The sequence below is a fragment of the Lycium ferocissimum genome, chromosome 1 (genome assembly GCF_029784015.1).
Source record: "Lycium ferocissimum isolate CSIRO_LF1 chromosome 1, AGI_CSIRO_Lferr_CH_V1, whole genome shotgun sequence".
NCBI classification, from domain to species: domain Eukaryota; kingdom Viridiplantae; phylum Streptophyta; class Magnoliopsida; order Solanales; family Solanaceae; genus Lycium; species Lycium ferocissimum.
In genome coordinates, this window is record NC_081342.1 from 53315174 (window position 1) to 53381403 (window position 66230).

The 66230-nt window shown below is 36.6% G+C and overlaps 1 protein-coding gene across 1 annotated transcript; it reads right to left on the reverse strand.

The window, feature by feature from the left end:
- Positions 1 to 32213: 32213 nt before the first annotated feature.
- Positions 32214 to 43609, reverse strand: LOC132055460 (borneol dehydrogenase, mitochondrial-like). Its single transcript, XM_059447303.1, has 3 exons — positions 43455 to 43609; positions 33188 to 33528; positions 32214 to 32799 (listed from the first exon to the last, which is right to left on the reverse strand). Exons 1-3 carry the CDS (start codon positions 43475 to 43477, stop codon positions 32372 to 32374), a joined length of 792 nt encoding a protein of 263 aa, XP_059303286.1. The 5' UTR covers positions 43478 to 43609; the 3' UTR covers positions 32214 to 32371.
- Positions 43610 to 66230: the final 22621 nt, after the last annotated feature.

Consider the following 66230-nt stretch of genomic DNA (forward strand, 5'->3'; position numbering starts at 1 on the left):
GATGCACCCTCAAAAATTAAAATTTCAAAATCCCGAGAAAATTGTAAAAAATTGACATTTAATTATTATTCTGTAAAAATTGACAATTGCAAGAAAATTACTGTAACAACCCGTTTAGTCGTTATAGTGTTTTGACCTATTTAACCTTATTAACCCTTCCCCAAGTCCCGTTAGTATGATCTATGACTTAATGAAGTAATTGGGTTAGTTTCCGCAACGTTCAAGTGTAAATTGGGTCATTGATGGAGAAGCTAGTTAAGTTAGCAAGTTAAAGTTGACCACGGTCAATGTCAGGTTAGGATGACCCCGTGTCAATGTTTTGGAAGTTCCAACATGTTAATATGATGATTTTGAACTTGTGCACAAGTTTTGGTAAGGTTCCAAGGAGTTTCGGATGGGTTTGGATTTTGTCGCGCTCGTATTCGATGTTTTCGTCATAGATCTGTGGATAGAAACGGCTCCAGATTTGATCGACCTTTTTTTTAGTGAGGTTTGAACCATTAGATCCATATCAAATTTACGAAGCCGTAGCAAAGAGAAGCGTCGCATTTGGCCTCCATATGAGGGAGTTATGCCCGTTTTCGTGAGGGCTGCTTCAACTGGCCGCTATAGCGGTACCACTACGCGTTGACCAACTAGCCGCTAACAACCGACGGGGGGCAGAAAGCCCTATTTTAATGCCTCAACTCCTAACCATTATCCCCAAGACCCCAAAGTCAGTTTTCAAGAAAGAGAGAGGCAAAATTCATTCCATTCTTTGGTTAAAGCACCTTGGAGGGTAAGTCCCCATCTTTATTTGTTCCTTTTCCATTCTTCTTCAAGTTCCATGATTATTTTAAGGTCCATCAATGGTGGGTGAAAATCCTAGAATCCTAGAATTAGTAAACCCTTAAATAATTGGTGGGTTGTTGATTTTGTTGTTGATTAATCATCTAGGAATATAGATTATAACTTTCTACGAAGGGAATTTGATTTCTTATAGTTGAAATTGCATGTTGAGACTTAGGGTTCTAATAAAAATGGAAATTTTGTCCTAAAATCTATTTGAAAGGGTAAATTGATTAGAAACCCATGAATTGTAGGTTAATGATTGTAGAGATAGAAGTTATGATAAATTCACCATTAAAGGATGGTTTCATCCATTAAAAAGGGTAGAAGTAAGGGGTCTTCTTCCCCAAATTGTTGTTCTTGTTTAAATACATGTTTTGTTGCTTATTTAGCATCATATTGTTAGCCTTTGACCGTTATGAGGCGCTTCAAAAATAGAAGGCTTGTGTGGAGTAGTTCGTGGCTCCTGTTCTACATTCGAGGTAGGTTATGGCTTACTTTAGTTATACTTTGATTAGCGAAACATATGTATTGTGTAGAATTGATGGGAGAAAGCATGATTAGGTCTTCGGACATGGTGTTTTGGTTGGATATTAGCTAGATTGGTATGACTTCTGATTTTGTGGGCTCGTCGCCAATACTTTATGTACTGAAATATGAGGTGTAGTTGTATTCATACTGGGATGGATTTCTATTAGGCTGATTGTTCTTGATGGTGGCTCGTTGCCCTGTCATTATGATTAGACTTATTACCTAAATTGTCGTGTTTTACTCAATTCTCTCTTATTATAACACATATCATTGGAGAAAGGAAGGATACTGAGTTTAGACCTAAATTGTAATTTATATATTTATGATAGTACGTAGATGAACACTTGATGTATGATTTACTATTGATAATAATATATAGAAAAGTGGAGCTTCTCGGTGATACAAGACTTAGTTAGGAGGCGTACTTGCTATATAAGGAAGTAAAGAGGAACATGGACCCTTATGTTGGTTGAGACGGTTTGTATGATTCATTTCATGGCTGAGTTGATCAAAGTCTTGATATGACTGGTGGCTTTGTGACTTGTACCTTCACTGTTGCTTTATTGGTTTGTATCGATTTACCATGTTTACACTCATTTATGCATTCATACACTCATACATGATGGAAATGGTTTGGAAATGATTCATGAAGACTTGTGGCATGCCTTGTGTTTGACATTGATATTGCTAATTGTTCATGGTCCATACATACTTACATATGTGAACTAATCTTCGTCGGCCTATGATGCTTACCGGTACATAGTGTTTGTACTAATACTACCTTGCTACACCCTTTTTGAGTGCAGATTGTGTTCCAGAGATTTCATCCAGACTACATCTCTAGCTTGATGCTAGTTTGCTCGATCATATCTGAGGGTGAGCTTCTATCCATGCCATGCCACCGAAGATCTCTCTTCCGTATGTCTATTTTTATTACGTATATTCTTTGTTATTATATTTGAGATATACTTCATTCTTTAGACATTGTTAGTTAGAGTCCTTGTACGATGACTTTCAGATCTTGGGGGTGTAATAGTTAAGACTTCCATACTTATATTATCTATTAATTATGCATTGTTGTATTTATTTATTCATTCACATAATCATTGATTGTTTGAGTATAAATGATTAAAGAAGTTAAAATTGGCTAGTGATTAATGGGCTAAAGGGTAAGGGTTCGCCTACTAGCGACAATAAGGTAGGTGCCCGCACGATCAGTAATTAGGGTCATGACAATTACGAGTTATTTACTTTCATAAAAATAATTCAAAAAAGGAAATACATATCCCGCTCCGTTTAACTCAAAAAAATTGTTAATCAAGACGACGTATGAATTACGGCTCATTTTGACCGCATTTGTCACATTTTTCTCCGAAGCATATCAATATTGGGCTCGTTTTGAAACTCATATTTTAAAACGACGTATTATAATTTTTATTTCGTCAAAATATTATTTTACGGGGGCATTTTTAAGCTAATTAACTTAAACTGTATGTTATATGTGTTATATTTTATAAAGGGAGGGAGTAATAATATACTTATGTTACACCTTGAAAAAAAAATCGCGTCGTTTGCGTTGTGAGTAAACTAACATAAGCTTGGAGAGGTCATGGAACCCTTATAAGGATAATGAATACTCTTAACAAGTGTTAAGCAAGTGTCTAAAGGTTCCGGGATCAAGCAAATCGAAGAAAATAAGTATGTTGAAAATTTGCGAAAATTTGGCAAAATTTTGGATAGAAATTTTGGGTCAACTTCATAGAGCTATACTCCGGGTATATCAGGAGTTTTGAGGTGTTTCAAGAGCCTAAAATTAAGTTCTTCGAGTCTAGTTTCCAACGCAATAAACCGTTCGTCGATATGACATCAGAGTAGGGAGTTATGGGCATTTTAAAACAGACTGGTAGAAGCCCACGAACCTATGTGGGAATTCTAGAAACCTCTTAAAAGTCCACTAATTTCGGCCCACCAGCCCAACCCGAACTGGGCTACTATATATACCCCGTTAAGTCATCTAAATCACCTAATTTCTCCCCATTTCTCATCTCCAAAATTCTCTAGAGCCTTCCACACTTATCTCCCCATTATAAGAGAGTTATAGAGAATTCTTGAAGGTTCTACAACATTCCACAACCTTCCATACCATTGAAAGAGAAGATCAAACATCAAAACCTTAAGATAATATGTGGAAGATGATTATTCTTGCTTCTCTTCAATGTTGTGATGAACTTGAGCTTGGAAGAAGTTGAGTGAGGTGAAGTTCTTCCATTATAAGGTATGTTCCCCATCTTATCTATATGATTGAGTTGGTTTAAAGGTTTAATAACTCTTGAAAAGGAAAAGAATCAAAGTGGAGAAGTCACTAAGTATTGAATTGAAGATGATGACTATGGGATGAATTTGAAAGGAGATTTTGGGATTAATTTGAGATTAAATTGAATATAATTCTTTGATTATGGTATTGTGGATATTGTTATGGTTGGTTGAGAAATTGGGAAAAACATCGTGTGGGATGTTTTAGAAGTATATTAGTGTTGATGATGATGTTGTTGTTTTGTTGATATTGTGATTTCGGGCTAGGGATATAAATAGGGAAGGTGCTACCCAAATTTTGGCAGATTCTAAAGGGGTTTAATTTGAAGACTTAAGATAAGCATATGACGATAAGCCTAACAGTAGTATGAATACTCTTGAATGTAGATTTACGAGCTTGAAAGGATAAGATTAAGTAGTAGGAGACCAAAAAGGTATGTAAGGCTAAATCCTTTCTTTCTAAAAACATGACTCTTTTCTTATGAACCCATACATATTTTCCATAATATCCTTATTTCCAAAAAGCTAGAAGTTCATGATTCTCAAAGTTCCTATGATGCTAAAGATAGATGTCTTCTATGATGAAGACGATGATGATGATGATGATTCTATTTCTAGAGATTTCAAAGCTTATGGTCTTGATGCTATTATGAGATTATTAAGTTTATTTCAGGATTTTCTTAATTTCATTCATTATTGTTGATCTCACCTTATGATAATTTTTCCTTCAAGGTGAGATATAGGGATGATGGTTGTTCCATAATATAAATCGGAGGCTACTGACCTTACGTCACCCCGATAAAGTAGTAGTTTTTATTTGAGCTCTCATGTATACTATGAATATTATATATGTATATAGCTATTTTGTGGTATTACCGAGTCCTATTATTTCATTTTACTTATGCATTGCACTCATTCTCATTCTTCATATATATATATATATATATATATATATATATATATATATATATATATATATATACATATAAAAGGCACATTTGACAGGGGGTGACGATGTGGCCTATGTTGTGACATTCATATATATATATAAGGCCCATTTGACATGGGGTGATGATGTGGCCTATGTTGTGGCGTTCATGTATATATATAAGGCACATTTGACAGTGTGTGATTTACGTGGCTCGTATTGTGGCATTCATGTGTATATATAAGGAATATTTGACAGGGGGTGATGATGTGGCCTATGTTGTGGCGTTCATATATATATATATATATATATATATATATATATATAAAGGCACATTTGACCGGGGGTGACGATTTGGCCTATCTTGTTGCGTTCTTATAAATATATATATGTTTCCTGATATACAATCACACAGATTCATTCAGATTCAGAGACTCACTGGCATATCTCAGATGTTTTTCCATGATTCTTATATACATGTTGATCTTATACCTTACATACTGAGTACATTATTCGTACTGACGTCCTTTCTTGTGGACGCTGCGTTCATGCCTGCAGGCAGAAAGGTAGATGGACCAGACCCTTAGGAGCTTTATCAACGGAGTTTCAAAAGCTCTCCAGTTGCTTTGGAGCTGCAGATTATTAGTACTACTCTTGTGTATATATATATTTGGGCATGGCGGAGTCCTGCCCCATCTTCACAGATTCCTGTATTATACATAGAGGCTCGTAGACAGATATGTGTAGCTAGAAGTCTCGTATCGTCATCAGTTCATACTGTTGTATTATATTTGGGTAGCCTTGTTGGCCTATGTTTATGGACATAGTTGCTGATGGTTATATATCGATGTGTCTTTATATTGTGATACATGCCCTTACATATTATGATAACCAAGAGTTGTCTTTGTGGTCCACCTAAAAATGATTATGAGATGTATGTTCGGAGGTGCTCGGTGGGTTAGCTTTGGGTGCCCGTCATGGCCCTCTGGTTGGGTCGTGACAACTTATCCCCCCACCCTTTTATTCATTTTACCCGTATCATTTTCCTTAACCTAATTTGTTTCTCTCTTTTTAGAGAAAATGATGGCGGCCGCTAGGGCTCTTACGAGCGGCGCCACCATTGGCCATCGCCCTTCCACCATGTTTCTACCCTTTTTTTAGCCTAAATCTGGTATTTTTGCACCCCCTTTTGTGGTGTGGTATGCCATGGGCGAGCGATTAAGGCTTTAGCCATCTTGTGCTACCACACCACCCTAAAAGGGGGTGTGTGGTGAATTGCTCGAAGGCTGTGAACCCTCTCTTCATATTGTGTTGGCTACGTGTATGCCTTGGATGAGATTTTAACGGTCCCATTTGTTTTTTATTGCTATGATTTTGTTTTTTTTGTGTGTGTTGGCGTACGATTCGCCATCTGGTATGTACGATTTGATTTCATTTTTTTTAATTCCTTGTACAATTTGCGAAAAATTAGGGATTTTAGTATGATGTGTTGTTTTTATTTTGTCATTACTTGTTTGAATTTGATTTTTGTGATGAGATTGGGAATTTAGGGGGGAAATTCTGCTAGGGAAACCGAGAATCTTCCATTTGTTTCCCTAAATTGATTTTGCATGCTATAAATAGAAAGAGGTTGTGATATTTTAAGGGGGATGTTTTTTTTCGATTTAAATGATACCACTCAACTTCTAGGGTTTGGAGTTCGTCATTATAATCTACCTAAAACTCTACTACTTATATACCTACATTACCAAATTTATACATATACTACAATATACTACTATAATTTATAAGATATTACTCAAAAATACTATACGATATATTTTGAAAATCAAGAAGAAAAAGGCTTTGCAAAAGGTTTTTGAGTGATTGTTGTTGAAGAACATTCAATCTCTCCATTTGATCTTTGGGTTGCCTTTGCAAGAGGTAATTTCACTGTTCTTTTATTTTGTTCAGTTTCAGTACCTATATGATCTTGAATAATTGTCTTATTGCTTAGATATGTGCTTGGAGACTTTGGTTAGTTGATTTGAATACATTTTTGCCTTAGTCTAGTTGATAATATAGTTTTGATAATGTTTAAGTTGTTATAATGTGACTGAGTTGATTTGAACCATGTTTGAGGTTCTTTTTGTTTTTCTGGACTCCTGGAACTTAAAGGATAAGACTAGGTTGATTGTACTGTGAATTTAGTCTTATTATAGCACATTGTTTGATATTCTCACTTTGCTATGTTGATTTTTGTTAGAATTGGTACTGTTCTTTAGGAATTTAGGTATTTAGCTTTGTTCTTACTAATTTCTGCTCATTATGCTATGAAAATGATCTTCCCTTGTTAATTTTAGACTGAATCAGTTTTTAGCTACTTGTTTGACATTGTTCTTGATCTAAATGGTTTTCAAAAGTTCCAACTTGGTTTTCATTATAAAAAACTTGAATTTTCAAAAAATATTGCTAAGCTTAAGTTTATAGAAATAGAAACTGATCCTGTGTCTTTTATTGTTCATGAATCACCTTAAGCAGTCTAATTTTTTTTTCTTTCTGAAAAGTAGTTTGAGTTCTTCAGACTCTCTTGCTGATTAGAGTTTTGGAATCTTGAAGCTTATTCCTAAATCTATGTGTGTTGGTTAGCATTTATCTGAAAATTGCCTAAAAAAGGGAGAAAAGGAGGGTGTTTTACCTAAATAATTGTGTGTGGGTCTCATTCTTGTGATAACTAGTCTTCCTTCCTTTTACTAATCTCTCACCTAGATTGTTATGAAGACTGTTTATGTCTTGGTTTAGAATTTGAAGTATTAAATAGGCAGACTTTATGTATTCTTGTTGTTGAATATGTAGAAGTATAAAAAAGGGATTTAAACTGAACCTAGAAAGTAAAAAATGAAACTTAGTAGTAGCTCGCCTTTCTTGTTCTTTCCCTCTGTGTGCTTTGATTTTTGGAGACTGGATCTTTGATTAAGATTTCTTTTCTGAAACTGTGCTATGAGTTGATTAAGATTTAAACCTTGTTGAGCTTACTATCATGCTAAAACAGAGGATAAAATTTGCTTTTGAGAAAACAAATAGGGTACTTGCTTGCTTATACTTGCCTTGCTAGTTGTTTGTAATTTCAGACCTATATATGCACATGGTTTTTACTCTTTCTTGTGTTGTTTAGTCTAAGTGTGATGTTTTTGTGACCTAGGATAGAATCATTGTCACGACCCAACCCCGTGGGCCGCGACTGGTGTCCTAACTGGACACCCATACGTACCTACCTGACGGATCTGGCATACCAAATGGCTAAATTCCATTTAGACATACATAAATTCATACAGATATAAAATGCGTCGCACGAAAATATGTATATATACACTTAAACCTGTACATAAGCCGTTAGGGCTATCATAGTAAGCAGAATCACTCAAATCGTAGACTCATACTTACTTACCAGAACAGTGTCAACCCACAACCCACAAACATGTCTACAGGCCTCTAACATACAGAACAGAATCAGAAGACGGGACAGGGCCCCGCCGTACCCAAATGACCATATGTACAAAACCAAGAGCAACAAAAGATATATATACCAAAAATATCGCTCCGGATCAAAAGGAGCACTCTCCAACACAAAACCGTATCCTAAGCCGGTGGCGTATTCGAGGCGCGTCCGTACTGCGGCATGTAGCGCAGCCCTCCGAAGAACAAGGGGTCGCACGAAGGTGTACCGAGTATGTAAAGCGGAAATATAACATACATAATCATAATCGAGTCAAATATGTAAAATCATAATGTATCGATCCGTAATCATAATATGTCGTAATCATAATTTAGTGAGTGTAGCTATCGGAGTTTCAATACGGACCGCAGGTACAAAATGTGGTCGACGGAAGGACAATGCAAATCAGATGCACAGGCGTGATTATAAATCGTAAACAGAGTCCGAGATACGTAGGTGTAACGTACGTACTCTCAAACAGAACCGTAACTCGAAGTATGACAGATTAATCGTAGTCCGAATCGTACGTGCGTAAATGTGATGCACGTATCCTTATCCAAATCGAGTCTCGCATCATGCATGCGTAGTCATAAGCATATACGTACATACATATCATATATATATCGTATCCCGGCCCTTTAATAAGGGACGCGTAACGTAACCCGCCCTCTTAGTACGGGACGCGGTGGACGTATTGATCAAATCAAATGCCATCCCGGCCGCCATCCCCATAATATCACATAATCAAATCATAATCGTATGTAAACAGTATCCCGGCCCGCACATCCGAGGGACGCGGTGAACAATGCAAAGGAAGTGCACGAATCACGAACTCCGGCCCGGCGCAAGGAAGGAAGCATCGAGGCATCCACGAATCGTATCAATGAGAAACCATATACATACAGACCGACATACGTACTTAATGATACCGAAATAGTTCAAGACAAGTCAAATCGAATTATCGGATCATAGTCATAATAGATACGCATACGTGTCATTTGGGATGGCACGACGATTATTTCGTAACGTAATATCCAGAACCGTTCCAGATGTCGTACTATATTATGAAACTCATAAAAACAGTCATAACAGTTATCATATGATAGCAGAACGATAGCCAAGAGCTCACTATAAAAATTGGACAAAAAGGAGTCAATTTATGCCTTACGAGAAACAACGGGGTTTCCGTGGCCCACCTCGGACCCAACCACGGTGGAGTACGTAAATTATGGATAATAAACCTTAGGGAGTCGTCCATAATCATCTTAGGGTGTTCCGACTCCATTTATGGAAGTTGCGTACATATAGTTGATTTTGCCGACAAAAGGTAAAGGAAACAATTCAATCTTACTGAATGATTTTGAACTATTTTCAATCTCGGATTGTGAGAAGCAGAGTTGTGTTCGAGGCTCGTATTCAAGCCTGTTATACTTAGAACATGCCAAAGAAGGAAAGGCAAGACTTTACATACCTTGGTTATGCTTTACGCTCGTCCAATTTCGATTCCCGTTTCGTCAAAAATCTACAAATGGTCATTGTTACTAATTAGCAATTTCAAGCCTTTAGAACTTGAATCTTAACTTATACTTTTCTACAAAAATTTGGGCAGCATCTCCCCTATACATATAGCATCCCCGAGAATTTAACTCGGCCAGAACAATCAACAACAACCCAACAACAAAAACAATCACCACAAATCACAATATAACGCAATTAGTCTACTTTCCAACGTAATGCCATAATTCTCATTCCGACTTCACACTTTCAAATCAATACCAACATGCTCTCATTCATTACTAGTCAAGGTCATTACAATACATTCCGGAAACATTCCATATCATTTCACGAAATATTCACAAAATATACAAAATATACAAATTTCCCACCAAAACCATAATTCACTCAAACCTCCAAGTCTCAACATGAATATTCATAACACATTTTTCTCTTTCAATTTCACTTACAACAATCACCATTTGCACCTCACAACTTCAATTCTTATAATTACATAAACTATATAAAATCGCATACTTTCCGACAACAACTTAACAACAAATTCTTCATGTTAGCTTAAACCATTATTCTTCCATCTACTTCACAAGGCCTTAACGACCCAATTAACATCGCAAACAAAATTAATTCATTTTCATTTCAACTTCCATACCACACGGCCAACATCTAGTTTCCCAACTTCCATCACATTCATTCAACTTTCATTTCCAACATGAATTCCACCATAACCACAACTAGAACACAACACAAACTTCAACTCACCATAAACATGCAACATGCACACACACACGGCTACAACACAACCACACACCACACGGCTTGCACATGCATGCAACACTTCCATAATTCTCATGTACTCTACATATGCTACAACATATACATAATTCCTCCAACATAAAAGTAAGAATCTTACCTTTTCCAATTTCTTTCCACTTGCCAAAAGGAACACTTTCTTGCCTTGAAAATTATACCAACTTGGAGAGCACCTTGAGATTAGTAAGAATCCAAGAAGAACCAAGTTTTTGAATCAAAGACCAAGCTCCAAGAATTTTTTTTTTTTTCTCTTCTTTCTCTCTAGGGCCGACGGACTCTTCTTGTTTTTCTCCTTTGTTTTATTTTTTTCTTAAAACTTCTATGGATAAACACACATATATATTAAGCCCCCCTTAATAATTTGTCACATGGAATTAATTTTCCATGGACTTGGGCTAGCCTTGGCCGGTTGGGCTTCTTTTCTCCTTTTTTTTTTTTTTTAAATTCCAAGCCCAATTATTCCATGTCCATTTCTTGTAATTCATGCAACTATTTTTCAAAATTCCAATTTTGTCCTTAGCCTCGCTCGATATCTCCACATCCATACTTCCATAACCGGCATACACATATTAAGAAAAATCCAAACATGACCTTATTCCTTACAAGTCAAGGTTAATTCCAAGTTTTCCAAATACGCAAAATTGCCGGATATAACAATCATGATCCTTTATGAGTATAGTTTAGTTTTCTCTGAACTTGTAGGTGTTTCCATGTGAACCCCCTATTGTCTGTGACTTACTATGACCTTAACTGATCTATAGTTACACCTAAGATAGACTCATATCTTCCCTGATTATTTTGAACTTGTTTAATTTTGTCTTAAGTCACTTTTTGCATCCTAATAAGACCCTTGTGTAACTCCTACTCCTTGTTTGGATTTCAGTGTGCAAACTCTGAATGACTCTTGGCATAAATCTTCATTTAGGGATCCTGTTAATGCTTTATGAGACTAGATATGTAATAAATTATTTTAAATGACTATTTGTGACCTTGGCAACTTAAAATGGGCTAAAATCAGAAGTTTAGAGGCCTGGAAAATAGCAACAAACCTGTGATATGACCCTAAGCTTGCTTAAATTAAAATTGGTTTAGAAGACTCAACTTTAGACCTGCTACTTGATTCTGTGACACTTTGTTATGACACAAATGAAACTAAAAATCATTCATTGCCACTTAGTTAGTTTAAGAATGATCTAAAGATGAATTTTCTAAAAAATCATGTGACATTATTTGCTTTGATTGAGACTAGACTAGTCACTTGTTTGTTTGCCTATTTGTCTTGCCTTGTTATTTCTGAACTTTGTTGGGCATATGAAGATAAGAGTGATCTTTCCTAAACTTGTTTGATATATTTGAGACTGTTTGGATGGAGAGTTGGTAAAAATAGGCAAGTTGTAAGATTTGCAGTCAAATTTTGATCCTAGAAAAGTCTAAGTGTCCTGGATTTATTGTGTGTGTTTGTTGGCTTTATTCTTGAACTGTAAAAAAGAATAAGGGTAATAATTTTATAAGAAACTTGGCTTTTTGTGTAAAACTTGAAACAGAAAAACTAGAGATAGGTCTATAAGTGGTTTGCTTGGACTTTACCTCTGAATTTCTGAGATTCCCCTATGTCTCACTTGTTGTCCATGAAACTTGCTATCTGTAACTTATGCTTTTTATTCTAGTATAAGGCTATAGTGTGGCTGAAGTCCCCTGCTTCACATAGTTCATTAAAATCAGTAGAAAAGACTAAAGAATAAGGTCAAACTGTCCTTGGAAGAATTGATTGCGATCCTTATTCTGAGATCTGTCACTTCCTTTACTGTTTACTTGTTGATTGGAATATTATTTTATGTGTCATTTGTGCCTTGATACCTACCTTACTGTTAAAGACTCATTTGTGCACCTCACTCACTTGGACTAAGTAGGATACCAAAAAAAAGGGCTTAAGACTAACTTGAAAAGGCAAGTATGATGTCTACGTTCCTCCTTTTGATATCCATTTGTGAAATCTGAATATGGTTTTGTCATTTTCCCTCCCCCTCTTTATGTGCTTATTTGAATTGAAGCTATGCCTAACATGCTGAGTTGGACCTAGGACAGTGGCATGCCCCCTATCTATGCTGTTTGAAGCCCCCACTTGCTACCTGTGTATTTTTGTACAAATTCTGCAAAATGAGCTAAGTGTGAACTATTTTTGAGGCCCTGCTACTACTTCAATGAACCCGTATTGCCTATCTTGTTGTCTTTGGACTTGTTAGGATTAAAACTAAGCTAAAATGATCATAGACTGGCAAATACCTTTGATTGATAATAAACAGACTTGAAAATTGATCTTTGACATTTGAATTGGTTCATCACTGGATTGGTATGGGTTCTAAGTCATTGGACCCCTAATTCTACCCTTCTATGGATTACTGTGTCCTTAATAACTGGAAATAGAAATATGTTGGTGGGTTTGGTAGTTTGTTTGTGTATCCCTCCATCTTATGGAGTTTGATCACTTGTTCACTGCCCATTCTCCTTAGCTAATGCCTATCTTTTCCTTCTTCCCTGAAAATTAGAAACTAAGACTATGAGTGTGTTGATTGTGACCTTAGCCTTGTTTCTTCCCTTTTTCACTGTTTAGTTCTGTACCCTTTTGCTCCTTACCCTTCTATCATTGTTGTTACTTGCTTGGCTATCCTGAAGTTTACCATACTCTCTTGACTGTGATGTTGCTGTTTATGAATCATTTTGACACTTTTGTGCATGGCATTACCTATCCGTGCATTGTTTGGATCCATTTGGACCTTGATTGTTTTCTATGATTAGTAGTAAGGCTCTTAATTTGAGATTAGGTCGGCTGCATTAGTCCCTCTAATTGTTGTTGGATCATTGATTTGTTTTGTTGGTTCCTTGGGGAAAACCAATTAGAAATTTAAGAATGGCTGAAAATGAGATGTTGAGGGATTTATGTTACAGTATTGGTTCTTCTTGAAGTGAGTATTAATTGAGATTAAGTGTGTATATTGGGTATATTTGAGGGTATACAAAATGTTGACTTACCTTTCCATTAGGCGGATAAAGGGTATGCCCTTCATGAGGTTTTGCTCTTTGTCCTGGTAGTATACTAGCGATATATTATGTATACCACTCCTTGACACTTAGAAAATTTTCAAGAAAAGAAGGGTCTGGGCTTGTTATTTGGGCCTGTCACTTGTGTTACCATGCTTGATTTATTATTACTATTATTTTGGGCTTATTCCATATCTGGGCCATTTTGGTTATTTGTCGTCACGGATTGTTAAGTGGGCTAGGCCCAATAAATTGTAATTCATATTTGCTTTTTGTAATAATTATTGTAGCCTTAATTTTGTACTTAGTTTAATTCATGAATGTATACTAATATCATGTATACCCGTTTGTATCTTTGTCCATCCAAACCCGTTGGTGGGTCCCAACGAGGCCCACTAACGTACCTAGATCGAGTCAACCTTTATCTTGGAGCGAAATGGAGCATACGTTGGATTTAAGGCGAACCCCATTGCATAAATAACTTCCTTTTGCGCTTGGTTGGCCCAAACTCTCTATCTCTATTAATTATGTATTTAAAATAATTATTTGCGCAATTATTATGTAAATTGGAGCCCTTATAAGTTTATCACATATTTTAAAGTTGCCAAAAATGAATTTTGCTACAAAAATTAAGAATAGTTTTGAGATATTAACGCAAACTTGGGACTGATTTGGATAGAAGGACTAAAACTGCCGATTTTTGTGAAATTAAGGACCAAACTGAACATTTTTGAAACCTGCGAACTTGTGACGTAAGGACTGATTTGGACTAATGTTCAAAACTTGTAGGACTAACCATGATTATTTAAACTTAGACTAAAAAAATAAAACTTGACTAAAACTTGACAAATATAGAATAAAATGGACTATATATGTAGAATACGATTAATATACGGACTATAATAGTACGCCTAAAACTATTTTCCTAAAAAACTATTTTCTGTACTTAAAAAAATACTTTTTCAAAACTATTTTGGGTGGACTTACATAGGGCCCTACTTAGGTTAAGAGCCTTCGGGTATTAGCCTAAGTGTTCTTAGTTTGACACCCAAACGCCCCAATTTTGGGCAAAATTTTACCACTTTCGTTTCTTGAAACGTGATATATCTCACATGAATGACTAAATTCTTTGTTATGGAAATATAAGCCAAAATAATTTTTCACTATAAACAATTCATAACTACAAAGGCATACTATTAGAACTCGTAGGTCAACCGTATTTTACGGATCTTTAATACTAGGGTGCCTAACACCTTCCCCGGGGGATCACCAGAACCCTTACCCGAACTTTGGTTAGATTAGGATTCTTTTAAAATTTAACCGTTTTGAATGAACCCTTTTCGAACTGATTTTTCTAATTTCCTAAAAATTAGGTGGCGACTCTAAAATAAAGTCCATTTAGAGCATCATCTACGTAGAAGTATATTTTTTCTTTTTTCCGGTACGATGGACAACCGTACTTCCCCGGGACACTTTCCTTTTTAAATGAGGCAAGTGCAAATCTGAATCGGAAAAAATACGACCCGCTACACTTTCCACTAAATCTAATGCTTTAACCCTCATTAAATCTTTTATCCTCATGGTTCAGACCCAATTTCATGCCTCTATTCAAACAGTTAGATCAGATAATGCCTTTGAGTTGGGTTCAAGTTCTTTGGCAACATCTTTCTTCTCATCCTAAGGTATCATTCATCAAACATCTACTCCCCACACTCCACAACAGAACGGTGTTGTAGAAAGAAAACCCAAGCACCTATTGGAAACTGCAAGATCCTTGTTATTTCAATCCAAACTCCTTGTCAATTATTGGGGTGAGTTTGTTCTCACTGCTACTTATTTGATAAATAGGTTTCCTTCCACTTTATTAAACAACTCTAGTCCTTATTCCCTTCTCTACAAGACTGACCCCTCTTATTCTCACCTTAAGCCTTTTGGATGTCTTGCTTTTGCTGCAGTCCCAAAACCTTACAGAGATAATTTTAAATCTAGACCTATCACATGTGTTTTTCTTTGTTATAGCATGACTAAAAAGGCTTATAAACTACTTGATAGAAAAACATGTTGTTTTTTCTCTATGGGTGTTCAATTTTTAGGAAACAATCTTTCCTTAATCTTCTCCTTCTCACCCTGCTCTTTTTCCTCCTCCTGACTCCACAGTTGTTGATTCCTCTATTATTTCACATCTCTCTCCCTCCTCTTATCCTGGTTCTTCCTCCCCAATTCTCAACTTTGTTTCTCCTCTTGATCCACCTAGCCCTTCTCCTCCTTCCCCCTTATCTTCTTCTTCTTCTAATAATAATCTTTCTTTCTGTGCCTCTTTTCCTCCTATATCTTTGAGAAAGCCCTCTGGAATCACTGTTCCTCCCTCTTCTTTGTAGCAATACCAATGCTATAACACTTCTACTTCCAAGGATTCTTCTATTCCTACTGACTATGCTTTATTTGAGCCTCAATTCTATCATCAGGTTGTATCTAACTCTACTTGGCAAGAAGCTATGCTTAAGGAGTTTTAGGCTTTGGAGGCCAACAATACATGGGAAATTTTCCCTCTTCCTTCTAGTAAGAAGTCTATTTTCTCTAAATGGGTGTATATAATTAAGCAAAAAGCTGATAGTACAGTTGAAAGATACAAGGCTAGATTGGTTATTAGGGGAGACACTCAACAAGAGGGGGTTGACTTTATTGAAACATATTCCCCAGTTGTGAAACTTACTACCATCAAATTCTTTTTATCTGTTGCTGTCAAGAATGGGTGGGACATTCATCAATTAGATGTCAACAATGCATTTTTGCATGGTGACCTTGATGAAGAAGTTTTCATGAAAATTCCACTTGGTTTGCAAGTTCAGACACCTGATTCTTCTTGTCTCACTTGTGTGTAAGCTAAATAAGTCTTTTTTTTTTTTTTTTTGCCTTAGCCAAGCTTCAAGGCAATGGTTTGCTAAGCTTTCTTCTGCCTTGTTGTCCAAAGGTTATCATTATAACAAAAATGATTATTCCATATTTCTCAGGTCTGTGGGGGTCTTCCTTTACTGTCATAGCTGTCTATGTGGATGATATTTTATTGAGTGGAAATGACTTGTTGGAGATTTCTTCCCTTAGGTCCTTTTTGGATGACCAGTTTAAGATAAAAGACTTAGGTCAAGACCACTATTTTTTGGGTTTGCAACTTCTCAAGTTCCCACAGAGCATTCTTGTAACTGAGCAAAAGTTTCTCAAAAAATTGCTACATGAGTTTCACTGCACTGGTGTTTCATCAATGGCTTCTCTATTAGATTTTCACATCAAGCTTTCAGTTGACTCAGGGGATATTTTGCCTGATCCCTCTTTGTATGGGAAGCTAGTTGGGAAGTTGAATTTCCTTCAATACACAAGGCCTGGCATCTCATTTAGTGTTCATCACTTGAGCTAGTTTATGTCTCAATCAAGGGTTCCACATTATGAGGCAGCTTTGCATGTTCTTAGATATGTGTCTGGTACTTCAGATTTGTTTTTTTTTTTTCAACAACTTTCCTGATTTTTCACTTGTAGGCTATTGTGATTGAGACCGAGCTAGTTGTTCCTCTAATAGGAAGTCTGTAAGTGGTTATGTTTTGCTTCTTGGTGGGTGTCCTGTTTCCTGGAAATCAAAGAGAAGCAGACCACTATTACCCTTTCTTCTGCTGAGGTTGAGTATACGGCCCTCAGACAATTGGTTGCTGAAATTGTTTGGCTTGTCAGATTGTTGGATGAGTTCATAGTACCTTGGCCCTGTCTCCATTTTTTATGATAACACATCTGCTATACATATTGCTAAGAATGTGGTTTTCTATGAGCGGACCAAGCATATTGAGGTCGATTGTCATTTTATTCGGGATGTTCTTCAGACTGGTCTCATTGCCCTCATTCGTGTGCCTACTGACTCTCAAATTACTAACGTGTTGATCTAGGCTCTTCTAAGTGTTCAACACACTACTTTCTTCTCCAAGCTTGGCATGGTATCCCATTCTACCTTGCGGGGGGTGTTGATAGCTAGTTTTCACATATACATTTGGACCATTAGTTAGTTTTCACTTATACATTTAGGACCATTAGTTTTATACAACATTACACTATATATATATATATATATATATATATATATATATATATATATATATATATATATATATATATATATATATATATATATATGTATATATATAGTACTTTGTACATTGTAAAATTGGTTGGTTTCATTTTAAATATGAAATACAAGGTTCTCTTCCTTCTCTCTCATTAACTGACTCTCCTCTTCAATTTTCTCTTCTTCATTGGTGAATTCCGCATTGTAACAAGGATTTAGCTCTTCAATAGTCATTTACTTCCAAGAGCTTTATTGTCTATCACAAGGGTCATTCCAACCAATCCAACCCCCAAATTGTATAATGAAATGAAAAATGGATCACTAAAAGGGCATTTTTCTCCAAATAGTTTAGACATTACCCAAATACGCGTTATAATCTTTTTCATTAGTCAAGGTTTTGTCCCACTGGATTTTTCTGGCAAGGTTTTTAACGAGACAACAAACAATGCATATTAAAATATATGTGTTCTCTTTTTTCTTCACTAGGATTTTTCCTAGTAAGATTTTAACGAGGCATATTATCTATCAAGGCATGTACATCCAGGCATATTATCTGTCAAGGCATGTACATCCAAGGGGGAATGTTATGAAACAATTAGTGTGGATGTCTACTACTCCAGTTTCAAATCCACTCTTCCATATCTCAACTTCATTATGTATAATAATTTTCACACCTCATCCATGATCTCAAATGGGTTAAATTCCATGTTCATGGCAACTCCATGTATCCCTCAATACCATCCTATAAATAATTATACTGGATAGTACTTGAACATACTTGATACTTAGAAGAATTAAGAAATGTTCTTCTCTCTTGTCTCTCTTTAATTTTCTTGCTTTCATCTTTTGATATATTGTATAACTCTTTTAGGTTAATTTTACAATAAATAATGAGTTTTATGTCAATAAGTGTGTGTTTTCTAGAATGTACTTTCCACAATCAAAATAGGTGCGAAGTACACCCTCGGGTTCAAAGTACGAGCCACTTAGCCTAATCTACCTAAAATATACTAAGAATGCCTAAAATGTCCTTAAGGAGGCTTAAAAATGAAATAGTGATATTTGTCCTAAGCTGTCTGCTCTGGTCCTCCTCCATGAACAAGAACTGTCTTACCACAATAGCGGTCCATATCTTATGATAGTGAGTCTTTTGAGTGCTGTTGGATTTCACGATTGTGGTCTTCACTCCGCAATCGTGATGTCTACCGTATGGTAGGCCAAATTTAGATGTCTTGAATCCCATTTTAGCATGCTTTGAGCCTTTAAATCTTCGATTCTTTCATTTTTGATATCCTTAAAGCTCCTGATAGATTTAGGATGGCTCCGACCTCATGACCGCTACCTCGAGAGCTGTCAGAAGACGACACATACAACAATAATGACAATAGATTAAAAAAGAAACAACCTCTTTACCCACAAGGTAGAGGTAAAATGTGCTTACAACTCTACACTCCACCATATGAGATCACACTATTTATGTTTTTGTTGTTGTAGTTCGTTAAGAAGGAATACATATGCAATGATAATGATAGTAGAGAAATAGGAAAACATATGGGGACAACTTTGACTAAAAAGAGGTGAACATGTCTATTCCAAGCGATGATACAAAACTACAGGGAACATTATGAAATATAAAACTACTTGGAACATTGATAAACCTGGATTCTCAATTGTGAATCCTCCATCAACAATAAAATCTTGGCCACCACATACTTGGGAGAATCACTTCTAAGGAAAACAGTTGTTTCAGCTTAAGCTAGATGCACACCTCCTGTTTTATGTTTTGTTAGCCCACTAGATGTCGAAAAGACGTCTTTCGTTTCATTTAGTGTTGTTGCTTTGGCATCTTCCTTGGTGATGTCAAGAATGAGGCTGATATCAGAGGGCATTGGAGAACATACATTGGAAGCATGCATGCACATCTACTTGATGGGTTGAAAGTGCAGCCTTAACTATCGCTGAATTTTGATGATTGCTTCAGTTTAATTTCATTTTGTATCTATTATTTTCAAGATGTTGAATGAAGTTTCTGTTAGCCCTAAGTCTTAAGTTTTAATAATAACAACACTAATCCAACGTTTGTTTCTAGGCCCACACTCGAAGTACAAACCTATTGGCCCAACAAGGCACTAAGAAAATTGAGGACCAAACTGCATCGGCCCAGCAGCCTTTGTCAATATTAGTCCACTCAAGAAAGTCACGGCTCAAAGTTTGTACTGCAAACCTTATCGCTTGAATTCAAAGATACAAGGAAGGATCATCAGAGTGTGTATCAAAAAGGAAAAACAACCCCAAAGGAAACAGAATATTCCATACAGTACCAACGAGACACAAGAAAAGGAAACAAGATCAAAGTCTAAGTACCACCAGCTCTTCGGTTATATCTCTAGAAAGGAAAGCCGTGGTTAGACGATCCTAGATTGGATAATTGCAGAAGGAAAACCGAGATTGGACAATCTTCAATCAGAATTTGATCGAACAAGATAGCAAGTCACGAAGAAAGGAAAGCTGAAATTTAATAGATCAAATCAAGGATCATATCAATCCTTGATGGAGGAACAAAATCCTTTAGGTCACCTTAGAGCGATCCTCCAGAAGATCTATCAAAGGAATAATTGATCATCCCGGATTCTATCAAGAAGCTACCAACCAATGAAGACCTCGTCCAACCTCAACTATAAATAGAAGAGCCTCAAGACCTGGAAGAGTGCACAACTTTACTTGAGCAAATTCATTCACACATTCATCTTTAAAAAAGCACTATAATCCTCGTCGACTCCAGTGTTAGGAAAAAGAAAAAGTAGTGATAGATACATAGCTATACAGGTCAAGGTTGTAACCAAGAAAATCTGTAAATTGCCCAAATACAAGCTGACGGTTTGTTAAGAACCAAACACTATAACGACAATCATTCAAGGCTCTAAGGAAACCCTTGTAACCCAAGGACCGAAATAGGCACCACACCGCGATCCGATCCAAAAAGATAAAATTACTTGTGTCAATTACTTTTCTATAGTTCATTTATATTCAGAATTATACTAACTCTCTTTTCAGACTTGCAGGGAAGTCGATTATGTGATACAATAAGTTGACTTACTAACTCTAAAAAGATATAATTTTACAATTCACCCCCTCCCCCCTCTTGTGTTTCAATTGGTATCAGAGTAGGTCTTACATAAAGTCGCCTAACGGCATGTGAGAAAAGATCGAATGGCAGGATATCAGATTCCCAGAGCAATCCTGCAAGATGGACACTCAACGACTCGACCTCCCTACTTCAATACTACAGTCATCGGAAGGAATGATTCAGTATCTCCGTACAATCAACAGACTGCCAAGCATGGCTGGTTATCAAGAAAGGACCAAAGCCTATTCCTACTACCGAAGAAAAAGACCCCAATGATCCCAAAAGCACAATTGACCTCGAATCATTCAATGTCACAAAAGAACAACAGGAGGTAATTCAAACTAATGCGTGAGTTATAAGTTTGCTTTATTGTGTAGTTAGTGGAGAAGAATATAGGAAGATATCAACCTACAAAACTTCAAAGGAAATGTGTGACAAGGTGGAGGTCACCTACGAAGGAACTTCAAAAGTGAGGGAAAAAAAGATTGATGCTCTCACTCATGAATATGAATTATTCATGATGGCAGAAGACGAGAACATAGAATCAATGTTTACTCGATTCATCAAGATAGTAAGCGAACTTAAATCGCTAGTCATGATCTATTCAAATGGTCAGAAAGTCGCAGAAGCTCATTTGAATTATTCCTAAAGCATGGGAGACAAAAGCAATTATCTTGGAAAGTTAGGACCTAGACAATATAACATATGATGAACTTCGAGGAAGTCTGATGGCATTTGAAAAGACTCACCTAAACAGGTACCAAAAGGAAGAAAAGAAAAAGGCTGTAGCTTTCAAGTCAACTACTCAGGATAGTGAGGAAGATGACGAAGAAAGAAACGAGGAACTGGCCATGATAAATCAAGGAGTCAAAAGCATACTGAGAAATAGGAGACAAAAACGTCGACAAAGCTACAGAAACAACAATGATCAGAGAAACGATGACAAATGCTATCGCTGTGGCAAACCAGGGCACATCAAGGCTGATTGTCCTGAGTTAAAAAAAAGAAGTCATCGCAAGCAGAATACTGCTAGATCATGTGGAACTTGGAGTGATGAAGATGAATCCAAAGCAGAACCAACTGACATGGCAAACATGTATTTCATGGCCATGGGTGATCCAGGAAGGTACGATCTTCTAACTACAGTAATTGTAATGATCTTCAAGCATCTCTTGATTTAGTCACTGATGACCTCCAAAAGATGATTGATGAATATAATAAGATAGCACGAGAAAAGAAAGACTGGCAGATTATTCTTGAAGCAAGTCATATTGAAGTCGAATTACTTCAGGAAGAATTGGATGAAGTCAAGATGAATTTAAATGGCATTAAGAAATCCACCAAACATAGCTCAATTAGATCTGCTCAATTAGATCTAACTTATCTAGATTGAGTAATCATAATTCAGAAAGATCTGTTAGGGGTTTCAAACAGAGACTCATCTGAATTCTTCGATGCTAGAGATAGTTTTTCTCAAAATTATATAACATGTTACTCTTGTGGAAAAACTGGTCACAAAGCTTTCAATTGTAGATATAAGAAGAACCACTCTGGAAAATGGATTTGGAGGCCAAAAGCCTCTGGAAATACAAATGCAACTAACCATCAAGGACCCAAGACCACTTGGGTACCTAAAAGAAACTGATTTATCTATTTTGCAAGAACATCCAAAAAAAACCTTCAAGAAGAATTTGTGGGTACTTGATAGCAGATGTTCTAGACACATGACGGGAAAGAAGGATAAATTCAAAAATATTAAAAAGATCGATAGAAGGCAAATTAGATTTGGAGATAACCCAAAAGGAGATGTCGTTAGAATTGGGACCATCACCTTAAGCCCAACATGTGACTTAGTTGAGGTATATCTGGTGAATGGACTTTAGTATAATCTGCTAAGCATTATTCAACTATGTGATGTAGGATTCAAAGTATCATTTGATGATATCAAGTGCAAGCTTAAGCACAAGGCGAGAAATCTGCTCATATTTGGAGAAAAAGTTGACAACATCTATGTATAAAGAGTTGACAACATCTATGTACTCGGTAATGTTGACTTACCTACTCTTACATGTCTTGCATCCATATCTAGTGATCCATGGCTATGGCATAGAAAACTAGGTCACGCTAGCATGCGTATTCTTGAAAAGCTTTCAAAATTAGATTTAGTATTGGGACTACCCAAGCTAAATTTTTCAAAAGATCATATATGTGATGCATGTCAATTAGGGAAGAAAACCCGATCCTCTTTCAAACCCAAAGATATTGTTAGCATGACTAAACCTCTTCAACTCCTGCACATGGACCTTTTCGGACCTTCTAGAACTGCTAGCATAGGTGGTAAAAAGTATGCTTTCGTTATTGTAGAAGATTATTGTCATTTTACTTGGGTCATATTCTTAACTCACAAAAGTGAAGCTTTCACCCAGTTTGAGACTTTTTGTAGAAAGGTTCAACAAGAAAAAGGCTATTTCATCTCCACTATTCACAATGACCATGCAAAGGAGTTTGAAAATAAGATCTTTGAGGATTTATGTGCTCAGTAATGATACACTCAAACATTCTCATCAGCAAGGTCTCCACAACAAAATGGTGTAGCAGAAAGAAAGAATCGATCCCTTCAGGACACCGCAAGAACCATGCTACTGGAATAAGAAATGCCTGACAAGTTTTGGGCAGAAGCTGTGAGCACTGCATGTCACATTCTAAATTGATGGCTAATTAGACCAATTTAGAAAAAGACTTCCTATGAACTCTAGAAAGGAAAACACCCCAACATCAGTTACTTCGATCCTTTTGGATGCAAGTGTTTTGTACACAATAACGGTAAAGACAACTTAAGCAAGTTCGATGCCCGCAGTGATGAGGGTATTTTTGTAAGATATGCTCCCGTGAGTAGATCCTATAAAGTATATAATAAAAGAACCATAAGTTCATGTTGTTTTTATTGATACTAACCCCAGTGTCCAAGACACAAAAGTCTTGGATGTTGATGCAGGAGAAGAAACAGGTGCAACAGAGTCAACTAACATGAATGAAGCTTCTCCAATCTTGGAGAACCCAAAGTCGACTACTGAAATTACAGAAAACCAGAATAAAACTCCACAGCCGACTTCTGAAGAATCTAAAGCTGAAGAAGTTCCTAAACAGACAAACATTCCTAGAGAATGGAGAAAGAAAGCCAGCTTTCCAAATGATTTCATCATTGGAAATCCTGAAGACAAGATGCAAACGAGGGCATCCGTTCGACAACAATCTTCACTTACTTTTAATATCACAACTCGAACAAAAGAAAGTAGATGAAGCATTGGAAGATAAGTCATGGGTGCATGCAATGCAAGAGGAAATCAATTCGAAAGAAATCAAGTTTGGAAATTGGTTCCAAGACCAAAGAATACACCTATGATCGGAACCAAATGGATATTCAGAAATAAATTAAATGAATTGGGAGAAATCATCAGAAACAAGGCCAAATTAGTTGCCCAAGGTTACTCACAACAAGAAGGTATTGACTACGATGAAACATTCGCTCCCATGGCAAGGTTGGAATCCATTCGTATCTTACTTGCTTATGCAGGATACAAATGTTTTAAACTTTATCAAATGGATGTTTAAAGTGCCTTCTTAAATGGAATTATCAAAGAAGAAGTTTTCGTAAAGCAATTACCCGGTTTTGAAAATTCATCTTGTCCATATCATGTTTTTAAATTATCTAAAGCTCTCTATGGATTGAAACAGGCTCCCAAAGCCTAGTATGAGAGACTCGGTTCCTTTTTATTAGAAAAACATTTTAAGGAAAAATTGATACTACCCTATTTATTCAAAAAACTTCATCAAATTGCATTTTAATTGTTCAAATTTATGTTGATGATATTATTTTTGGAAGTTCTGACCCTCTCTTGTGCAAGAATTTTGCAAATCTTATGAAAGGAGAGTTTGAAATGAGCATGATGGGAGAACTGACATTTTGACTAGGACTGCAAATAAGGGACTAATGGCACATTCGTATGCCAAACCAAATACACAAAGAAACTCATCAAAAAGTTCGGGTTGGATAAGGCCAAGGCATTTGGAACACCTATAAGTCCATCGTCATGCCTTGAAACCGATGCTCCAGGAAAGGATGTGGATGAAAATACTTATCGTGCTATGATAGGATCCCTACTCTATCTCACTGCAAGTCGACCATATATAATGTTCAGCGTATGCAAATGCGCAAGATTTCAGTCGGCTCCTAAAGAATCACATCTCACTGCAGTAAAACGAATCATTCGATATCTCATAGGGACTCAAGATTTTGGTCTCTGGTACCCTCACTCATCAAATTCTAATTTAATTGGATATTAGATACTGATTTTGCGAGTGATAAAACTGACAGAAAAAGTACAAGTGGTACATTTCAAATTCTAGGAGAATACCTCATCTCTTGGCATAGCAAAAAGCAAACATCCATTGCCTTATCAACTACCGAGGCTGAATATTTAGCCTTAGGTAGCTGTGGTACTCAACTATGATGGATGATGCATCAATTAATTGATTATGACTTATCTTATGACTCTGTGCCCATTATGTGTGATAATACTAGTGCAATTAGTCTTTCAAAATATACAGTGCATCATTCTAGGGCAAAGCATATAGATATCAAGCATCATATTACTCGTGATCATGTTGGAAACAGAGATTTTGTTTTGGAATTTGTCGATTCTGAAAATCAATTAGCAGATATTTTTACAAAACCTTTATTGGAAGAAAATTTTTGTTTCCTTAGAAATAGCTTAGGAATTATTTGTTTTGAAAATAAATAAAGTTGCATATTATTTTCACTACTTGGTACTTAAAATTGCCACATGTTTTTATACTACTTGGTTCATTAAGTGTGTGTGTACTATGTGTTTATATACCATGTTTAAGTGATTTATTATTTATGAAATATTTTGTATTTCTACATGTGTAATTAATCCCGTCCGTCCATTACTCTTCCCGTCTCCATTTACTTGCCATCATTACACCGATTCCCAAAAAATCAGACCTTTCAAATCAAAACCTTTTCTCCTTCCCACACGGCTACTCAACTTCCACCTCTATATTTGTAATCCCTCTTCTCACTCTCTCTTATCTTCTACTCCGCTTTTCACTTTCATCTCTCCTAAACCTTTCCCATTCACCATGGCCAAAGACAAACGCTCTCCCTCAACCAACCGCCGCTCTAGTCAGCATTTAGTCTCATCCTCCTAAGAGCCTGTGGACATTCAGACTGACTCTACAGAGGACAATCATCCCGTTCTCGAAAATCCTAAAAAAAAAAGTTGTATGTTAAACTTCCAAGGGAAACCCCTCTAAGAAATCCAAAACAGAGTCGAAAGGATCTTTCGGCCTCGAAGACATGCAATTATTTTGGAGCGCCACTGAAAAAGCCAAGTTCAAACTCTTCAAGAAGCGTCGCATCACTACTGGACGCATCATATGCCTTGAACGATGCTTAAAGGACGCTCATTGTGATGTAAGTTCCATCTTTCGTGCTCAATTGCCTATTGTATTTCAGCTCTGGTAAAACGAGGTTCTTGAGGAACCTGTAAGAATGTTTTATGCAAATGTTCGAGTCTCTCTTGATAGTGTTGAACCTGAGACTTTAGTGATGGGGACCCGTATAGTCATAAATTATTTTCTGATTAAAAAGATTTTTGGGGTTATGTTTTTTGGGGATGCTAGGTTTATGCACAGCACTTGGGCTGAGGATTTCAAATTTTCAACCAAAGAAGCCAAAACTTTTCTTTCTGAACCCGACACTGACCACCTTGAATTTGGACCCTCTCATGTTTACTTTAAAACCCGTATTCTGGCCCACATAGTTGCTACCACTCTGCTTCCACGGGTTGGCTCTCTCAATAATATTACAAATAGGGATGTTTATGTCGTTTATTGCCTGCTGAAGAAGATTAAAATCAACTGGGGACACTAATTTAGGGACTATATGCTCGAAAGTGCTGACGATTTGAGCATAAAAGCCAGTTTTCCCTATGGAATAGTGATTACTCGCATCCTTAGGTCTCTGTTTGTTGATATTATTGAGTTTTCTATTCTAGTACTGGATTCAGGGTATGATTCGAGGGCTTTCTCAAGTATGGGTATGTGTTGGTCAACGGTGAGTGGGTCAAGAAGGACAGCTTCAGGGTAAAGCTTGAGCCCCAGTCTGAAGAAAATGTTGGGTCTTCCTCTGCTATTGCAAAGGAAATTCAGGACTTGAGGATGGCTCTGACTGCTGTGGATGCCAACGTTCATAAGGTTAGTGGGTTACTGGAGAATATACTGAGCACGACCAAGGAAGCAGGGGTCAATGAAAGGCATGGATTCGACGGACCGAGGAATGTTGCTGCAGACTATGAATGTGGATCGATCGATTGCTCTCTAGGGATAATGCTGCATCAAATGACAGCCTTGCAGTTGCAGTACAAAACTCCTACACCACCCTCTCCAAAAACGTTGAAAAGTCCTACAACACCTTGTTTGATTGCATCATCGATACCCTCAAATACTTACTGACCAAGCGTTAATGTGTGTGTGACTTTAAGATAATATTTTTGTAGGGCTCTTCGCTTTTAAAACTGCTGTTTTTGTAGGGGATGTTTTCCCCTTTTGGATGCTTGATGTTATGCCTAGGACTAGTTAATGCTTGTTGTGCTTGTTATGCTTGCTATTTTGTGGTTTTTCCTTTTTTTTTTTTTTTTTGTATAATGTCAAACGGGAAGAATAAGTAGGCAGGGAAGGCAGCACAAGAAGTTCACACTCAGAAAGATGCATCAAGGCAGGGGGAGCAACTTCTTTTTATTCAGGAAGTCGACTCTCAAATTCAATTTCTTTTTTTGTTTTTTTTGTACCATTGCTGTCATTATCAAAAAGGGAGAGATTATTAGCCCCAAGTCTTAAGTTTTAATAATAACAACACTAATCCAACCTTTGTTTGCAAGCCCACACTCGAAGTACAAACCTATTGGCCTAACAAGACACTAAGAAATTGAGGACCAAACTGCATCGGCCCAGCAGCCTTTATCAATATTAGTCCATTCAAGAAAGTCACGGCCCAAAGTTTGTACTGCAAACCTTACTGCTTGAATTCAAGGATACAAGGAAGGATCATCAGAGCATGTATCAAAAAGGAAAAACAACTGTTGTCACCCCAAAGGAAACAGAATATTTCGTGCAGTACCAACGAGACACAAGAAAAGGAAACAAGATCAAAGTCTAAGTACCACCAGCTCTTCGGTTAAATTCCTAGAAAGGAAGTCGTGGTTAGACAATCCTAGATTGGACAATTGTCGAAAGAAAGCCGAGATTGGACAATCTTCAATCAGAATTTGACCGAACAAGATAGCAAGTCATGGAGAAAAGAAAGCTGAGATTTAACAAATCAAATCAAGGATCATATCAATCCTTGATGGAGGGACAAAATCCTTTAGGTCACCTTAGAGCGAGCCTCGTAAGATCTATACATCAAAGGAACGATTGATCTTCCCTGATTCTATCAAGAAGCCGCTAACCAATGAAGACCTCGTCCAACCTTGACTATAAATAGAAGAGCCTCAAGACCTGGAAGAGTGCACAACTTTACTTGAGCAAATTCATTCACACTTTCATCTTACAAAAAGCACTGTAATCCTTGTCGACTCCAGTGTTAAGAAAAAGAAAAAGTAGTGATCGATACATAGCTATACATGTCAAGGTTGGTAAGGATCTCAGTAGCTCAGTTGGTTGGCTACCTGAACTTTCACCTTGTTAGTAAGGGTTCGAATCCCCACATTGTAATCCCCTTCGTCAATTCCCCTTCCCTTACCCCCTTATGTAATAAAAACAATTTAAAAAAAAAATACAAGTCAAGGTTATAACCAAGGAAATCTGGAAATTGCCCAGATACAAGCTGACGGTTCATTAAGAACCAAACACTGTAACGACAATCATTCAAGGCTCTAAGGAAACCCTTGTAACCCAAAGGGACTGGAATAGGCACCACACGTAAGTGACTCCGAACCAAGATAAAATTACTTGTGTCAATTACTTTTCTACAGTTCATTTATATTCAGAATTATACTAACTCTCTTTTCAGACTTGCAGGGAACTCGACTGTGTGATACAACAAGTCGACTTACTAACTCTAAGGGCCTGTTTGGAAAGGCACCCACGTAATTGGAATTGGGTGTAATTACATAGTTTGGCCTGTTTGTTTGACCAGATAATTACACAGTTAGGTGGGAATTGAGTGTAATTGAGAGGGTGTAATTACTTTTTAGTTTATTTCTTTGTAATTATATTTTAATTTCTTTTCTTTTTTATTTATTTTTTATTTGTATTATTTAATTTAATTTAATTTTATTTTAATCTCTTTTCTTCTTTATTTATTTTTTATTTCTATTATTTAATTTATTTTTTATTTTATTTTAATTTCTTTTCTTTTCTAATTTATTTTTTATTTCTATTATTTAATTTCTTTTTTATTTTTACTTTTAAATTATTTATATTTTTTAATATATTTTTCTTTTTATAAAATTTATATTTCATTTCCTTTCTTCTTATTCCCAACCTTTACTTCTTGTGGTTCCATGTAATTGCTCATATTTTTTTTAGTTTTTTATTTTATTCATTTAGCATAACCGTGTTAATATTCTAATTTTTGAAACTACATATCTTAATATTAAAAAGAATGAGTCATTAACAAATTTGGCATATAATAAGTGATGTTATTAAAGTAGAATTTCGTTGTAAATGAGGTTATAGACCTATATTTTCCCTTTATTTTGAATTATAGGAGTATTTACTTATGTTACGTTGAAACTTACTTATGTAACGGTGGAATTTGACATAAGAGTATTATGTTAAAAAAAATTCTTTTGAATTTTGAATTTAGGTTATATTTTCGATTTTAAAAATATTTGCTTTAGTACTATTCACTTATTATTTCACATTGCATATTATTTATTTTTCACTTACAGTTAATAGAATTATTGTCAAATATTTGAATAGTGTTATGGCATTATATTTATAAATATTCTTTTTTTGTCAAACATCCAATCCCATGATGTTCTCACAAAAAAGGTATGCTTTTAAGTTTTATAATCAATTAAAATTAAAATATTATTAATTTTGAAATTATATATAAATTATTTTTTACAATATTAGTTACAAATATATGATTACTAATTAACATATTTTCAAGAAACAATGTATTATTAAATAACTAATTTAGTATCATTTATAAAGGCACATATTTTTTAAATATTAATTTTAAATTTTTATAATTTTATTTTATTTTTAAATTAAACTAACTGTGTAATTACACTTGTGCAACCAAACAGCACTCTTGTAATTACACAATAATTACATTATAACAAACAAACATGTCGTTGTAATTACAATACTGTGTAATTACTAGGGTAGTAATTACACCAATTCCAATTACCAGGTGGCTTTCCAAACAGGCTCTAAAAAGAGATAATTTTACAATTCACCCCCCCCCCCCCCCCACTCCCCACCCCCCTTGTGTTTCAGTTTGAAAATCAGTTATCCAGGAAAGAAAAGTTACAAGAACAATGCAACAGTCTCGGGCATATATACATATCTTTTTCCACATAATCTAACCATTTTTTAAGTCAATCTGTAATTTTGTTTTTCTGGGGGAACCGCTGCCAAGAGGAGTAGATTAGAGAATGGAGCATCGGCAATAGAAGTTGTTGACGATTTAAAGCACAAATTACTAACAATGTCAAGTAAGTGGTTAAAACATAGAAGAAACCATGAGTCGATGGCTTTAAAGTACTCCTGTTGAATGAAGCATCAAATTCAGTTATCCAGGAAAGAAAAGTTACAAGAACAATGCAACAGATTAGTCTCGGGCATATATACATATCTTTTTCCACATAATCTAATCATTGTTCCAGTCAATATGTAATTTTGTTTTTCTAGGGGACCGCTGCCAAGAGGAGTAGATTAGAGAATGGAGCATCGACAATAGAAGTTGTTGACGTTTTAAAACACAAATTACTAATGACGTCAGGTAAGTGGTTAAAACAGAGATGAAACCATGAGTCGATGGCTTTAAATTACTCCTGTATAACCAACAAAGGATGCAGTTAAATTTTTGAATTGATAACTTACGTGAAAATGTTTCAGTCCAAAAATATATACTCACTAGTTCCATGAAAAAAAACATGTAAGGTTTATTTACTACTAAATTTGCAATGATGATGCTTGAATAAGCAAGTGGTACCTTCAACCTTACTTCCCTTTGAAAGATTCTTTTTTGAAAATACTATTGTTTTGATGGTTCTTTCTATTTTCTCGATGCAGTGTGCATTGATGACTCTTCTTATTGGCAAATTTCTCTTCTAAAGCTCTTGATAACATGTTCTCTTTAAAGTTAAATGACATAGATTTTGACTTGAGGGCCCATTTTCATCTGTACTCATCTGATTTTAACATTGCTATTTCTGTAATTTATAATGCAGGCCATTCCCAGAAGAGTACGAATGAATTAATTAAATCAAAGAAAGAAGAGGCCTTCGATTCAGCCCCTTTCCCATCTTTTTAAATATAATGTTGAGTTACTGGTAAAAAGGAATGAATGAAGAATGCTTTAATTATACATATATGTAAGATATCCTAGACATCTGTTTGCAATGTTGGAAAAGAATATAACGCATCACGAGAATAATACAACTTGTTTCTTGCATATTGTGATTGGTTCTAGCGTTATAATTATATGCAAAGGCAAGTACATAAAGCTAAAAGAATGAGAAGTTTAAGCAAAGTTATCATCTTTGGATGTAATCTTAATTTTACTCAGGTTAAATGCATCTTTTGAGATAATGGCCCTGTCATCAAAAGTAAAAAGGCCGATAATACTTGAGTTTCAAGAGGAAGTGATCATTCAAAGAAATTTGAAGATCTTGTGATTTTAATTATGAATGCAGTGCTTTTGATGCAGTTGCTTATAAATATCTATCTATTTATTGGAAAACGAAGTAAGCAGGAAAATTAATTAATTTTGGTGGGAAGACGATATGCTCCATAAACTTTTACCATAAGATGAATGGGCTCGGTATACATGATTTTTACAACAAAAGAATTACAACGGCTAGCTGTATGTGTCGTATTCTCTGAGAATTCCTTGTAGTAGTATAAAACTTGCCAAGGCAACTATAACTTTCTCATTAAATTTTCAAGATAATTTTCTTTAATACAGTCCGCACATCGCGCAGGTACATATACTAGTAGATTAAAAAAGAAACAACCTTTTTACCCACGAGGTAGAGGTAAGATGTGCTTACAGCACTACACCCCACCATATGAGATCACACTATTTATGTTTCTGTTGTTGTAGTTCGTTAAGAAGGACCACATATGCAATGATAATGATAGTAGAGAAATAGGAAAACATATGGGGACAACTTTGACTAAAAAGAGGTGAACATTACTTCTATTCCAAGCGATGATACCAAACTATAGGGAACTTATGAAATATAAAACTACTTGAACATTGATAAACCTAGATTCTCAATTGTGAATCCAATATCAACAATAAAATCTTGGCCACCACATACTTGGGTGCATCACTTCCGAGGAAAATAGTTGTTTCAGCCACATCATTCGGAGTAAACAGAGAACTTTATTCCAAATGTTAGTACCAAACTACAAGTAACTTTATCAAGTATACAACTACTTGAACATTGATAAACCAGGATTCTCAATTGTGAATCCACCATCAATAATAAAATCTTGTCCACTCACATATTTAGACTCATCACTAGCAAGAAAAACAGCAGTTTCAGCCACATCATTCGGAGTAAGTTTAGCACCATTTAAGGTAGAATAAATTTCTGAACCTTCCTTACCCATCTTTTTTAAGGTATCTAAAGCCGCTGCTGTAAGAACAGAGTATGGTGACACACAATTCACACGAATGCCATAGCGGCCTAAATCAACTGCAGTATTCCGAGTGAGTCCTAATATTCCATGCTTTGAGCTCGTGTAGGCATGAGGGCAAACACCACCTATCGATGAAGAAACACTACCAGTGTTAATAATACTACCTTGACCACGAGGGACCATGACTCGGGCTGCTTGTTTAATCCCAAGAAATGTACCTGCAAGGGAAATTAAATTTGTGCTTAGTCTCTGACATATTGATTAAGTTCTGATTCTGATCTTTGTGATATCAGGTTAACCACTTTCAACCTTCAATTAGATACATGTGCATATTTTAATCATTCTGCTCAAGCATATTCACAGATTTATTGAATTGAAAAATGATGAACCATTCAATTACCCATTTACTATGTTCAATTTGTACTGTTATATAAGCCATAACGTATTATTAATTGTAAGGGACTAAAAACATGTTTTAAATAATTGTAAGTTAAATAAGCTTGGTAAATATCATGAGGATCAAAATCAAATTAGTAAAAAATCATAAGAACCAATATAAGAACTTACCAATAACTTAGGGATAAAAAAAAGGCAATTATCCCGTACCTACGAGGTTAATACCAATGATTTTTTCGAATTCAGATTTTTCATTATCAAGAATATTGGATTTGACCGCTCCCGTAATACCAGCATTGTTGTACATGATGTCTAGCTTGCCATACTTGTCAGCAACAATGTTCACAACATTTTCGAGATCTTTTTCTTTTGTAACATCACAATGAACAAAGGTGGTTGATGATGGACCCAGATCTTCGCAAATTTTATGTGCCAAGTCGTCTTGAATGTCTGCAATCACCACTTTGGCTCCATGTCTTGAGAAAAGTCTTGCAGAAGCTTCACCAATGCCACTAGCAGCACCAGTTATAATTGCAACTTTACCTTCTAGCCTAAAATAAACAATATCGCGCGTTAAATGTAATATTCTGCCAATGTATAAAAAAATTTCACAATCGAATTTATTAGAACAAGTAATCAAGTCTACGACAATCAAATAGCTTGAAAAATAGAATAATAACCTGAGAAGATTTAACTAAAGGTACCAAATAAGTCTCTAAATTAGGAAACGTGACAAGTTTGACTAGCCGAGGTCAAAGCCCACTTAAAATTCTGATTAAGTTAAGTGGGGTCTGAAATATAATTTTTAAAACTTCTTAAACTTTTGAAAAATATTAAAAAACCCCAACTTAACCCCAACCCCCAAACCCATTTATATCAAAATCAAAATCCATTTATTTCAAAATCAAAAAAATCACTTCATCGTCATAAACGCACAAAACATCATCAGAAACGCACAAAACCAATCGTTCCTTTGGTTTTCACTGCTTGTTCTTCCTCTTCAAAACCGGCATCGACGAACTTGTTTTTCCTTTGCGTCACAAACCTCCATCATTTCTCTCTTCGTTGTTTCTGCATTCTCTAGATTCTCAGGTAATATTTTTTTCTCTTTCACTTAGTTCAAAAGTTAGGGTTTTAAAATCAAGCATGGAAAATTGTGATTTTGGTTAAAGAAGAAGAAGAACAACATGGGTTCCTCTTCAATGTTGTTTATTTTGTTTTTCCATACTTAAAAAACTCTTATTTGGGATATTTGCTTCACTTGTTGTTGTGTGTTTGTAAATAGTGTAGGTGGTTGTGAAATTATGATTTTGCTGATGTTTTTGTTCTTGTTCTCCTCTAGGGTTATGAAAAATAAGACTTACACTTTTGTTGATTTTTTCTTTTCCAAGTGGTTGTTGCAATAGCTTCAACACTTGTTTGACAAAATCAAATAGCTACTGAGATTGCATGCTTAAGAAACCCTTATTTGGTGTGTTTGTTTAATATGTTATGGTTGTGTGTTTGTAAATAGCGTACACTGGTAGTGAAATTTACATTTTTGTTGTTGTTGTTGTTCTTGTTCTTGTTGTCCTTCTATGATTTAGGAAAAAGGGGTTTGCATTTATTTTGATTTTCCAACAGATTACACAGTTGTTCGAAAAAATCATATAATATAGAAGGGGGAAGAGGAGGAGGGGGAGGAGGAGGAGCACAGTGAAGGACGAAGGAGGAGGAGGAAGAAGGAGGAGGAGGAGGAAGAGGATGGAGGAGATAGAGGAGGAGGACGGAGAGGAGGAGGGGGGGAGGAGGAGGCGGAGGAGGAGGAGGACAAAGGAGGAGGACGAAGGAGGGGAGGAACGAGAGGAGGAAGGAGAGGAGGACGGAGATGAGAAGGAGGAGGAAGAGGACGAGGAGGAGGAGGAGAAAGTGGCTGAAGAAGTTGTGGTCCAAAGAAAAAGAAGATATCGTTGGCTGCTGAAGAAATTGGCTACATTTTTTTACCCTTGTAGGTAATTTAGGGTTTTATATAAGTTGGTTCAAAGTGTTAAAAAAAATTGAGGGCAAGTCTTGTAACGACTCGTTCGGTCAGTATTGCATTTTTTACCCTTTTGCCCCCATTAACCTTTTCATGAGCCTCGTTAGCATAATTTTGACTCGCGGGGAAAGGTGGCACGGTTTCCTAGATCATCGGGCGAGTTTTAGCATGACCTTTGGAAAATTGAGCTTTTAAGTGAACCTTTGTTTGACTCAAAGTTGTCTTTTGGGTAAACCGACCTTTTTCGGAATTCTATCAATTTAGAGAGGTCCGGATGGTCACTTATGACTTGGTGGGAGGTTTAGTTCGGTTCCCAAGGCACTTAGGGGCATTTTGGGTTATTGGTTGGAAAGTTAGTTTTGTCTTTTGGGTGTTGACCTGGTCAATTAGACCTCCGTTGGGAAATCCGAGGCCGTGGGTGAATTTGTGGCGTGTTTTTTAGTGTATTTGCATATCTGGTTTGTGTCCGAGAGGCCTTGGATCGATGTCAGAATTTTAGGAAAGCTTAGCGAAAACCAGATTTTTCTAGTTTCTGGTGTACTGGCCATGGTGAGACAAGAAGCGCCGCGGCAGGCCCGCTATGGCGGTATCCTGAGAAATGTGTGTCATGCACCATGGCGATCATTTGGACCGCCACGGCGGTACCTACATGGTGACTCTTTTGACTGCTGCAGCAGGGTGACGGGGCTAGAACCTAATAAATGCTAAGTTGAAAACTTTTTCATTTCCCCATTCCCAATATTATCCCTCCCAAGCACTTTGGAGGCGATTTGAGGTGATTCTAGGTAGATTGAGAGAGAGGGTAAGTTCTCCAACCTTAACATGATTCCATGGTAGAAATTCATGAAACTTGAGATAGAAAATGGGTTTTAATGGTTTCATCATTAAATGGGTTTAAGCCTCTCTTGATGAGTTGTAATTGATGGATTTAGCTAAGTGAATCATGGAATTGGTTAGATTAATGTTGTTAGGCTTGAATATATCCATTTATTGTGATGAAATTGAAGAGGGAAAGTTGGGCTTTATGAGAAATTCCCTAAATAAGTTTAGACTTCCTAAATAGAAATAGTTGATGAAATTGGCTAGCATAACCTTCGATTCTGATTTATTCATTGTTGTTAAGCTTGTATCTTCCATTTAGAGGTTAATTTGGGAATTGAAAAGTTAGGGTTCATACCTAAAAATTGGGGGTTTCACTTTAAATTCGAATTTAGCTTAATCTTGGGTTAACCTAGCAATTGATTAGTGAGTTTTGATTATCTAGACTTGAATTACATATTCCACTTTAGAATTTCCCGTTTTGCCCTTGTGGTCCCATTTCTCGAATTCCCATAGGTTGGAATTGGCCTAAGTTAGAAGTATAGCAATATGGGTATTGTTCTTCTTGATTTCTAATGTAGAACTCGAATATAATTAGACCTTGAGTATTTGGAGACGCTACGAAAGGGCAAGGCAAAGGTGTGGTTGTTTGTGGCTCCTGTTCGCCATTCCATTTAGGTTGCGGCTTACCTTATGGTTAAACTTCAGTTAGTAAAGCATATGTAGAGTTAGTGATTGTCGGAGACAGCATGTACTCCTTCGGGTATGGAGTTGGGATGGAATTCTATTAGGTTAGTTCTTTGTTGATTGTGGGTTGTCGCCGTGTTATGTTCTATCTGTATTGTGGCTTTGTGTGTTCGGGCTTGTGGCTTGTTAGAAACTCTAGGAATCATGTTTAATATTTCATATATGATTTGGAGGATTCTAGGTATCATGAGAGACTAGTTGGATGAAAACTTGACTTATGACTTACGGTTAATGATGATTTCACGCTTGGCATGCATACTTATTTCATATGCTTATTGCTATTGAATCATAACTTGGTACCGATGATGTTAAAAGAGATAATGGAACATTCAATGATTCTAGAATGGATGCTTAGTGATTGACCTTATCTGGAGACCGTATTTATCATAGGTTGATGTTGTTTGAAAGGAAAGGAAAGTTATGATATTGTTGATGTTGTTGTGCTAAGTGTTCTTGTGTGGTACGACTGACATGAATGTGTTGCATTCGATATTCTCATTGCATGACATACATTCTCATAGCCTTGTTATATTGTTGTGATCTTGATATTGATGAGACGGTAATCAATGAGAAGGGGAGTAATTATGATTCATATGACATTACTACATCGCGTAGCCATCTCTATGTTGTATGATACAGAGTGGCTAGTGGGGAGTTTGGTAGAAGAGTCATTCTAGGCTGTGTGATACGGAATGACTGGTACATGGACTTCGCGGTCCCCCCACGGGTCATGACTGTCGGAGTGTGGACATCGTCCGCCCGGAGCATGTGTGCATCATTGCATAACATTACATTTCATTACATTCATATTTCATCCCATCATACATCTGATTTCTGGTTGTGGTTATTATTTGTACTGTGCGGTATTCGTGAACATTGATTTCCTGTTTGGTTCTTAATTTGAGATAGTCTTGTGCTTGATTAGTATATACTTGAGGAATGATGGATTCGAGGAGTAGAGACTTCCTCCTAGGTTAAGACTTGAGGTTTCGGATAACATTGTTGGTGGTACTAGAGTTTTCGGTTATTCTGAAAAATTGTGGAAAACTTGGCAAGACTTGGGTTTAGATGCTTCACTATAGAGCCCATTTGGATTGGCTTATAAGTTCTTTGAAAACAGCTTATAAGCTATTTTCAGCTTTTTTGAGTGTTTGGCTGGCCAGCTTATAAGCCATTTTGTGCTTAAAATATGCCCAAAAAAAATAAGTTGGGTTACCCCAACTTTTTTTTTTGGCTTATAAGTTGTTTTCAGCTTATAAGTTTCTTTTTTTAAGCTAAGCCAAACGGGCCCATAGGCTTATTCTAGATATAATTCATTGAGGGTTTCTTGGATATTTCGGTACTCGAGCTGTTATTCTTGGATGTTTGTTTATGCTTTATACTTGATTGTGAGCATGTCTATTCTTCAGTCTCTTCCTTTATATATGTTAACTAACTGTTGTCAGCCTATGTTGCCTACTCAGTATGTATTGTTGTACTGATGCTACCTTACTACACTCCTTTTCGTGGTGTAGACTTTGAGACAGGTTCCCCTTCTACCTCTCGAGATTGATTTCTGGGGCCTGGTTTGCGAGCTTCCAGGGTGAGAATCTGACGAGTCGCTGCCCGGAGGCTCATCTATCTAGTCTTTATATTCTTTCATTTAGACAGTTGTTTACTTGATTTTTCAGATTTGTATATTCAGTTATTCTTTTTAGTTGCTCTTATACGAGTCAGACCAGTTCCTTGGGGATTGTATTGTATTCCGCACTATAAATATTTATGCTTCAGATTTCTATTATTTCTGCTCTAGATGCTTTATTGTGGATTGAATTTATGATTTGGAAAGGGTTCGCCTACCAAGATGGGAAATGATAGGTGCCCGCACGACTTAGTGAAATTGGGTCATGACAAGTCTGAAAATGGGTCAAACCTCATTAATTACTAACCCAAATTTTGTCACCCCTACTCAATAAAAATAACTTAAGTTGCTCCCACTTATATTTGAAACTTTTTTTGTCACCCTTAATTAATTGTCCCTAATAACCTAGTATATCCAATTAAATTGCACTGATATGTATTATTCGTCATTCGTGTAAGTGTTACATACTAGAAGTAACAAAGACATCTTTAACAAAGAGATAGGAACAAGAAAGCAACATTCAATTTGTTACGATAGTGAATAGGCTTAAAATAAAAATAGATCGGGAAAAGGGTCAAATATGCCTCCATACTATGCGAAAAGGATCACATTTATCCTCCGTTACAGTATCGGTTCAAAAATATCCTGACATTAGCTAAATGGTTCAAATATACCCCTCCTTTGTTAAGTCTATCCAAGGTGGACTTCCAATAACATGTGGCACTGACACTTGGTGAGTAGAGGCCGCGTGGCATGCCATGTCACCCGCCAACCCATTTTACCTCACCCCCTTCCCTATGTTCTTCCACCACTAGCGTCTTCTTCCCTCAACCACCATTGTTACCATCAACACCACCATGACCACCACCATTTTCATCGGTCACCACCTCCACCTACTTAATTTTTTTCACTGTAATAATGTCGGACTTCTTTTTAAGTGAAGAATTTTTTTCAAGTTTAGCAAATTTGACATTTCAAGTGAATAATAGGGGGATACGGTTTCGAATACGGATGGAGAGTAATTAACATGAGGGCTCAATTCTTCCCAGCTTGTACTTGATCTTGTGATGTGGTGCTAATAGTGCTACTATTGACCATTTCAAATACACTTCTATCTACTTGCTGTGAATGAGTGCTAGTACTGTTAAGCACGTCATCCAGCCCAACGGAAATGTAAATATTATACGCTTGAAGATTGCCATAGATAACTCTGTTTCTAGGGTACTAGCCGCTGCTTGTCCTTTGAAGAAATATTACAAGTATTGTTGTTAGCGATTTCATCGATGCAAGCTTATTGGTGGAGCTGATTTAGTACTTCAAAAAAGTTCTTCACTTAAAAAGAAGTCGGACATTATTCCAGTGAAAGATTTTAAGTCGGCGGTGGATGTAACCAATGGAAATGGTGGTGGTCATGGTGGTGTTGATGGCAGCTGTAACGACCCGTTTGATTGTTATAGCACTTTTGACCCATTTATCCCCGTTGACCCTTTCCCGAGCTCTATTAATACAATTTTGAACCACGAGGATGGGTGGTAGGGTTCCCGAGGTGATCGGGCTAGATTTATGATGTCTTTTGTGAAATAGAGCCTGAAAATGAAAAATGTTTGACCAATAGTTGACTTTTGGGTAAATGGACCTTTTTTGAAAATTTGTCGATTCCGAGAGGTCCGGATGGTCGATTGTGACTTGGTGGGATGTTTGGTTCGGTTCCAAGGCACTTGGGAGCATTTCGGGTTATTGGTAGGAAAGTTAGTATTTGGCCATTGGGTGTTGACCCGGCCAAATATACCTCCGTTGGGAATTCCGAGACCGCGAATGAGTCCATAGCATGTTTTTATGTGTGAATGCATGTCCGGCTCATATCTGTGAGGTCTCGAATGATTGTCGGATTTCAAGATTGAGTTAGTGAAAAACCAGGGAAATTATGGTGTCTGGTGTCCGCCATAGCGGCACCGGATGCACCATAGGGGACTCGCCATAGCGAGGGCTTGGTCCTCTATGGTGAGGGTGATGGGTTAGTGGCGAGTCGCAACAGCGGATAAGGATCCGTTGTGGCGGATGCGTGATAGCGAAGGGACTACCACTGCCGCAGTGCTACTGTAGCAGACTCGTGACCGTTGTAGTTAATGACGGGACCAGAATCCTATTTAATGCCTAGTTAAAACCCTTCATTTCCTATCACTTCATTTATTGTTCCTAAGCATCTTTTGAGGCGATTTGAAGGAGTTCTTCGCTGATTTCTCTTGTGGGTAAGTTCCCTAACCTAGAATTCATTCCATTACCTTTCCTAAGCCTGACTCCATGCTAGAATTTCTATAAAACTTAAAAGGAAAGATGGGTTATGATGTCTATTTCATTATTTGAGTTTAAGTCTTTCTAAATGGGATTTATTGGTGGATTTGACTAATCTAAGTATGGAATTTGATGATTTAGTAACAAATAGGCTTGAATCTTCCATTATTGTTGATAAATTGAAAGATTGAAAGTTAGGGTTTATCCCAAATTGGGGGTTTTGACTTGAATGATGAAATTGACCTATTCTTGAGTTATATTAGCAATTGAATAGTAGAATTGAACCTCTAGAATGTTGGTACCAATTTCATTTTTGAAATACTCGTTTTGCCCTTGTGGGCCCGTTTTCCCCTTTTTCCATAATTGATTTCGATTCGAAAGATATTATAGCCATATGGGTATCGTTCTTCCTTTCTTCTAACTTAGAATTCGATTATGGATAGACTTTGAGTATTTGGAGGCTCTCCAAAAAGGCAAGGCAAAGGTGTGATTGTTCGTGGCTCCCGCTCGGCTACCAGGTAGGTTACGGCTTACCTTATGTTAACTTTGGTTAGCGAAGCATATGTAGAGTTAGTGGCTGTTAGAGAAAGCATGTACACCTTTGGGTATGAAGTTGGGATGGATTACTTAGGTTGGTATTGTTGTTTGATTGTGGCTTGTTGCCTTGTTGTGATCTATTGGCTTGTTGCCACGTGCGTGATACTAGACTTGATGCTGAGTTGCCTTATCATGAATTTGAACACGTATCTCTCATCTATTGGTTATTGTCTTGTAAACGGGAAGGATGTGATTTATTCGTGATATATGTCCGTGTGTGGCACGCTTGGTATTAATAGATTCTCATTGGCATTGATATCATTCATGCATTAATATTCATACATTTGGATCGATATATATATATATATATATATATATATATATTGGATATATATATATATATATATATATATATATTGAATTGGGCTTTGTGCCGCAGCAGGTACATGGACTTCGCAGGTTCCATATGGGTCATGACTATTGAGCTGTGGAGGTATTCCGCCTGGAGCATGTGTGTATCATGCTTTGCATATGCATTCATCATTATCATCTCATTTTACATCTATTAATCGGATTCGTGGGTTGTACTTGTGTTTGTGATTATTCTGAGGAATTGTGGGAAACTTGACAGACTTGTGTTTAGGTGCTTCACCATAGGCTATGATTCGGCTGTTGATCTTCTGTACTTGTGATGCTATTCTTGGACTGTATTGATTGATACTTGATTGTGCGCATCTTTATCTTTCAGTCTCTTCCTTTATATATGTTAGCTAACTGTTGTCGGCCTATGATACCTACCAGTACATAATGTTTGTACTGATACTACCTTGCCGCATTCTTTTATGAGTGCAAAGTATGTGATCGGGTCTAGTTCCTCTCCTCGTGGCTGATTCCCGAGACTTTGATGACGAGCATCTAGGCTGAGCACATGGGCGGATCCGCAGCCCGGATGCCTCTTTTTATTTACCTGTCTTATTTGATGTTCCGAAACAGTATTCCACTTTTTCAGACTATGTATTCATACTCAGACTTGTAGTTTTGTACTAGTAGCTCTTGTACGGCCCTAGACCAGATTCGTTGGGATTGTTTGTATTATTTCCGCGCTTATTTACTTATCCATTCTAGATTTATTATGTATGTTCGATGGTTGAGTTTACTTTATTGTTGATTTGAATTGTGATTAAGGGACGGGTTCGCCTACCAGATGGGAAAAGGGTAGGTGCCCGCACGTTCCTCGATTCAGGACGTGACAGTAGCAATGGTGGTTGAGGGGAGAAGATGCTAGTGGTGGAAGCAGAAAGGAAGGGGATGGGTTAAAATGGGTTGGTGGGTGACATGGCATGCCACGTGGTCTCCACCTCACCAAGTATCAGTGCCACATGGCATTGGAAGCCCACCTTGCACTACTAAAAAATCTCTCTTTTCCCACTGGTTCCAACTGAAAAATATTCAGTGGGAAATTTCCTGCAGAATGTCGGTGGGAAAAAAACCTAAAAAGTAGTGTTTTCAGACAGAAAAAGTAGGAAGTTTCCCAGCGTTTCAATGGGAACTGTTTCCCACCATGAGTTTTCCCAGTACGCTAGTTCAGTGAGAATGAGGTGGGAAAATCAAGTTTTATAACACAAATTTCTCATTGAATGTCGGTGGGAAAAACCTCTATATCTAGTAGTGTTGGATAGTCTTAACGGAGGAGGGGTATATTTGAACCATATAAATAACGTCGGGGTATTTTTGAACCGATAGTATCACGAAGGGTAAATATAGTCCTTTTCGCGCATAGTAGAGGGGCAAATTTGACCCTTTCCCCAAAAAAGAACAGGGAATATTACATCTTGCATTTCAAATATATGCCCCTGTTAAAGTGCAAATCCCGTCAGAACGCCGTCTAAAATTGTTGATATACGACAAATTTAGACGGGAAAATAACCAATTTCTAGTAGTATTTGGCCCTTTTGGCAAGAAATTCGTCATTCTTCCTGATTGATCTTCTCTAAGAAATTAAACCAATAACAAAATAGAGAGAAGTTTATAATTTCCAAGTGAAAAAACACAAATTTATGTAATACGCTAGACCACATTTCCATTTTTCACTTTCGAAAAGGATTTAAGTTACATATAATTATGGTGTCAATTTTTTTATACGATTAGTGCGCTTTAACTAACCGGGCACAATAAGAATGATGCTCTACTTTCAGATAATCAAACCAAATTTGCTCTGAAAATTAATGTTATTGTCTATCCAGTTAACCTGATGATATGAAAAACTTATATACTATGAATGGACAAACTGAACCAAATTTACTATGGACGACAAAAGTTACATGACAAAGTGATTAGAACATGTACATCTCGTTATTTTCCTTCTAAGCACAATTTCCATATATAAAACAAGTTGAAAGAACCAAAACAGTTTCTCTTAAACTTTAAATCAAGGAATGTCTTACCTTCTTGCCAAATTTGCAGCCATTGAAAAGTAATAACACTCAAAGTCCCCAAGTGGAAGAGAAAAGCAAAATGCTTGGCCACTTGTGAAATCTCAAAATGATTCGACAAATTAATTATTAGATGGTTATATCCTTCTGCGCTACTATTATATAAGGGATAGGGCCAGAAGTATTATTGGCCACAAATTGTGAACATGATTCGACAAACTATATGATGTCATACTCTTTAAGTTGGGATTGAAAAATATTGTGCAAGACATCTGTCCAAGGAAATATCACAAATTTCAGGTCTCTTGTCATTTAGTCAAAATTATCAAAATTAAGATTGCTAGCGTGCATACAGTGACAAATAGCTAGTAGTCATAGTATGTGTTATTTCTTGCCGTGTTTAATACTCCACTAGTTAATTTATTAAGAAGATCACAAATACAACAATAAAGAAAGTAGATTTATAAAGAAAAAAAATACTTATTTTGGACGAGTTAATTCCCCAAATTGTCACTCAATTTAGTGAATTTATCTCGCGAAGTCATTTTTTATTTTTTGTTTTATGACAATGAAGTCACTCAATTATTACTTAAATTCTTAAAAAAGGTCATACCTACCGAATTTGATACAAAATCCACCAGAAATCTATTTTTTATTATATAGAAATGCTAAAGTTTCGACGTGTCACTTTATCATCATTAATATTATAGCTAAGGGTATAATATATTTTTGACATCACCTAAGGAAACATGTCTTTAAACCCAAAGCTATAGAACAATGTGTCAATTGTTTACATCTTCTCTTATCTACTTTCTTTGGTTTCAAAATTTAGTCGAGTCTTAATGTGGATTTCAAATATCGGGTGAAAACAAAAAAGAAGAAGAAATTAATGTCATTTTCTCGTTACGTCGAGGGTCCTTCCATAGTTTAGTTTCCCCAAACTATAACATGCGAGTTAGGACTTCGTTGTTATTTCGTAGTATGATCGTAATACCGTAATAATAGACGAGTTAGTCTTCTTTTAGCTAAAGTTTAATAATAATTGAAGAGTAATATTATATTTGTCTACATCACTTCTGTACTATATTTTTTATTCATGAAATAGATAGAGTACCTCGAGAATAATCAGCAGGTCTTTTATTACACGTTCTACTTATTCATGAGAGGCCAAAGAAAACGTCATTGTTCTTTAATTACTGCTATTCGTATACTTAACCCATTATTTGACACCATTAAATATTTTATTTTCAAAGGATGTGTTGCAATTAATAAACATCAAGTGGCATGCCTTAATTTATACTATTTAATATCATTGGTTTCATCATATAGATGGATCATGGAAGTTCTTCATTATATCATTAATTTTATTAGATCAAGTAATAAGTTAGTTCTAAAATATATATGTCCGTGTTCTCTTATGAATTCAGTAATGCAAAAAGAATGGTCACAATGTACCTAAGCTAACAATGTTATAACCTTTTTTTATAGGGATGGCAAACTTGGCCGACGTGCACGGATATCCAATTCGGGGATCATTATATAAGTCATATTCGTAATGTGTAAAAATTTGCAAGTCTACTCACATCGAAATAATTTCTATACATGAAGTGTCCAAAGTTTCATATCGCTGAAGTTTAGGCACATATAGCTGAAGTTCAGCCATTTGATTTTTTTTCGAATTTCAATCCTATTTGCTCAAACTCCATCCAACAATAAGCTAAGCAAATTGACCACTGAGTTAAATAACAACGCTTACCATTGGATTTTTTATTTGGTTTCTTGTTCTTAATATAACCAAGTCTTTTCTTGGTTCAGAATTTTCCTTATCTTGATCACCATCACCTTTAGGATTTAGCTCATGGTCATTTGCTTCCAAGAGCCTTATTGTCCATCAAAAGGGTCGTTCCAGCCAAACCAACCACCAAATTGTTTTAATGAACTTAAAAATGGACCATCAAAAGGGTCTTTTTCTCCAAATAGTTTCGACATTGCCAAACGTTCAAGAAGACGACACTATGAACAAACCCTCCAAAAGAAGCTAGTTTTTTACTTCTTCTAAAAATAAAATTGTATGTGTGGCCACAAGTGAAATGGATTTCTAATCCATGAAAGTTCGTATACAATTAGCAATTCCAATATTCAGAATGGGAAAATGTAGAAGCAACCAAGAAAAAAGATGATTTCATATTTAGAACAAATATAGATCTGTGTTAAATGATTCTTTTTCATTTGCTTAAATTGTCATAGATAAAGTAATTATTTAATATCTGTGTTAATAGATGAGATGGGCATCACTCACCTACTATTGAGAAGAGCTGTATGGGTGCATCCAATATTGACATTTTAAAAAACATCACACAACCGCATGATAAGTTCCAGATTTTAATTTAGGATCAGAGGGATCAGGTAAAATATTCCAAGCCATCAGGAGCTATGCATAAGCAAGGATTCATCTATTCCAAGGGAGACTGAGTCACTATACATGTCATTTACCTTCTCAAAAGCAATATATAACATAAGAGAGTTGAGGGGGTACGGAAAAAAGAAGAAGGGAGGTTCATCCCTTATATACATATAGAATCCAATTTCCAGTTAGAAACTTCACATAGCTGGAAAACATTAGTCTCAAACAGCCTAAAATCTTAAGTATGCTGGACTAACATACATGCTAACTTAAGGTGAACATAGGAAAGAAAGGGAAATCTTCTTTAATAACCAAATCACTAACCTTGCCCTTTAACAGTTCAAGCACACATAAAAGGGAGAGATCATAATTAAAAAAAATTGGTTATTGGGAGGGGCAACACATAACATATTCTTCAAAATATTCAAAATACATGTATGCACTCCTATGTATATTCAGTATATTCATGCTTGAGTACAGTTATGTCATTGACTTAGAAGCAATCAACACATGGCAATTTAACGTGAAGAATAGGCAAAGGCAACATCAATCACATTACCAGTAATCATACACAGACTGAGTTATTCTCCTTTAAGCAAAAACAAGATCATTATCCCCTTGTTCAAATACTTTTAAGGAAGGCAGTTAAAGAATGGAAAAGGGGAGGAAAAGAAATCAAACCAAAACCTCATTTAAGCATGCTGTACTTATGCAATGTTGCTTTATACCTTCAGAGATCAAAAAGGGTCCCATGATATTTGATAACATAAGAAGGAACCCCAGAAGACCAGAATAGTTAGTTAGTACTAGACTGAGTGGGAATGTTGACACCCAATTTTTGCCCTACAAAAAAAAAAAAAATTAAATTAACTAGTCAAGCTTCTTGAATTCCAAACAGAGTAAATAGTTACTCAGAAAATCAAAAATATTGTCAAAACGGTTTTTGGTGATATTTTGTCATTTCGTTTGGCAAAATACCCTAATATATATTATGTATATCTTAAATATTAATTATGTCTATTTGAGAATCAATGTACACAAAAAGGTAAGGGTTTTAATCAAATACGCGATTTAATTGTCAATTTAGTCATATTTTACTTTGTTGAAGTCAAGAAGCTTGATTAATTAATGAAATAATTGTTTCATCTCAATTTTACTTCATTTTGTTTAATTTTAAAAGGTTGGTTTGATTTTACAAAAGATCGTGTTTGACTGACTATTTTAGACAAGCTTTTGGTTGCCATTGAAATGCAAAGGCTACAATTTAAATTCAATTGTTGCCTCTCTCTTAAACCATTTCTTTTCGGCCCAAAACTTACACATCTGGCCACCCAACACCTAAGCCCAATCTAACTTAACCCAACCCATTGAACTTAAAATCCAAAATCCCTTTTTCTTCTTTTCATTGTTTGTTTTGAACGAATTCAATTCAACAAAACCTAGGCTTTTCCATTGCCAGCAAAGACCAGCTCATTTCTTCCATTTTTGGATGAAATTCAGAGGCTTTTCCCTTTCTCAGTTATTGCCTGACTATTTCAAGTAAAGAAAATTAATGTCACTTTGTCTTCTTCCTCAATTTCATAAACGGTAACTCTTTGGCTGTTGCTTTTTCAATTTTTAAATCTGAATTTCAAATAATCCCAACAAATGGTGGATTCAAATCTGTCCCACATCATTTTGAAATGCAAAAACTCTAGCATTTGGGGTTCTATAATTAGAACCCCATTTCTTCATTTCAAAGGAGGTTTTAGACACCAACAGTTAGGTTTTGACACCTCACAATGGGTTCTTGACAATCCTAAGAGCTTGAACACTCAGAAGCTCAGCTAAGCCATGAGTTTCGAGGAAAGTTCTTGTTCATAGTTAAATTTTTGAAGTCTTTTCCGATTCGTCGAAATAGTTTATTTGGGTGATAGGTGATTGACTCAACGTCCCTCAACCCCATCGCTACTTGGCAAAAAAGTTAAATCCTCTTCCATTTCTGTTTGTTTTAAGCATCTCTGTGCGTATATGTTTGTTGTTTGTATATTCCACTTTTTAATTAGATGTTAATCAATTTAGACTGCAGTCATAGAGATTCCTCAGCATTAATAGCTCAGTTTGTTATTTGATTGGAAACTAATTAGCTTAATAAGTTTAGGGTAATTATGTTTTTTTGAGATTGTATTTACTGATCGTCTTTGTTTAGAGATTAGTAATTGATTTGTTACCCTTATTAGTTCCATAGTATCAGTATTGGCTCATGAATGTGACTTATGTGTGTGTTGTCTCAGTTAACCAATTTAATCTAAAATGAGCTAGGTATTTTGTTTTAATTGTAAAAGTTATGTTTTATACAGTGGTATGTATATTTAGAGTCATGAGTTAAATGACTAGTTTAGTTACGTTGAGTATCAATCTATGTTCACGAGATTCAGTTTTAACTATAAAACCTTGTGTTTGCTAGAGCTAATTGAGTTGAAAAGAACCCATTTTAAGTACATGCCTTCTCAGTTGAAGTATACGCTTAGTTGGTTTAAATCAAGTCAATATGAATATTCTATGATTACAAACTATTTAATCCATGTTTAGGAGGAAAATGATAGAACTGTTGGCATGAATTAACTATGACTAGTATTCTTTTGTACTATGGCCGACATATGAAGAACTTGTTGGTGGGATCTACTTTTAGTTGCCAAAATGGGTCAAGTGCATGGTTAATTTTGCTAAGTTTTGGACAATACATCTTATGTGTTACTTATGGTGATATTATAAGTTAAATATTGCTCTGTTTCGTTTTTGGTTAAAGTTTTGTTCTTGATTTATAAGATATGTAAAGGGTATGATCAATTATCTGGTCTAAGAAACATGTCTCACGCCCTATTTATGGCCTATTCAAACCAGTGACAAGAGTCTGTGTAATGAATGAATGTTATCTTGTTCAAATGATCATAAATCTGATTTGATCTTAAATCTTTGGATATGTGAACTGGTTGTGCTGAATAAATGGCAAAACTGCTTATGCATTAAAGTATGTCTATTCCTTAAGTGTTTGATCAAGATCAGAATTTTTGAGATGGGGAATATGTAGTCTTTCATGGTCTAACCTTGGTTTCTAAAAACATGTAGAAGGATTGTCATTTTCTTTGTCTTTGAACTATCTTATAAAAAATGATGAAAATAAAGGGTGATTTGGGTCTGCATGGTTGGGACAATAGGTGCAAGTGTTGTGTGTTTGATTGTTTGGGGTTCTTCTGAGAATTCCTTCAAGGCTATAGGCTTATAGAGTTAAGAATCTAATTTGGTTATTTCCTTGGAGGTAATAAGATTTGGTATAAGCATTTTCCTTTTGCATTTAGTGAAAAAATTTAAAAATCTCTCCTAGTTGCAGAAGACCAACTATGTTTGCATAATTTCACCTTGAATATTGGTAGAAACTATTAGCATAAGGCTTAAAAGGATAAAACATATATCTTGATTGAAAGTTTTTTTCTCTAAGAAACTGCCTTTTTGTGTGTTTTCTTGTGATGATGTCCAAGTCTTGATCAAAGTAGTTCTGCATTGTCTTTCTTACTCAAACCTTTTTCCATCACCCTGCCTGCTAAAAGCCAAGGCAATAGAAGGATTGGTTTAGCCTCCTTTGATGGCGTGCCATCCCGAGGATCTAGAAACCTTTAGATCTTGTTACGGCATCAGAAATACGGATGGTGGTTGCCCCCCTTTTCCATCTTATCTTTCAAATTTGATGTTAGGCCTAATGTTTACGATCTGTCTTTATGCTTGCTTTTCTTTTGAAAGTACTGAGTTTGTTTGGTATCTTTGCTGCCTGATGGCTATGTCACGACCCAATCCCGTAGGCCGTGACTAGTGCCCGAGCTGGGCACCCAAACACATTCATAAATCCGATTCGCAAAGCGCATTAAGCTTATCACGGGCATAAATATCAAACGCTCGTATTATATCAAGCCGTTCTCAAACAATCTCAAACACAACCGAATATATATCAAAGCGGCAAGGCTATCGAATGGCACATCTACCAAAAACATATATAAATGCAAGCCGACGAGGCGCTTACACAATCGGGATCGCCCGTAACATACATCATACAAACACACAACCGTACAAAATGGGCAACCCACATACATGTCCGCGACCTCTAAACGTACGGACGTAATTATATGACTTTCGGGACGGGCCCCGCCGTACCCCTGAATAAGTACATACAAATGCAACGAACGAATATATACCAAAAATATGGGCTCGGAGAAAAAGGAGCACTCATAACAGTTATAAAAGATGCCCTAAGCGGTGGTCGCTGACTGTGCGCGTCAGACTGCGGGCATGAAACGCGACCCCCGAAGAAAGGGTCGGTACGAAATATGTGCGTAATGCAAGCGCTTAAAAATGTAGTATACAAATCCGAGTCAAAATCGAAACAGGTATAGAAAATAAATGCATTTCCAAAATATCGAAATGTTACTTTAAAAATACGAATCATGCGCCAGAGTACGAAAATATGGTCGCGACGCTCGTCAATGGCGCCATAACACAAGATAACACCGAAAGTTTCAAATCTCCGTATCCGTCACATATCATACACGCATAACGCCATACACAACATAACACCAAATATAATGAACCCGACCTCGAGCGAGGGGCTCGGCCGAACCATAATCACGGATAACACGGAGTATAACAAAGTGCGCACGACAACAAACCGGCCGGACTCGGTGAAAGGTATAACGAATGCAGAGCGGAGTCGTGAGGAATCATATGCATAAAATCATTGTCATGAATCCAAAAGATAAGTAAAATAGTCATATTTAAAATCAGAATAATAATTACACATTTTCTTTCAAAAGTTGTCAAAATTATATAAAGGAACGTTGCGGGACCCACGGACGGGTGTGAACCAGCCCGCCTATGGAAAACATACCCGTCCTACATCATACAATTTACTACGAAAATCTCAAAGCAATCCGATCTCTTTCACAAAAGTTATGGGCGTTTGTAGTTTTTGAATCGTTAAAGAATAAACTCTTTAAACACCAAACTTTCATGCAACCTTTACAAATCAATAATTACAAGGACAAAGGATCAATATTTCATAACATCAACATATGAATATCAAGAAACAAGTGCGTATCATAGACATGCTCGGATTGCGAGAATAGAGTCTCCTCGAGGTTCGTATCATAGCCTATTTTAACTAAGGCGTAAAGAAGGAAGGTTGAGCTTTACATACCTCAAAACGCTCTCCAAAACAATCCAAACTCAAGCTAAATCCAACCTATGTCTCGCTGCCCAAGGTCTACAAACAAGTAAGAATATGCCAAACATTAGCTATAGACATTTTTGGCATTTAATTCCAATTTAGCCCTTAAATTTTGGGCGGAAGATTTCACATGTGAAAATAGGCCACCCCGAGAATTTAACTCGCCAAATCAATCAACAACAACAACAACAACCAACCTAGCAACATCAAAACCAATCCAGGAAGGCAATACAACAATAATAACTCTCTTTCCATCATCTAACAACATTCATAAATTCAATTCAACGCTTACCTTCAAGCCAACATCGACGCCTATACATTCAAATACTAACCCGAACCCACAACAATATTTAAAGACATTCTAAGCAATTCATACAACGTTTCCAACAATCCAAGAATTTCTCCAATCTACCCGAAAACACCCTAAACCCGAGAACCTCCCTTTAACATATTCCTCATTTTCAAATCATGATTTGCATCCGCAATTCACATTCTAACAATGTTATTCTCATCAATATACAAATTACATTAAATGTACAATAACCTCCAAATCAGTCCGCAACAATTACAACATCAATCTGAATCATTAAACATTCATTTCCAACATAGAATTCATTACGACAACATTCAAAATACTAATCAACAATGATCTATTTCTTGTCGCATCAATAGCCTATATTCGGCCAACCCTACATATATACATGTATAGATGATTCTCATTCATTTCTTCACCTTACAATGATCACAACATGCTAACTAGACTTCAATTCATCACTTTAATACAACACAACACACACACACATCACACGGCCAAGCCTCATACATATGGCCTCACTTCAACATACTTTATTTCATGATTTTCATCCATATTAACATACTACAACATACATACAACCTTTATAACACATAAAACATAGTGAAATATCACCTTTCTTCTTCAACTCCCCAACTTGCCTAGGGTTTGCGATCTACACAACGGGTGATTGGATGACCCGAACAATGCTTCCACGCTACTTAGGGACCTCAAAATAGTGGTTTTGCATCAACAAAATAATTTTGGAAGGGCTAGAAATGGGACCTCAATTTTCCTCACCTTGGCCGAGAGCCTTCTTTGTGGTGTTCTTCACTTCTAATTTTTCTAAATGTTGAGAAATGAACTTGGATGACTTAGAAGTCATCTTTTGTATACTAGCAAGACTTGTACATGTGTCTATGGCCCACACCAATGTGTTGGAGCAATTAGAATTGAACACAAAATGGGTGGGCACCACTCCAATTCCACATGGCTAAGACCATGGAAAATGCATGATTTTCAAGTTCCACTAATTCCAATTTTGGTCCCAAATTTTTCTAATTGTTCCATAGCCAACAAATTCATGCACAACTTATGTCCCAAAATAAAATCGAAGGTCAAAAGTCTCGACTTTGTATCCCGGAATAGTTTTGTCCTTAACTTATCATAATTAATCCGGATTGTTCCAATGTACAAAAATGCGGGATATAACAGGCTACTTCAAATAATTTAACACTAGGGGTTCTTTTAAGTTGTTAGCCTACATACATATAGCTTAGGATACTTATTCTTTACCCCCTCTTTCTTTGCATGAACTGGGGAGTCCACATCCCAAACCTCCTTGACTTGGATACCACACTTAATGAGCTTACCGCCATGACTTGTGATTGCTGCTGAACTTCAAAAGGCTAGGTCCTCACCTGACTAACGAATGGCTGTTTATCTGGCATATTGTTATTGTTGCTACTTGTTGAGCCTTCCTGTAGTTGAGACTGCCCTTGGTTGTGGCTTGTTGCTACAACATATGACTGCTACCATCCTCGGGGTGTGGCTTGAATTAAAAGCAACAGATTCTACACTTGATAAGTTTGCCCTTTCTGAGGTAAGCTATTGTTATTTGCTATTTGGCCGCACTTGTTGGGCTACCTACAGTTGTGGCATTTTGTTAACAGCTCTGCACATTAAGGTAAACAAATGCCATAGTTTCATGGGATTCTGTTACATTTTGGAAAAGCAACTGATACTGTATTCAATATGAGAACAAATACTACACTTGCTGCTCGCTGTGGCTACCATTATTGATAGTTGTTATTGTACTGGGAATTAATTGTGTTGCCTCAAGACTTGCTCTGTTGTTGCTATGCTTTTGCTGCAATTTTTGAGGCAAACATATGCTATACTTGATATAAGAATTAATTGATTTGAGTATGATACTACACTAAGGGCCAATGAAAAAATGATTTTTGAGGCCATGCCTTGTTCGGAAAGGTTATCCCTCAGTTTAGGCAATGATGATCTCACAGTGATATCACGAGGTAGGAACTAACATGTACTTGGAAAGGCCACTAGAATGGAAACTAATTTGCAGCTGCGACATGATTCGGGTCCCTTTGCTATATTCGGAACCATGAGTCTAAGCCTCCATAATCAGAGCTCTCAAAGTTTGATACGAGTCCGAGGGATATTATTATTTATGTTCCTAAACGTCACCCTACGGGGTGGCGTATCATTTTGACTAACTACTTTTCTGTGCGAGGTACCAATAAAACAAACACGGAAAGCAAAGCTTTTGTATGAAGTCAAAGGATCAAATACTTAGAGCTTCGAACGAAGACTAGAAGAGTATGGGATTTGGGGCCAAGTCCGACAAAGCTAAACTTTCTTTCCTTCTTTATTTTGTATAAAACATGCTTATTTTATATGTTTACATTCACTTTGTATGAACATGCTTTTTGTTGTAAATATTTGTATAGATATTGAAGCCCTTATAAGTTGGAACCTAGGATTCAGGTAGATGATATTTCAAATTGTACCCGAACAATAAAAGAGTTGTATTCCATTTGATTAAAGTAACTAAAAGTGAAAGAATGTTTTCTTGTACAAAAAGTTGATTATCTTTGAATATATCTTTAAAAGTACATTTCATAATTTCAGAAACTTAAGAAAAGAAAGTAAAAAGGAAAATTTGGGCTAGACCCAACTTAATGAATTCAGATGAATGAGATTTCATTCAAAGCCCGGGTTTGGGAAAATAGTTCTGAGGATATGGTTGACCAAAGAGATAAAATGTGGATAATGTATGAATTAATAAAAGAATATACATATATGTAGACATAAGTATTTTCTTACAAACAAACACATGGCATTAGTTTCAGATGGGGCACACCTGATATTACTATCCTTATAAGTAAAAGGACAAACTATTTTTTACTTGGATATTTTAAATCCGAACTCAAAGTACCCTTACTTAAAAGGGAATTTGTTTAACTCTTTTAAAGCCAAAATTATATGCTATGACAGTATTTTTATACGGGAAACTAAACAAAGCATAAGCAGTTCATACACAATCACACATTGAAGCCCGAAGGTCAAGCGTATGCTACGGATCCTTAATACTAGGGTGCCTAACACCTTTCCTAGGGGATCACCAGAACCCTTACCTAGAACTCTAGATTACAAAGGATTTTTCACTGTATTTGAATAAACCCTTCACCACCGATTTTTTTAATATCCTAAAAATTATGTGGCGACTCTTTTTCAAAACAAGTCTGAAAGAGCACCAACAAGTTTTTAGTAGCTTTTCGAGCACTAACTCCGCCAGCGAAATGCAAACCGTTACAGATGGCGACTCCGTTAGGGAATTTAGGTTCTAACCATAAGGGTTTCAGTATAATATAATTATTTGTATAAACTGCTTATGTATTTACTTTCCTTTATATATAAACTGTCATCGCATGCATATCAGCTTGTTTTTTGTTAAATAAGGGCCCGAATAAGAAGTTATTTTGTGCCCATGAGGGTTCTTTTTTCTGGGACCACTTAACAGAGCTTAATGTCAAATGATCAATGCCTTAGGATAAGAGGGTAGACTATTAAGTAAAGCCTTAAACAACAGAATAGTTTGGTTTAAAGGTACTATTAAACTCATCCTAGTTCTAGAGGTTTCTAGTGGTTGTCATTTGGTTGTGGGATGGGATAAAGGCTTGAGAGTGCTTCAGGGAAGTAAAAGGAAGATCAAGGCATAGACCAGGGTGATGACCAATTTGGCCTTGCCTACTTTTTATTAGAGAAGAGGGTCTAGGAAAGGGTTTGGGGGTGATGACCCACCCTGTACTGCTTCTTCTTTTGGGCTTTGAAGTCATTTTCCCCTAAGCTTCATTCCTATGACCATGGGACCCACGGAAACCCTTTAGTTGACTAGGAAGAGGTTAATATGACCTTGGAGGGATTTTGCTGAAACTGTGACACTAAAATCAACCTAGATTAATCAAATAGGATCCTTTTAGGTTCCTGGCTACAAAGATAGGTCGAATAGTGTACTTGAAGACTCTAAGTTAATTTGGTTCTAAAAATCAAGTTGTCTCACCTTTAAGGATAGTAGGATTGATTTAATGATAGGATGAGAGGGTCATGAGTGCAGGTATGCAAGTTGTGAATCACTTGGCAAAGGGAAATCTTTTTAAAGACACCTTGGAGAGAAGATTGGGAAAGAACCAAGTCTAACTTGGTTCATCATATCATTCTCCCAAATAAAAGGTTGTCACGACATGCCCTATAAGTCTATAGGGTAATACTTGTCATATGTACACATTCGACTTTCATTTCCTATCATTGAATCAAGGATTGATTAAAGTGAATTCAATCTTGCATAAAATAGCTGCTTTAGCCTGAAAATGGACCTTTTATTATAGTTTTAGCTAGTTCACTTAGTGCTCATACTTTCTGGAACTTGGGAAAGGGAACAGGGTGAAGCAAAAACCTTAAATTAGTTTGTCCTTAGTCTCAACAAGTCTTAAGTAGGTTCAGAAACCTTATTGTTTATGTCCAATCTTGTAGACAATTTAGTTCAATAATTTTGGTCCTTGCACTATCCAGCTTTCAAATGAAATACTTGTATCAATTATGAATGTTTGTATTCCATTTGATACCTGTTTGGATTGCATGAAGCTGAGTATCCTTCTGTTGTTGGTTTGATAAATGATGAATGATTGCCAAGCTAAGATTAAGTCCAGATTTGCTTTAGAATAAGTTTGAGAACCACATTGCCTAAAAAGGAAATTAATTAGGTGGTTAATAGAGTCAAAGATTTGGAAAGGCTTGGAGTTGCTTGAAACCCAGCTTTAGTACAAATAACTTAAGTTGATGATCGATAATCCTAATTGAATCATAAGACTAAGGTGGAAACTGGAGGGATTAAGAGTTGCTCGCAACTTGTCGGTTCACACGGTGTCACCAATAGATAAAGAGGGGTAAGGTGTTTCAAAGATTAAGCTTGGAAAGGTTGGAGTTATTTCAACCCACCAAAGATCGCTTAATCATAATAATAAAAGGAATTAGAATTTAGATGGCTGGAAAAGGGCATTAGTGAAAACTGCTTAAGTTAAAAAGAAGTGTATACATGGCATGTATACATAGGTCTTAATGAGAGGTGATCCCGTGAGATGTATAAAAGGTATGTACACTTGATACACATGTCAAAGTGTAGATCGAGTGGTATACCATGTGTATATAGAAGTACATCAGACAATAGATGAGTATATATCAAGTCAAAATGAGATAGAAATCACTATAGGCTTTAATATTTAGTGTCTAAATGGCTTGCGGTAGGAACCTAAGTGTTCCGGCCCATCATAATAAATATAAGAAGGCCCATTTCAGCCTTAAGCTAATATAAGAGATAAGTCCGGGCCTGGGTAGGAATTATTAAGGCATTTGTGTGATTGGGCTTGCCAGGCCCATTTCTTGGGTTTGTTTGGCAATATCTTAATCTGGTATCACTGTATATGCATGTACTTTGATGATACACTTGTATGCTTAGTGACATGCGACCAGTCACTAATGATGATACACTAATCACTACGACGATTTCAATCCCCGTTCTTTTAGAGATCAAGGTGACAATGTTCTCAAAGCAATGTGGAAACTATGTCTATGTAAAGTCTTATTTATGGATGTGTCGCTCGCCACATTTATAACTAAGAGGTTGCAAGCCTCTTTTCCCTATGCTCGAATAACGGACACCATTTGTCTCTAATATTCGGCTTAAGTCTTTGGGGGTACATATGGGCAATTCAATTTCGCCCGAACCTATCACAACTCATGGCTTTCAGAAATCATTCTGATTCGCAAAAGCTATCCCAGTCTCACCTATAATTCGACACTGGGGAAAAACAGATTCATTTTTTGACCTCTACGCAGCGACCTGACTTCTCGAGATGGGATAGATAGGCAGTCCTTATAGGACTCAGTCAAATTTTAGGAAAACACCATTTCTCCGTTCGAACTATGTTCGACCTGATTCCTGACACAGCAGGATACATAGGCACTCCTCGAGCTTGATCGTACCAATCGAAAAATCCAAGAAACCCCTAGGAAACCTCAGGGATGTAGAATTTTGAGGAAGACCTCAGAATTCCAGAATACGAGAAGCGACGCAAGAGTCAGCCACTACTGACCCCGAACTGGGGAAGAATTTTGAGGAGACCTTAAAAATTCCCTTCCAGACAGTCAACAGGAGAAGACATGTAACGACCCATTTTAGGACCGCGCGGGCACCGACCTTTCCCACCTTGGTAGGCGAACCCTCTATCGAATAACACATCAATTAAATAAAGACGAATCATTATAACTGATAGATATTTAGAAATAACAGCAGAACCTCATAATATGATTAATAAACTCAAGTGTTTATGAGATTACAACAAATATAATGATTACAGACTCGATCCAACTTCCCATGACCTGGTCTAGACTAGTACAAGGGCGATTAATGATTTCATATTACTAGTACATTCTATGACTCAACCTCCATCCCAGAATGAAGTGGGAGGAGGCCATCCAGTTAGGCACCGCGCATTTCCGCTTCACATCACAATTGACCACTTGAAACAATCTACACCCTAAAAAGGGTGTAGCAAGTGCAATATCAGTACAATCCACGCGTACTGAGTAAGTATCATAGGCCGACAATGGTTAGAAACACATATCAGTAAAGAATTCACAGATAAACACGATAACAACCAAATCAAGTCATACGTCTATCTACCACACACTGTACATCAATACCTTTTTAATCATTAACTTCACTCCAATAATCACCAATCAATTTCACAACAATCTCGCAACTTATATATCATTAAATCGTTCGTTTTAGTCTAGTAGTCAACTCAACATTAAGACACCCGTTATCCTACATCACATTGAGACCAAACATATAACTAATCTTACGAACGGTCCATGGGATACTTCAACAAGTTCAAAAAATATATAGGAATTCAAGTACATGTCATTGCCTAAGTAAAACATCTAATACCAAATGTGCCAAGTCTGAATATATCAAGTCGGAATCCAACATCCCAAGTACAACATCAACCATCTCAAATCAAATCATAATGTAATGCAATGCAATAGTTTATGAATGCAATGCAATGCCATGCAAATGCTGTGTACAAATGTAGTCCGGACGGAAATATCGACGTCTCGGTAGCAAAACCCTGTGTGACTCGCAAAGTCTAAGTGCCACCGTCCCGGAGCTTTGCCCAACAAATAGACGGGTCCTCGGATCTTTGCCTACGTGGGGTTCTCACCAGCACCACTCTGGGGAACCCGCGGAGTCCATCCACTATCAACGATTTCGAAACTAACATCGAATATCGACCATCTCACGTCACTCAAGTAAAAGAGTTTTAGCAAGTATCAATTTCACTCAATCAACGATTTCGGGATGAGCATCGGATATCGGCCATCTCACATAACTAAAGTAAATGAGTTTTATCCATTATAATCAGGATATCAATAATGTGTCATGAATGGATGAGAATGCGTGCAATGCATGTGCCAACATCAACAGTCTAATCAATATCACAAGTACCAGCAATTAGGTACGCCAACAATATATCGAATCACAAATACCAACAATGGGTATGCCAACAATATATCCGAATCACAAATACCAACAGTGGGTATGCCAACAATATATCCGAATCACAAATACTAGCAGTCGGTATCCCAACAATATCGTAATCAAGACGATAAACAGAATCCAATATCTATAAACAACTCGTGGCATCAAGCCGGCACAACAGAACAATCAAATCATAACACAATGGGGTGGCTAGTACCAAACACACAACAGGTTAATCAATCGAAATACATTATTACCACTTCCCTAAATCAGCCTATTACCTTAGAACAAGTAATCTCACCCTACACTCATAATCATTCGTCATAACTCAATCTAGAACTTGGTCACAATCTTTGGTACATTTTATCCTTCTATTTATCAACTAGGTTCGCTATTAATGATATAACACAATAAACCATATATTACAGAATTTTCCATCGTGAGACATAAATAAATTATGGATCATCCACTACTCCCAAGTCACATAAAATCCACCAATATTAAAGAAACCACGCCAAACATCCTAAGGAATCTACAGGCCACAAGCCCGAACACACAAATCACACAACAATACCATCCTAGGATTCCATCCCAAATCTCCAATTCCTACACATGCATTCTCCGTTCCTTCTAATACACGAATATATGAAACTAACCGGAGTCTACCGAAAGAGAAGCCATAAACTACCTCATGGCCGAGTAGGTGCCACCAACATCCATTGATTCTTTCAATCGACCACCACATGGCAATCCGTACGGAATGGCTTGGAGACAAACATGAGGCCCAACAATAGATCTACCATTTATAATGTTATACCCCGTACTTTGCACGTTGGAATATTTTAAGTTGGTTGCGACAAGTTATGGACAAGACTTTTAATTTCCGGTTTTGTTGATTTTGTGTTAATGCACAAGTTGCATAATTCATCTTTTCAACTTTAGAAATTTCAAGAAACTTGAAGAAAAATGAAGAAGGAGAAAACGGCCAAGGAGGAAAAAAATTGAAGGTCAAAAATTGATCACAAAAAAATATTTTCTTCTAGCTTTTCTACTCATTGGAAGGTCCTAAACAACATGAAGTGGTTGTTGGAGCAAACAAATCCCTTGTTCATGCAATTCTCAACCCTAGTCAAGTTGAAGAACAAAGTGGAAAAGGGTAAGTTTAATCTTGTTTTTATATGTTATGGAGGATTTGTGCATGTTATGATATGTGGAAAAGAATGAAATTCATGAAATTATGCATGTGAAAGTGTAGCCGTGTACAACTGTGTGTTGTGTAAGAGTGGTGAAGTAATTGTAGTTAGCATGTTTGTGTGTTGTTGTAATGTGTAAAAATGGATGAAAGTCATGAAATTTATGTGTGTGATGTGTGGCTGAAAATGGGCTGATTTGGCATAGACATGTTGAGCTAAGTTTGTGTAGTATTTTGGTTGTTGTTGTTATGAATTTTATGGTGAAAATGATGATTTAATGATCCAAGTTGAAGTAGAGAACGTTATGGGCTGTTTTGAAGATAATGTGAATTTAGTGTAGTTTCTTGTATTGTTAAGGTTAATGTGGTGAATATGTGGATTATTGGTGTAGTTTATGAATTTAGAAGGAAGAAAATGTATTGTTGTTGTTCTTATGGAAATTTGAAGTTTCGGGTGGAGTAAAGCATTAATTGGATTATTTGAAATATTGTGCGAATTGTTGGAAATGTTCTTGAATCGTGTTTGAATGGTTTTGGATTGGTATTTGAATATGCGATAGTTGATATTAGTTTGAATGTATGAAGTTGAATTGAATATGCATGAATGTCGTCGAATTATGTAGAAAGAGTTATTAATGTTATAATGCGTTTGGAATTGCTTATGGATATTGTTGATGTGGTTGTTGGTATTGTTGTTGGATATTTGGCCGAGTTGAATTTCAGGTGTTGAATTTACGGAAATGCTGCCCAAATTTCTGTAAATAAAGTGCGAACTTAAAATGGGATTCCGAGGTGCCTATTGTCACGACCCAGCCCCGTGGGCCGCGACTGGCGCCCTATTTGGACACCCAAACAGACTTTCAGATCAAATCATCATAATTTAGCTTAGCTCAAATATCATATTCATCATTATTGCGAAGTGAAAATATAAACTATCTTAAGCGGTCGCGCGTACAAGAGTGTCACATCAAAGTCGAGGGGGGTGGGGAATATACATCGCCTAGATATATATACATATACAAACATAAGGGCCATTATGGCCACCATAACAAACGGGACCGCATTCGGATGCAAATCATGAACAAATCGAACATACATAGGACCCACGACCCACAAATATGACTACAAAGCCCTACAATCACATCGAAATCATATGAGGGGACGGGGCCCGCCGTACCCCAAATAGCCAAATATACGAAACATAAACATCGCGAGGAGGTAAGTACCAACATAGGCTCCGGACTAAAAGAGCACTCCCGACGGCGAATGTATAGCCTACGGCTCTGCGGACCACGAACCTCCGTACTGCGGGCACGAAACGCGACCGAAGAAAGGGGGGTCGATTGAAAGATGTCTTGAGTATGTAAAGCATAGAGTACAGAAATCCAAACCATAACTGTAGTGAAGGGTACAGAGAAAATACCGGGATCAAAGTATCGAATGCACCGAAGACACGTGTACATAGTGCAAATAGAAAATCATGCATAAGCTCGAACGTGGTCACCACTCCGACGCCGGTGCCACAACACAAGATACTCCCGAAGGGTTCAAATCTCCGTACAAACTCCGAACATATCATATCACACATATCATATCGTGACATGTCATGTCATCAGAACAAATCATATAATCAGTCATATCACAGCATATCTCCATATACGGTAACCGGCCCTATGGCGAGGTCTCGGAAACCGCAACACGGCATACTTCCGAATTTATCATAGTGCGCACGATCACAAACCGGCTTCGGAACCGGCGAACGAAATCATAGTATAGGCACGGCGAGTGAGTGCGTAAGCCATATGCAAATACACAATTACATTCCAAGAGTCGACAAACAGGTACATATACATATTCATGTTAAGATCGGAAGGCTCAAAATAAGTATCGAGTCGGTCAGGATTAGCACACGAAAGATACGAACCTTTAAATTTACCAAACTTTCGAAAAGTACTTTATAAGCCATATTCTGAAAATTTAATGTCGTTCACATTTAAGAGCTTTCAAATAACTTATGGATCAAACCAGACGGAGTATTAAATTCATAGGCAAAGGTCCCATCTTTATGTCAAACCAAAGTAGATTAAGTAAGACAAACGAAAGAAACCTTGGGACTAGTGGGCCCTCCTCGGGTCAAATCGCGGCGGCGGGCGAAATTACGAACATTAGACTCTATGGAGTCGCCTATGTAGGTTTCAAAGCAATTCTATCACATTTGCGCAAATCATGGATATTCGAATAGTTTTCCAACAAAACATAGAAATCATGATTCAATTGTACCGAATGAATAGTAACTAAAATCAAACTCGGGTTTCGATGAGCGGGGATAACCCCCGAGGCTCAAATTCAAACCTAGTATATCTAGGACATGCCAAAAGAAGAAAATGGATAGCTTTACATACCTTACGTGCGTCTTACGCTCGCTTAAACTCAAATCCCCGTTTGCTTCAAAATCTGCCAATTGGTCATAGTTGCCAAATATAGGTTTCAAGCTTTTATGCATTCAACTCAAATCCATATTTGTCTACCGAAATTTCAAAGATTTCTATAAATTCAACATCCCGAGACTTAGCTCGGCCATAATATCAACAACAACAACCACAACAATATCAACAATACCAATAATCAACCGAAAACGCATTTCTAATACAAATAGTCTTTTTCCAACTTAATGCAACAACTTCTATTCTTAACTTCGCATTCCCAACTAACTTCAATATTTCCATATTCATTTACTAATCAAAATCATTCTAACACAATCCGGCAAGTATTCCATATCATTACACAAAGTATTTACAACACATACAAAAATTCCACCGAAATCATAATTCATTCAAAACCTCCATTCTTCGACATAAATGTTCATAACACATTTTCGCCTCCCAAATTCGTCAACAACCATCATAATTCACATCTAGAATCTTACTTCCATACTTATATAAAAATCATATAAAAATCACATAATTTCCCATAATGGCATACATGCCATTTCAATGCCAATTCGAATCGTTTAAGACTTATTTACGTCATATATGTCACAACGACACAACTAACAACTAAATGAATTTCATTTCATTCTCTTCCTACATCATACATACCACACGGCCACACCTTACATTTCTAACATCAACCAAAATTATTAGACTCTCATTTCCAATATGAATTTCACAACAACCACTACTAGAATACCACATAGAATTAGCTCATCTTTGTCTACACCACATCATATATACACGACCATATGCCTAAGTTCATCATGCAACTTCCATATTTTCATGAACTCTAGCTTTTCCTACATTCTACAACACTAACAAAACCTTCATAACACATGAAAAAGAATTGATTCTTACCTTCTTCTCCAAGCTTCCACTTGCCACAACGCGGTTTTCTTGCTTAACTAATTATACCACGTTGAAGAGGGTCTTGAGCTTGTCAAGAATTCAAGAAGAATAAGATTTTTGAATCATAATTGATGAACTTGGAAAAAAAATTTTTTTGTTCTTGATGGGGTTCGGCCGAAGGCCTCCCCAAGCTCTCACTCTCTCTTTGTTGATTTTTCTTGAATATTCATGAGACTTATCTCCTCTTATAAGAATTAATCACATGACTTGTCACATGACCAATCTTAAAGGCTTGGGCCATTTCCATGGACCATGGCCGGTCACTACTACTACCTTGGGCCTTAATTTCTCTTTTTTTTTTTGAGCCCAATTGGTTATAAATCTTGTTCACAAATTCCCGAAACTAATTTCTAAAATTTCGATTTTGCCCTTGGCCTTCTTCCATATTCCACATTCATTATTTTTCAAGAACAACAACATACATATTGACCAAAATCAAAATATTGCCTTATTCTTACAAGTCGCAATTATTTCCAAATTTCCCGAATACGCAAAAGCACGGGATATAGCACCTATGACTAATGTTTGGTGTCTAATGACGTGTTGTAGATTTTGAGAAGCCGAGACTTGAGTTTGGATTAGCTTAGGAAGCAATCAAGGTATGTGAAGCTTACCTTTCCTTCTTTTCGGCATGTCTTAGATATGGCTAAGTGATGATATGTTATGAGCTTTGGGGGTAATTCTATTCTTAAAGTCCGAGCATGTTTACGATACTTATTTGCTTCTTGATGATGGCATCCTTATATGGTTTATATGTTTTTCTATGATTGGTTTTCAAATGTTGTATAAAAAGTTTTATTTTCAAAGAGTTTTGTAATTACGAACGTCCGTAACTTTCCTGAGCAACCGGATGGCTTTGATATGCTCGAAATGATCCTATAACGTATGATGATTTTAATTTTCATAGGCGGGCCGGATTGGGTCGACGCTCGTCCGTGGGTCCCGCGACTTTCCTTTGTATAATCTAACGACTTTTGAAAAGGTTAACTTAACATGACTACCTTTTCGACCCTCGAGTATGATTACTTATTGATCCGTTGAGTTCGGAATGAGGATTTTTATACATATGATTTTGGCACGTGACTATGATTTTTGAAGTTCGGTTTGATATGTTCCCGAGTGATATTCGGAAGAAAACCCGATTTGACTATTGATTCGGTTTTGAAATAACAGTTTGTTTTGATTATCTATCGTCCGTGTAAATGTTTTGCATTGCATATGGTTTCCACGATTCGCTTGTGCATTTTGTTGTGTGTCTTTCGCCGAGTCCGGAAATTTTGGTTGTGTGATCGTGCGCACTATGTGATGCTACCGCTGGATATTTTGACCGCGGTATGTTGAGTGATATTGACCGCTGGGTATTTATCCGCGGTATGTTGAGTGATATTGACCGCTGGGTATTTGTCCGCGGTATGTTGAGTGATATTGACTGCTGGGTATTTGACCGCGGTATGTCGGGTTTCAGAGATATGAAATCTTCTGGGGTCTGATGTGTTATAGCGCCATCGACGGACGGGCGACCATATTCTAAGAGCCCTATGCACGATTTGTATTTTGGAAATAAGCACTTTGGTAATTTGGATTTGCATTTGCTTTCCGTATTTCGTTTCGATTATGACTCGTATTTGTTCTTCGTATATTCTCGCTTTGGAACACAGTATGATGTAGTATGATATATGATACGAATAGGATCGGTCGGTTGATGTGCCTCATATGATATGTTCTATTTTCCATATATGTAAGACAGGAATGTTTTTTCAAAAGAAAGTTAAGTAAGTATTTTGGCATTCTGATGGTTATATTTGTCTTCTGTTACCCATTTTTATGTATGATTTGTACTTCGGATGCAAGCACTTTGGTTTTTTGAGTTGTTATGCTCACTTTACTGCATACTTCGTACTTCGGTTATATGACTTCGTTTAGACTTTCCCCGCTTTGCGTACTCGGTACATATTATTCCGTACCCCCCTTTCTTCTGGGTGCTTTCATACGCGCGGAAACCCACGGGATGAATAGGGATGATGTTAGCGAAGATGTTCCGGAGCCCGGATTGGCGAGCTCATTTCCTCAGTGATCTTTGTCGAGTCGAGGTCTTTTGTAGGGTGTCCAAAGTTATGTTAGAGACTTTAGACACGGTGTCGTGCGTGTGATATGTGGAGTTTTGTAAGCGGCTGTAAGCCGATGTATGATTATGCATTATGTTACGAACTTCATATGTTTACAGTATTTCATACGATGCTAGTTTATTTGGTTTGACAAAGACGAAAGGCATGTTTGTTTTCCGAAAATTTTCATTATGTACTTGTGTCATGTTTAACAAGGCCCAAGATGGGTTATGAATACGACGAGAGTCGGCGGGTTCGCTCGGCCACTAGTAAGGGTCTGGTGCCCATCATGTCCTATCGAAAATTAGGGTGTGACATATAACCTTTGTAAGAGATTTCAGATTAAAGGGAGGTTTGGGATCTTAGCCTACTTCTAGATTCCATCTACAACAACACTAGGTGATTTATCCATTTTTTAAATTCATATAAAAAAACCCTTTCAAAACCCGAAAGAACTCTTTTTTAAGGGAAAGAAAGAGGGATTGGGGATTAACTTTTTTAGATGGAGAACAGGGA

Excerpts from the sequence above, each read along its gene's own strand:
- LOC132055460 (XM_059447303.1), bottom strand. The coding sequence starts at position 43,477 with ATGGCTGCAAATTTGGCAAGAAG. Across the intron at positions 33,529-43,454 it reads GCTGCAAATTTGGCAAGAAG|GCTAGAAGGTAAAGTTGCAA; the intron begins GTAAGACATTCC and ends TGTTTATTTTAG. Across the intron at positions 32,800-33,187 it reads CATTGGTATTAACCTCGTAG|GTACATTTCTTGGGATTAAA; the intron begins GTACGGGATAAT and ends TTTCCCTTGCAG.